The following is a 72,089-nucleotide window of genomic DNA, read 5'->3' as shown; positions in this document are numbered from 1 at the left end:
AGTTTCTGGTCCATACCTCTCCCTCCCAGGTACTGCCAGGAGTCCCTTCCCCACCACTTGCACCACCCCGTCCCCTCCTTTCTGTGATGGCAGGGAGGTGGGTGAAGACAGCAGCCGCTGACAGATCGGGGTCTTCCAAGCCCTGTTGCAGGATCTTCTAGGTGCACATGGGGGGTGCTGCCAGCAAGTGGCCGGACCCCCTGCCCCCTGAGGGGAGGCAGCACGCCACCGCCTCCCTGTGCCCACCAGGGCCAGTGGCCGCAGTCTTCACCTACTTTGCTGCACAAGCAGATGCATTGTCCGCCTCCAACCCAGAGACCTGGCAGGCGGGCACATGGGGGGTGCCGCCGGTGAGCAGCTAGACCCCCCGCCCCCCTGAGGGGAGGCAGCATGCCACCACCTCCCCGTGCCCGCCAGGCCCGGTGGCTGCAGTCTTCACCCACCTTGCTGCACAAGTGGATGCATTCTCCACCTCCGACCTGCAGGCCTGGTGGGCAGGCACATGGGGGCTGCCGCCGGTGAGTGGCCAAATCCCCTGTCCCAAGAGGGGAGGCAGCACGCATTCAGGACCACTGCACAGGGCACAAGTGAACTGGGGAGGGTGGCTCCATTTGTGTTGATTGGGAGGTTCCTGGGGGCGTTGAATTTGGGAATGTATAACTCCGAGATCCATACTGCAATCTTGACCAAACTTGGGTGGTGGCTGGAGAAGAGCCTGCTGCACATCCCTGTGAATATGGGCTCTCTAAGTGCTAAGGGGGCCACTCTGGCCCCGAGGAACACCAAACACCGAACTTGTTCCGTAACAGGACATGTTTGGTTCCGGTTGTTTGTTTGTGTTCATCGTCGGGAATGAACACCGAACAGCCTGTTCGGGGTTTTTTCCCCGTTCATGCCCATGTCTAGTCATGACGTGAGTCAATGTTCCCCATGGATCAGTAATGACTCGGCGCTTTACCTTTACCTACTGCCACAGAAGCATGTTGCTTGACCTTGGGCCAATCACTCTCTCTCAGCTTAACCTTCTTCACAAGGTTGTAGTTGTGAGGATAAAATGGGGGAGAGAACAACAATGTTGTAATTGGCTTCAGGGAGAACAGCAAGATATAAATATCTTAATATATTCCAGTTTAGTCTGAGAGCAGAACCACAAGTGACAAAAGGCACAGATTGGACACTTGTCTGCTTCCCTCAAGTTTTGATGGGAAATGTAGGCATCCTGGTCTCGCAGCTTCGCTCTCTGACTGCTGTCCAATGGACTTTTCAACTGTCACTTGTCCAACATTCCGCCAAGTTGCCTACATTTCCCATCAAAACTTGAGGGAAGCAGACAAGTGTCCAATCTGTGCCTTTTGTCACTTGTGGTTCTGCTCTCTGATGCATCCTATATTCCATTTTAAGGTTCTACTTTCTGCAGACTTCCCAACTGTGCCCTGAAACATTTCTCTCTCCCCACACTTTCTTTTTTTTTGTACCAAACACTGAGCTTGATAAAGAGTTGGAAACTTTATTTACTCTTTAGTGATTTTTTAAAATGAATAAGGCATTGTGCTTCTGGGTTTTTTTGGGTGGGGGACAATATCTTCAGGTTAATATTCTCAGGCCTCAGATAAAGCGCAAAAATGAAATACTGCAAGTCTCAACGTTGCAAGATCCATCACAGTCAAAAGAAAATGGCTGATAATGAGATAAACACTCTGAAGAGTAAGTTTTGGATCCACACAGGGATTAAAATGTGTTTAATTTTTTTTTAAATGGGTGTGATGTTTTTAAATAAGAGGCCATTGGTAAACATTATGGAGTTATGGATGGAAATAATAAGGGTGTCTTGTGTAATAAGAATAAAAATCCTCAAAGCTTGTCTTTTTTGTTTGCTTGCAGTTAACTAATATACTGTAGCAGCATGCATTGTTTGGATCTCTTTACAGGGCAAGTGTAAAGAGGTTATTTATGTGTTGTTTAGACAATAATTTTATATTCTTCAAGTCAGCTTATTAAATAGGCACTCTTTAACTCCAGATTGCTTAAGTCTGGTTTTATAGGTGCACTAATAAATAATTTTATATCCCCTGTAATTCATCAATCAAAGCTGCTACTCACAGGTCTTGAGTACAGACACTTTTCTTGTTTCAGAAAATCTTTTCTCATAACCTAATAACAGTCACTCTGGATTGGCCATTTTCCCATCAATGTGGGGGGTGGGGAGACAGATTAGGTGAAATTGTTTGCACATACTTCCTTTCCAGCCCTGCTAATTTATTAACAAACATCCCTTGAAAAACACCTGATAGTATTTGGAAATGTTTTTAGTTGGTTTTTACTTCTTTCCACTTAGGAGTGCTTTACCTTACTGAAGCTATTTCACATATGTACATTGTCACACTGCTTTATGGGTGATGTAGTTCCTCTTCCATGCTATTTAATTACCTGACCCAGCTATTCATGATGACCCCAGCTGGCAACAGAGATCACCTACTGTGGAAACGCAGAAGCACCTACAAGGCAAAGAAATGGACTGCACCACCACAGCTCCTGGGTGGCTGTTTGACAGATCTGTGGCACAGGTCACATGTGATCATGGCTGTCAAAGTGTGGGCTCCCTTGCCAAACCTGTTTGCACAAATTTACAGCATCCCTAATTGCCCTTCCTTTGGTCCTATTGGATCGATTGATTTGTAGTGATCAGAGGCCAATTCTGTAACAAAACCTTCACAGAAGAGCTTACAGTGTTTTGTCGCAAGCAGAATCCATCGAAATAAATTTAAAGATATGCACGCCCAAGTCTTGGCACACCACTGTGTTTTGCATTATTGCAGTGGGGAAACACCTCTCTGTCCTGCAGCTCTTCTGTCAGCCTTTGACATGCATCTGTTGACACAGAAATATCAGCTTGTTCAGGAGAAGACCTGAAGAGGTGGAGTAAAGGAGAGGCCTCGCTTCCTTTGGTCTCACCCATGCATTTTCCAGGAAAGCGTCTGTGCCTCGTTAGAGCTTATTGGGGGAATGCAGCAGTCCCACTTGTGGGTTGAATTTGGCCATACACTACGGGTCTGAGGAGGGGAGAACTGTGCCCCAGAAGCACATTTGGGTTGTTTCCTCTCTGACTGTCACCTTTCCCCTTCTGACGCTACTTTTCAGCGTGTGGCAGCCACATAATGAAGCCAGATCCCTGCTTAGATGGACGCCCTCCCTTCTTTCTGAAGTGCCCAGTTTCCACCAAATGGACATTTCTGAATGAGTTTCTTAGAGTTTAGTGTGATGTTATAGCCCTGACAACTGCAATTTTTGTTTGGTGTCCAAAGGTCAGATTCTTCCCGCACAGGCGTCATGACTAGCAGCCTCTGAGAATTTTATTGTGTCTGAATGACCAACTCAGACCTCTTGAAGTACACTCTTTGTTTGTTCAGGATGTATTGGCAAGTTAAGAATATATGCTGGTGGGGGGGCTACATGAAATTACCCCCCAAATCTCCCTCTTCAGGATTCTTTAGTCTCTCAAGGGCTTGAACAAATTTGGGAAATCTTTACCCCCTCCCCTTCTCCTATCCAGAATTTTGTCAGCTCTGGTGAGCGTGAGGCCAGCTTCCTTTCCTCTTTTTTCTTCAGCTAAGTCTCATCCATTCTCAAACCTCCTGGAGGATAATGCTTTTCTTTTGGTTGATTAACAAACTGTAATAAGGTTGGCTTTCCTCCTGGGTGCAGGGCTACTGTTACCTTCTAGTTGTTATGTCTCATAACCTGTTTGGAGAAGATCTTCATCCTCTACTAGCAGCTGGCTTTTAGGGAATGATGAAGCATAGAATTATCTTCAGTAGAGTAACTCACCAGAGAAAGGGCTCCAGAGATGCTCTCTGATAGGTTTTTATTTCTGTGTGTGTACGTGCCGATTTGGGGGGTGCCATCTTTTAAACAGGTCCCTCTAGCTGTCCCTTTAATATTAATTTGATCTGCAACAAATGTCATGCAATCTTATTTACATCAATGCCATGAAAACTTCAACTGCCCATTTCCGCACATCAAGGCTCTGTTAAAGGGACAGGTTAGTTTTCTCCTGGAAGGGAGTAGACCTAGTTGATTCAGATCTCATTCGTTGGTAAATGGTCACTCTATTTACTTAGGTCTTTTTCTATTTGCAGAGTTTGTGTCAAATGTTTGCCCAAATTAGTATCTTTTGTCAAATCTGTATGGCTCGTTCTTTTAGCTGAGTTGTGTTATATCTCTAGGAAAGAGATAACTGTCCTGATTGGATGTAGAAAAAAAGAAACTGGGGTTCTCTTTTACTGAATAGAATGCAAAGAGCTAAGAGTTGTCTGAGAGCAACACAGAAAGCCATTAGAATACAGGTCTATTTTTAGTGTTATATCAAGTACCCTTAGTGTTTGTTCTAGTAATCCCCAAAATGTCCAAATGTTTAAACGGAGGCTCATAGCACAGTATAGATACTCAGTATTAGATGTAATCTCCATGTGTTGCTTTGGTACGAACCATAAAATATCAACACAATTTTTACTTTATTTATAGACTGCCATTCTCCCCATTGCAGGCCCAAAGCAGCTTATATCATTCTCCTCTCTTCCATTTTATTCACACAATAGCACAGTGAGGAAAGTTAAACCGAGTGTGGGCTTGGTACACGGTCACCCAGCAAGCTTCCATGAGTGTGGGGATTTGACCCTGGATCTCCCATATCCTAATGTGACATTTTTACCACTACACCACAGTTGCGTAGAAGCATACAGAAAGAGATCCCATGAAATAGCACCACAGATTCCTTCGTTTACTCCTACATTGGCCTGTATCTGAAATGAATGTATTCCATAAAAGAAATCAGTAAGCAAGACGCGTGTGCAATTTTGTCATCTCTCACTGTTGTGAGCTTCTACTAATTAGATTGTCCAGAGTACAGCTTTTGGGAACATTAGTACAGCTGTCCGTTTTCTCCTAGTGAGTCTAGTAGAAGAAGGAAAAAGAGGTGAAATGCAAGAATACTGGATTCCACTCACAACTCTTCTGTCTCCGTAGACATAAGTCAAACTGTTGTCCTGAAAGGCCTTCTTCTGAAGGGATACCACTGGCTGGTGAGGCTGGCATTCTCTGTGCCTGCATTCCTTACTGACAAAAACTACAGAGAGCGCTATTCTGACAATTATCAATGGAGTCCATGAGGCACTCCTAGTTCTAGTGGGAATCGCTGTCTTTTTGTTTAACAGTTTTTTCCCTTAATACTAAAACAATTGCAGCATTTTGTATCTGCTTCAGAACTGAAGTTCTTCTATTATAATAATTTTCGGTAGGGTTGGATATGTCTTGCCCATTTTCTTAAAACAAATTCGTATGTCAAGCAAGATCAAACTTTCTAGTGGTCAAACTTCCACTAGGGCCACCATGGAAGTTGGCAGATTTCAGAAGGACTGAGACAAGTGCTTTTTCTTATTCTCTTGTCTAAAAATGGGTTTTCTGGATAGGCTTTTTCGCACATGATGCTAAACAAGCTTTCTCTTTTCTATGCATGTAATGTAAAACCTGGTGGTAAGAAATATAATTTGACTTAATGATGGCTCTCTTCTTCTTTCTGTTCCATATTAACAATATTCTCAAGAGGCCAGTAATCACACAAGAGACCCAGATGCATTTTTAGTATCATGTATAAAAATGTCCTCACAATCAACAGAAATGAGTTCTTTTGTTTAAAAAAATGTTCTAAAAGTTTCTTTTGCATGTTTGAGATGGGGTATTGGCACGTGAATGAATGATAATTGTGTGCAGTTATAGCCTGTTATTGCTACATTTACAGCTAGAAGCTGCACCCAAGATCAGATTGGTTAGTTCAAATCAGAATATGAAACAGCTTCCTACCCCCTTTGGTTATCTAGCTCTGGCACCCCTTCTCAGTCCTCATCCTAAACCACAAAACTATTTCTATTCCTAGGGACTGTATGAGATGTGATTTCTGACCGAAGTGGGAATATACTTTCCTTTCCCTCACAAAAGCTACAAAGCACTACAAACACTAACAGCCTTGTTCTATGAGCAGCTGCAATGTTGGTGAACATTCCACACTATCACATTCACTGAGTCAACTTCAGTCCAGTATAGACTATGAACATTATTTAGCTAGCTAGCAATCACCTAAAATCATTAGAAAGCAAAGTAAAACATTGGGAAGGAACAACATACTGAAACATTTCCAGAAAGAAAAGGAAGAGGTAAGATAGTGCTAATGTCTGAGAGATTATTTCTAACAATGGGTTAAAAGAACCGAATTAAAAGAAGAGGGGAAAGTAGATGGAAGGGGAAAACTGTAAAGAAGCAACAGAGAATGGCTGTCCAGTGAGGCAACAGATTTTAAGTAATGACTAGCTGCATCAGAATGATTGATACTAGAATGAGAAAGATGTTTACTGAAAAAAATATATATACGCCTAAAACTATGAGTTTTGTTGATTTTTCTCTTGATCTCTTTACAGCGTGGTGCACAAAAAAACTCTCGTTACAAATGTACTTTTGAATATTTATTTTAATTTGTTCAATGTTGAAAAGATAAAGGTCTTTGAAAGGTGAATCATATCAGAAAAGCACTGGACTGACATGCAGTGTAAAATATTTATTAATTCATGCAGCCTTCTATCAAAGGATAGAAAGCAAAGATTATGTATATCAAAAGTGGAGGAGGTGACTGTGGAGCCAGGATCAGAGAACAAGAGAAGGGAGGATTGCTAGGAGAGTAAGATTATAGTGATGAGACAACTTCAAAAGGGCTCTGAATTTAATGGAAGCATTCACTTAACGTTTAAAGAACAATTTTATAAATGGTTTTTTGGTTGCATGTACTCTGTGGAGCAAAATAACTCATGGTGCTTTGGTGCTGGCATTTGTGATGGCAAAAATCAGAGGCAAAAAATAGAACAATGCTAGCCTTGCACATCATGTGTAGCCATTGACAAAAGGTTATGAATGACTTGCACATCTTTGCATGTCCTTGAATGCAGCAGGAACTTGAGTATTCCCAAGCAGGGTTGTTTCTGCATGGGACAGCTGTTCTTGCAATGGGAGTGAAGCAGTTTACCCCATTCCTATTATTTATTTCCTAATATTTTTTTATTTTATTTTTACATTCCTATCATTTATTTTATTTTTATTGTATTTATTTATTAGTCTCATATTGTCTTTTTAAATAAAATTTCTAAATGAAAAAATCCTATTAGCCTTGAAATTTCCAGATAATATCCAGAATGCAATTGTCATTCTCCCAGGTCTCTGAAAAGGATACACATCTGATTAGGTCAAACGGCTTCTTGTTGATGGCTGGCCAGGCCACTATTGAGCTTGCTTGCTTATTTATTTTTAGGTCCCTTTTACACGGGCTATTTTTGCCATACCTCTTTGGGTTTTCTTCTGAATTCCAGATGATTAACTCCTCCTTCAGATTTCAATGTGGTGTTTTAAGGGTTCTCGCCCAAGTTTTCTACCTGTGCTTTTTCTGCACGAGGAGAAAACTTGGAAGAGAATCCTTGAAATACCGCATTGAAATCTGAAGGGGGAGTTAATCGTCCAGAATTTAGAAGAAAACTCAAACAGGTATGGGGCCAAATGCAACAAATATTAGCTGCACAAAAAAGACCATAGTCTGCCTTTCTCACTGAGACTCAAGGCAGATTACACAATATAAGTAAATATGATAAACGGACAGGACAATATAATAGGGAATGGGTTGCAGAAATTTGAAAACAAGCTAAAATCAGATACAGAGCTGAAATAAAACAGTAGGAGCATACTCACAGCAACAGATGGTATGCAGTAGTATAGTCTACAGTTCCTATCCCTTTAACAAAGCATCTCCATGAATCATTTTCTTACAGCATAGCCCTATTACCTGCGTAAAAAGCCCTTCTGAATGATTCCATTTGTGGAAAGCCAAGAGAGTGGGAGCTTTTCTGACCTCTCCAGGCAGGCCATTTCATAAGGTAGGGCCTCCACAGAGAATGTGTGTATATGGGTAGCTGTTAATTTAGCCCAGCCACAGGACAGTATCTGTTCTGCTAGTCGACTATAGGAGAGTTGAGATTATCAGGAGGTAAAAGGCAATTCAGACAAAACCCACAAATGTTTTGGAAGTGTCTCCTTTAATTCATTGTAATAGCAAAACTGTAGCAGTGTTATTGACCACAAAGGATCTATATGAAAAGCAGAGTGCATACAAATGTGTATTAAAACTGCAGCTGCTGCGCTCTGGAAGAGCCTGTGCCACATTCTCCTCAGACACATCTCCAGAGTGGAGCTATTTGATTATGTAGGTTGGCCACAGAAGCCAGTTGGGCACAGCATTGACTGGCCGGTGACTGTAAAGTTTGATATTAAAAATTAAGTAGGGTTCGATGGCCCATGAACCTATGATATTTGGGAAGCTAGTATGGTGTAATGCTAAGAGTTTAAAATAGGATAGGGGAGAGTCAGTTTCAAGTATATTTTACCAGGAAGCTTGGTTGGTAACCTTGGGCTACTCAACCTCTCAGAGCTGCAAGTGATGGCAACATAATAGCTGTGCTTATACCATCTAGACAGATTAGTGTCCCACAGACAGTGGTGAACAAAGTCAGTATTATTAATACGCCCACAATGCAACTGGGGCCGAGAGGAGTGGCTTACCCAAGGCCACCTGCTGAACTCATGGCAGCAGTGGGATTCAAACCAGGAGAGGGCTTATTTGCAACCCAACCACTTAGCCACTATGCTACGGCAGCTCTCTGAGGAAGGGAGAAACATGTAAGCCACCGTGAGCTCCCTGGAGGATCCAAATGTATTTGATTGATGTTTATGGGCTTCAGACAATGGAATGCACGTTATTCCCTTACATAAAAGAAAACTGTACTTGAGCTTAGTGTTCCCTTTGGACAAGTCAGTGAAGAATAAACAAGCCACACTCCCTCCTTTTCCTTTCGCAGAGTGGCACAGGAGCTTTAAGCCAAGGGACTTTGCAACTGGACTTGTCTTTGCAAGATAACTTTATTAAAGGTTGAACTCTGACAAAAATCAGAAAGAGGAGGGGGATATTTACTAGTGCAAGAAGCTGAGACTTTTTATCAGCATCATGCCATGCAGATAAGAAGCAGGGCTGGCCCATCTCAGTGGCAGGGCCTGCACATACTCTTTGCTTTTGATTCTCTTTGGGAAGAATGAACAGAGCTGCTGACATTTCTGTTTAAAAAGAAGAATCGATGGATCATTGTTTCCCCTGCTGCCTGCCTCTTTGACCTTATTGTGCTGTGAAATAGAAGAAGAAAAGGAAGTGGGGAAGTGTATAAAGAAGGGATTTGTGCTACTCTTTCTCACACACACCCCACGCCCCAAACAATATCACATCTTTTTGATCAACACTTATTGGGGATGCTATTACTTAGTTGCCTGTTTCTCTGCTTCTGCTCATTTCAGATTCTTACCCTGCCATAATAAGTCACACTCTTTCCAACCATCATCTCTGTATTGACAGGCAAATGTCACCCATGTTTGATTGACATCCAATTGCTCCTGAATGCAGAAGTATGATTTAGAAATCAATCCTGTCTATTTGTTTAATGCAGCCTTGTTCTATATAGTATTGCAATGAAGCAATCGTTGCTTAATATTGGCTTTGGAGATTTCAGATAATAGGAACTACCACTCATATTATAGAAGGTGGGTGGCCTACTCACCTTGAAAAAAATGACATCTTCACTAAACCAGAAAGTGGAGGGGGGGGGGCACTGTGTAAGGAAACCTGAGTCAGTCAAACAGCCACTATCCCTGCTTGGGAAAATGCACTCTGATTTGACAGATAATCTTCTTGCCTATCCTTAACTTGCATCGTTGCAGAAAAGATCTGGAGTTAGAGTGATTCTTGAGCTACTTTCAAATATATTTAAGGGGGCAGCTAACCACATGTAAAGGAAAAAAGGAAAGAGAGAGAATTTTTCCCATGATGTGTATATGCAGAACAGAATTAAAATTGGAGAGAAAGCAAAAAAAAAAAAAAAAGGAGTGGTGGAATGGGTGTTTTGTTCAAATTGCTTTCCCTGGGTTGTTGGGTGAATTGCAATACAGTGCCTTTGTATTAAAAGTGATATTTCACATGACAGACCGAGGCCGCTGGGGGAACCATTAAACAAGAAGCCGGGGGTGACCTTTACATTCTGGATCAGTGATCTGAAGGTTATTCAAAAGGTGCTAAGTAGATCTCTACCCCTCTTGGATCTGCTCTGGGAAGAAAGCTGTCATCACTCAGGGCTCAGCAAGGGAAATGCTCACGATTTCACCACTCAGTGCAGGGTGGGGAGAGGGGGGGAGGGGAGAGGGAGAAAGAGGGGAGGAAAACATTTCCCCACACTTGTCAGCGAGATGCCAAACTCTCCGCGAGTGGGATGAGCCGAGCAGATGCTGGGATGAGATGCCAAGGCAGCTCCCCTTTTCCCTGCGCTTTTGGGCGCTTATAAATGAGTCTGGCGCCTCCGCCAGCCTCCTCTCCTCGTGGCAGGCGGCTGTGCGCGCTCCTCGCCCGTGCGGCTCCAGCCAGAACAGCGGTGCTCGGCGGCTCCCGACAGCCCAGCGGAAGAGCCTCCATCCCCAGCAGCAGAGCCGGCCAAGGCTGAAGAGGGGAGCCTCCGGTGGCAGCAGGAATCTCCCAGGGCTCTCCCGCCCCATCCCGCTGCCCGCGGAGAGTTTGGTGTCGCTGCAGAAAAGAGAGGAATGAATGAGTGAGTGAAAGAAGGGGAGGGGGAAGGACGAAGGCGAGCGAGAAAAAAAAAGCCGCGGAAGGCAGCGAGAGGCGCTCGGGAGGAGCAGAAGGGGACTTGATTCGAGCTGGCACCGGCGGGAAAAAAAAGTCGATCGCCAGCCGCAGCATAAAAGTGTGAGCGGCTCCTCGGCGGAGCAGCAGCTGCGGCAGCCACAGGTGCCCCAGACGGGCGGCGAAGCGGCCGCGCGGAGCCGGGCGAGGCCGTCGGGCGTTGGGCTCTGGCGAAGGTCGCTTTTTCGGGCGCCCCTCCCCGCCGGCGGGAGGGCGAGGGCGAGAGGCCCCCAGGGACGCGGGGAGGCTGCCCCGCGGTGTTTTCGGCTCCGGGAGGTGCCCGTCCGGCCATCAAGATTCTGTCCAAAGGCAGGCAAGAGGATCGCCCTGCGCTGAGCCGCCTGGTGGGCAGCAGGCGCCGGCTGATCGCGGCCGGCGCGCTGGGGGTGGTCATGGTGCTGCTGCTGGTCATCCTGATCCCGGTGCTGGTCAGCTCGGCCGGCACGTCGGCGCACTACGAGATGCTGGGCACCTGCCGCATGGTGTGCGACCCCTACGGTGGCACCAAGGTGCCCAGTACGGCGGCCACGCCCGACCGCGGCCTCATGCAGTCGTTGCCCACCTTCATCCAGGGCCCCAAGGGCGAGGCCGGCCGGCCGGGCAAGGCCGGCCCGCGAGGGCCTCCGGGGGAGCCCGGCCCGCCGGGGCCCGTCGGCCCGCCGGGTGAAAAGGGCGAGCCGGGGCGCCAGGGCCTGCCGGGCCCGCCAGGGGCTCCAGGCCTGAACGCGGCCGGTGCCATCAGCGCCGCAACCTACAGCACCGTGCCCAAGATCGCCTTCTACGCGGGCCTCAAGCGGCAGCACGAGGGCTACGAGGTGCTCAAGTTCGACGACGTGGTCACCAACCTGGGCAACCACTACGACCCCACCACGGGCAAGTTCACCTGCTCCATCCCCGGCATCTACTTCTTCACCTACCACGTGCTCATGCGCGGCGGCGACGGCACCAGCATGTGGGCCGATCTCTGCAAGAACAACCAGGTGGGGCACGGGGGGTGGGGTGGTGGCAGGTGGCTGCTTGTGCGCCTGGGCGGCTCGCTTTTTCCGCACGAACGCCCCTTCTGCCAGCTCAACTTTTAGGGCTTTGCCTTGGGGCGTGACGGGCAGAAACCCAACCGAGGCTACTTTCACACTGCCTGAATAATGCACGTTCAATGCGCTTTAGAGCTGGTTTTTACTGTGTGGAACTGAACAATTCACTTGCACACGATTGCTAAAGTACATTGCAAGTGGGTTGCAGATACATTATTCAGCCAGATGCGTTACACTTCCTGAGTGTTTGTTATGGGGGGGGGGTGTTTGCACCTGTTGAATTTCTGTCGGTGATGCCGCTAGAAAAAAAATGGCCAGTAGTTCAGCTAGGAAATGTCCACAAATGAATGAAAGAGAACTGAGGAAAGTAGGGGGTGGTGGTGGTATAGGATGTGGGGACGCGCATAGTTCCCTGTACTTGGTTTACAATTTTTAAGAGATCCCGGCACTCAAACTTTTCTGGAAAGGTTGATAGCTGTGCTCATTTGCCGCGTGCGTTCTACACATGCTCGAAGACACTTTATGCGTTCGCCGGCTGAGTACTTAGGTGAGTGGATGAGATGGACAGACAGGCCCTTCTTGACTGTTCAGAGGGGGAGAGAGCTGCGAATATCCAGGAGTCTGGATTCGAAGGGGAGTTCGGGAGGAAAGCTGGGTATCGAGGACCCGGGAAACCGAAGGAAAGAGCTAAATAACAGGATTAGACTAAAATCTAACTCCGAACTATACCCATGTCCCACAGCCGGGCTTTGAGGATGTGGTTCGAGCGGAACAAGCTCGCTGCTTACTCCAGTTCCGTTTGTAGCTGGTTGTCATGTTGACTATCGCTGTGGCTAAAGAGCAAGAATCGGTCCGGTAGCACAGAGTTGCGGGACATACCCTTTACCGACCCTTTGCCTGGATGGTTTTCGTCCTCAGTGCGACTGATTTGTGTGCATGGCTGGCGGTCTAACTCGGACCACTGTGATCTCGCGCACAAAAAAAGACCCCGAAGCTTCGGGCAAGTTGATGGGTGCATAGGAGAGATGGAAGAAGCCGGTGCCGGACAGTTGCCTCGGGAAGATTGTATTGGGGCCGGGGGGGTGGGGTGGATCTGCGGGTAATTGCGAGAGCGTGGAGGGCGCCCGATTAATGGCGGAGCAAGAAGGGCGTAGGGCTGGGCTCCGAGAAAACAGGTCAGAGCGTCCCTAAGTGGTACTTTGGTAATGAGAAGCTGAAGCTCTGAGATGCCTGGTCCACGCCCCCTCAGGAGGGGCCTGACCTTCCCAGAGGTCGTTGTGGGAGGAGGCGGGCGAGGCCAGTCCGGGCGGTCTCACCAACCAGTCTGAAGGGACGCTCCTCCGCGAGCGAGGCCACCGGGGAACCTAGGCTGGGCCCCGGGCTGAGCCCCCGGGGGCGACTCCGGCGCAGGTGTTTGATCCGCTGCAGTTCCCGGGCGGCTTCAGAGGGAGGAACGAGCCTCGCCTCGTTGGGTCTGCCCCCCTTCCCCTCCTTAACGCCCGCGCGAGAAAATGCTGAACGTCGAAGAACGCCTCGGGGCTCAGCCAGCTACTGGAGCGTGGTGGCGGTTAAAGCCGCCTAGCCTATTAGGCTGCCCGCTTGCGAGAGGCGAAGAGGGGGCGGGCGGGCGAGTGCGAGGGTAAACGGCGCGGCAGTCCCTGGTTGAGGGGGACCTCAGGCTTCGAGTCCAGTGGCGCTTTAGAGACCAACAAGAACGTACCTGAAATTGGTAGCAGTGTAGTGGACGAGGCGAACCCCCCGGGCCAAGTGAGGCCGACTCGCTGGCCTGGGACCTCTTCCTTCGGGCGCATTCCTCGTGGGAAGCCTTGGAGTGCAGCGGGCACCTGAGGGCGAGTAGAAAGCGCGGGCTTTTGCTCAGGTGGGGCTGGAGTCACAGGTGACTCACGGAGAGAAAGGGGAAAGAAACGTGTGTCTGTGTGTAAGAGAGAGAGAGAGATGATAGGAGGACAGCTCTTTCCTCGGGAGCTAAAGGCTTTCTACACACCCATCCTGCCCTTTACGCAACGGAACTTCTCTTTAGAATGGAGTACCTCTGGTACCCATCCAGGCAGCCAGCCGCCTTTGAAAAAACGCGGGCAGGAAATGACCAGGGGTGGGAAAACGTGGAAGCTTTTCTACTAACCCAAACCCCTTTCTCCTCTGTCCACTGTGTTGAGATGCAAGCCGAAGAGACTCTAGTCCTTTTAAAAAATGAAATCTTTAAGTTAGGGTGGGAAGAACTGGTATGTAAAAGAAACGGCAGTGAAGACTTTTATGGGACTCAAGGGATTCTTACAGATACTTTACAGAAAGGGAAATGACTGAACAGTTGCCAGTAAACCAAAGTACAAACCATGTACATATTTATATCAGTGCAATAAAGACAGGGTGCTCCTGAGTATATTTATTCAAGAGGCTAGTGCTCAATGGGGATCATTCCCAAGTAGCTGTGCACAGGATCATGGTCCAATTCTGATGCAAAATTTATATGACATCCTATGTGGTTATGCCACCATTACTCAACTGAAATCAGTGGATCTAGACTGGAGCAAATGCACATAAGGTTGTTAACAGTGGGTGAGGGTTTCTCTGGGTGGTGGTGGAAGAAGGAACCACACACCATTGGGTTACCCAAGATATGTCAGCACACTATTTTTTTAAAGTAGCGTTTGCCTTGACTTTCCTTTCAAACAGTTGGCAAACAGACAAAAGCAAAGCCAGACTAATTTACTCTGTGAGCTATCAATTCCTTCCACCCCCATCCCAGTCTTTGCTAGGTCAAACATTAGAGTCTATACACAGAAACCATCCATTTTAATTAGTACAATTGCCTGCATACTGTGACTCTCAAGTAGCCCCCAGAGATCTTGCCCTTGTACATTTGTATCTTCTTTTTATATACTTAGCATGTGTATATAATTGTGAGTAAGCAAGATGGTTAAATGCAAGAAAAAATTAGTTGAGAGTTTGTGCCCACAATGGGTTGGCTGCTATAAAAGTTCTGTAAAAATGGTTATGAATGAAGAAGCTACATTCATAATCAGTCATAAAATTTAATTCCTAAAACATGACAATTGACATTTCATTTATTCAAATAGCCGCTACAGCTGCTAATGCTGCAGTTTTTAAGGATAGTTTAGGAAGAATTATAGATTTTTACATTAATTAATATTTATGTCATGCCAATAGCATGCTGGGCATTGTACTGAACAATAAATGGCATTTTCTGTCCAGAGTGCTTGTTGGTTATTGTTCTCATGTTAAAAAAAATCCCCAAAATCTTAGGCCACACAATCTTTGCTCTTTGAGAAACAGTTTAGAGAGTTATCTAGTACAGTGAGCATGGTTTTCTGTATACAAGAGTTCACAAAGCTGAAACAGGGGATTCCATGTCCAGACATAGCGCTTAAAATTGTAGGATATTTCCCCCCCCTGCAAGGCAGAATAATGAGGGTGAACTTGCTGAACGTTGGTACTGGGGAATACCAGTGTACTGTGACCAGATGAGAGCCTTTTTGGTCCCCTCCGTTTTGAGTTGCAGGCAGAATCACAGATGGAGGCATCAAAGGCTGGTAAATTAATCTAATACGCCACTTAACCTTTTGTTTATGGTTTCTCACAAGTACTGTAAAAATGAAATTACAGGGACATCAGCAGTAATTAATCAAATTAGTAAAAGCCTTCTTTAAATAGTGCCTCTAAAGATGAAACCACACTGGTTCAGCATTGAACACAGCAACAGGGAATTTGCACATCTTACACACACATCTATCCAGATCACAATACAACTTTGTAATTTTGCTTATTAGCATTATTTCTCTTTTAACACTCGATGGGAATAAAAATAGAACATAGCACAGTGCATGGCATATCTTTACGGGCATAAATATTAAAATAAGCCTGAAGATAGACTAAGTACATAATCCCAGACATTTATAAATTGCTTAATTTAGACACTATACAAACAGAACCGACAAATATTGATTGTGCAGTGCTGAATTCAGATTGTATTTCTGCAGTCAGAAGAAATCCTTAAGCCAGTTTTTTTTTAATATTAGGGAGCAGTTTTAATGAATTGGATCTATTAGACTGATTTGATCTTGACAACAAATGAACTGTGAGAGTAGTTTTCTAGACAAAATAGGGGGTTTTATATTTGGAAGCAGAGCACATAGATACAGAAGTGTATTGTAGGAAAACATTACCCTGCTTTACCTGTATATCATTCAGTAGCAGCATATATTGAATATCTCAAGACTCCCATGTAACACATTGCCTTCCTTAATAGTTAGACAGTTTAAATATAGAAGTGCTGAGACTATAACATAATTAGTTTGCTTGCAGTTTTAATGTCCCAGTATGCCTCTATAACCCAATGAGATGAGCAATCGTGAAACGTATGCAATGTACGCTGCATTAATTGTTTAATTTTGAGATACCTTTTACATGTGTATAGCAAGACAATTGAGATTCTTCTGAGACTGTCCTCATAGGCTTTAAAAAGAAATTGCAATGGCTACCATCACCCACAAAAGAAACAGAGACATAAAGGTAGCATACCGCGAATGGGATTGAGGTTAATGCATTTGCAAGGCATTGTAGCTGTACACAAAATGACTGCAATCTACAAAGTATTTTTAGGAGCTCAATCGATAAATCATTCTTTTAGTGCAGACAGTGTCCATTGCTGTGGACTGTGCGTCTGCTATCTTTACACAGTGTTTTTTTATAATGATATATGAAACACATTTAATGCCAAAGCCAATAGGGTCCACGTCACTTTGTTGCAGAAAAATCCATACCAGATGTGACATCAAAGTTATATAAACTCAATAGGTAGCATTTAAATACAGTATTAATAGGAGGTGAGTAAAAATTCAAGCTGATTTAGGATCACTCCGCTGCAACTCATTTTGTAATAATAATTTCAATAAACCCAAGTTTACTGTTTATAAGATCAGGTTAGACTTGAGGGAGATTGTTTCAGGGGTGAATGATCCATGCCACCAGCTCTTCTCCCAGCTGATCATTAATCCTTGGAAAGTTTGCTTTAATTTAAAGATAGTGCTTAAAGATTGGTCAAAACTGCTCACTTCAGTAAACAAAACATTTTTGAAGCAATTTGTTTAAAGAGGACCGCCTTGGATATTACTATAGTGCGTTAGCTTAAATTAAAAATTTTGTTTAAAAATTACAAATCTTTTAAACCTTTCTGAACCTTCCTATATGATGCAGAAGAAGGGTTTTTTCCTGCTTCTATGATTTCTAAGCTTTATAATACTGTATCAGAGCTAGCATGGTAAATTGTCTTACCTATTGTTAAGATTTCTGTATTAATGTGGGATCATACCACATGAAAATTTAATTTGAAAACCTATCATTTATGTTTTTGAAAGGCAGGCATGGAAATCTTTTGACTTATTGTACATTTTTCCAATTCTAAAAAGATGAAAAAGAATCCAGCACATTGCATGCCAAGTCATGCATTATTTCTTAGTTCAGGTTAGCAAAACCACTGAATCACTAACAGCTCTGTTGAACAGTGATAGAATACAGACAGGCAACAAAGCAGATGATATGTTGTTGCACTAACATAAATCATATACAAAAAAGGGTGACATATTTTACTAGTGGAATGGAATTCTCTATAAATAACTAGGATCAAATTCTATTGAACTGAACTATATGCATTTCTGTCTGGTTTGGCAAGTTTTTACAACTACAAGCGTTTATTAATGTGGTTATCATATCAAATTTAAAATTGATATGAAAAATTTAAAATTTTTAGTTAACTTTTAAGCATGAAGCTTGATTAAGGATTCAAGATGACCTAAATTATAATCAGAAAATAGAAATGCATTAATTTAATGAACTTTTAAAATTAATTCACATAAATTAAATGAGTGTGAAGACAGTCGTTTTAGGGAGCTGTGTTGCCTCATTCTTTAAAATTATACTGATGAAGATGTAAAATTCATTGACACAAAGGCATCAAGGAATTGTTCTATATACTTACTCCTTTGTACTCTTAAATTATCTCTTACAACTGGACTGACTTTTCATCTACCCATGTAAATTTAGTCCCTATTAGGATAGTAACTGTTGTAAAGTACTACTTAGGCTAACAAAGTGGGTTTGTGCTGGCTGAATGCAGTATTGGGCTTCTTTCACCCATGGCTTATTACAAACTGCTTTTGAAACTCAGAACTGCAATTCAAGAAAGAACCATCTAAAGACCCTTTGGGCCAATGGGGCTAGTTTTCCCAGTTCATTCTCTCCCTTTCTCTCTTTTACATCCTGGCTTAAAGCTAGGGCACTAATGTGATATGCCAGCTATAATGATGGATTTTGAAGAGCATGTTCTGGTTTGAATTCCCATTCATCCTTAAGAACTCCCAGGGTATGTCTGGGAGGCACACAATACACCATCTTTGCTGAAACTAAGCAGGCCTAGGACTGGTAGTGCCTGGATAATAGACATCTTGGGATTCCTGTGTATACCTCTTTGAGTTCCTTGATGGAAGAAATGCATGATATAAATACTATTAAATAAATAAGTAGACCAGTTGACCATGGGCCAGTCACACAGTCTCTCAGCCTGATGTGTGAAGATAAAAGCATAACAGCCCCTACGTAAACTACCCTGAGCTGCTTAGCAGGCTGAAATACTAACATTACAAGGATTTCTCAAAGGATTAGGAAGAAGTGGTCAGGGGTGTGGGGAGGTATTTATATATCTAGCCTAGTAATTGGTGGCTTGAGTTTGAACATTTTGCTGTGGTAGAGGAACGAACCCAAAGCAGGTCTACGTAGAAGTAAGACACACATTATTCAATGGGGCTTACTCCCAGGAAAGTGTCCTTAGGATTGCAGCCTTACTTGGCTATTATATGTCCATGATTACCTTGGTGAAGAAGAAACTGTCCACCAAAAAGGAGGACCCAAAGAGCAGCTAAAGCTGCTGCCCTCCCAGTTCCATGATGAAGTTATAAACCATGGTATTCTTTGTGTCTGTCTCTCTTAGGTCCGAGCTAGTGCAATCGCTCAAGATGCAGATCAAAACTACGATTATGCCAGTAACAGCGTAGTTCTACATTTGGAGCCAGGAGATGAGGTCTACATAAAATTAGATGGCGGAAAAGCGCATGGAGGAAATAACAACAAATACAGCACATTTTCTGGATTTATAATTTATGCCGACTGATTTCAAGAATCAAAAACTAAATCACATTCTCCTGAGTATAAATGATGGATTCACATGGCAAAAGTCAACGAAATAAGAATCCCAGAGGATACTGGCTGCAGAGACCTCATTAATGGGGCAAAATGCTACCTGACTTACATCTGTGCAACCCAGAGAGTGTGTTTAAAAAAAAAAAAGCAAGTTTAAACTGATGTGTGACCCACTATCGCCAAAGCAAAATACTCCTTGATGTTAGTGTCCATGTGAATGAAGTCCTATATAGATCACAACTTTTATAGAAAAAAAAACCCTTAAGGCACTGAATTACTTCTTCAGCATATATGATACTTTTGGTGTGCTGTGATCTTGCTGCTTTTATCCATCCATCAGCTTTGGTCCTTGTGACTTACCTGCTAACTATGATGCGTGTGGAGCCAACTCATAGTATGTGGTGAGGAATGATTTTACAATAAAAGAAGATGTAACTGAATTTTGCTTATTCTCACCAAAGGAATTATTTGTACGTCCATTTCCTTCCAACCTAGAAACAGAAATTTATCTACTTCAGGCTTTTAGTGGCAACTTCATTATTTGTGGGTGCATGTCCAGGTTTTCATATGACTGCAGTACAGTTGTATCTAGTTCTGAGTTTTCTTCTGCCAGTCAAGATTTCTTAGCCATTCCAATGCACATAAGGAGCTCTGTCACTACACAAGGACTGTCCTATACATTTAAAAAAAAGGGGGGGGGGTGCACATGCAATTCCTATACACCTACAGATTGGAAATAAATGGGCAGCCTGTACAAAGCAAGAATTCACCATGTACACAGTGCTCTGAATATCATAACAGGAAGTCAACCAGCAAAATTAAAAAAAAAATATACCTCAGTGATGCTAGTTAACACTGCTTGGTATTTTCATCTGGTATACAATTTGGTGTTTTATTATTATTTACCTAGTGAAGTATACAGAGACATTACCTCCCCTCTGCCTCCCTAGTTACCCCGTCCCTGGTGTCCTAAGTCCTGTCCTCATCATGAAGATGTCCCTCAACTGCAACATTTTTTTCCTCCACAGCAGGGAACAAAAGCTGTTGCTTTATGTGAAACCAAGTAAACTTGGGCACTTGGTAGCACCATGTGCTTGGAACATGTCTTGCTGCCTGGTTTCTTGATGGCTGTGTGGAAGCAGGTTTTACTCCCGATCAAAGTGTTGCCAAATTGTAGTCCATTTGCCTTACACCATAAGTTGACAACTAAATCCCTACTTACGCAATTTCTTGGAACTCCTCTGCACACATATGAGGAGTGCCATTCTTATACTGCTGTGGTTCCTGAGTAAGTAGTATAACTAAGGAAACAAAACTGATTAGCCAAGTTTTCCCACTAAGTCAGCACTTCCCTGCAGAGTATCACTCAAACTAGAAAGCCCACCAGTCAGCACTGATCCCTGTAGCTATGGTATTTGCACATGCTGAAGCTGCTGAGATTAGTACTTCAGGAAATAACTTCCATGCATCTTAGTTGTGTGTGTGTGTGCACGCACACGTGTGTGAGAGAGAGCGCATGTATGTGTGAAGGAAGTCTTAAGTCATGTGGCAAAGGTATGTAATGTTGGGACCTGACTATTTTATAATTATGTAAAGATCAGTAAAAGCATTTGTTGTCTAATTATAAAGTGGGCTGTGCCAGCATTTGTTTAGAATGTGGTGTGCTGATAAACTGTACTACTGCAACATCATAAAACCAAAACATAGCATTTCCGCAACCATGCTACTGTATATGTTTAGGATTGTTTTTATCTTGTGCAGGCTAAATTTCCCATCCTTATCTCAGTAGAGAGTCCTGTAAATTGGGCCAGTATTTCCCCCGTTTTACAACTTGGGAATTAAGGATGACATCTGATGATTTATCTTATACCATCAGCGGAGTTCACACCACAGTTGTGTGTATTGCCAGTGCTGACATTTCTAAGCCAAAAACATCATTCGTTACACTACTTCTTCTGATTCTTGTTTTCACTAAAGATATGTAAATATCCAGACAAGTTTAAAATCCTGATCATGTTTACTTTAAGCCAGGAAAGAATGAGTGCTCTGAAGCAATTCAGCTTGTATATAAAATTCTAATTAGTTTCTATTTTGCTTAACATAAATGTTTAGATTTTATATATTAAAAAAGCTTAAATGGGACCATTACATATAAAGTTATGAAAATATTAGAGTGCTAAACTAATGGGATTTGATTAGTTTGACCTTTAGTCCAATGCAAAGAGGCCTTGCTATAGTGGGATTATGAAATATATGCATATTATTAAATGTAAAACAAATATGCAAAAGAAAAATTTTCAAATGTGAAGTTAGTTTTTATTCAAGCCTATTTTTCTTATATCAAAGAAGGTTCAATAGAGATTTGTTGGTTATATTGCCATAAAAAAACCCTTTGTCACAATTCATACGTCTATAAAGAAGGAGTTTGTTTTGAAATAATTAAAAAAATGATCACTATAGAATTTATAGCAGCAGTTCTAGGAGAATCTTTAACTGTACTGTGAAGTCCATCTCTGAAGTAGTTTACTGCTATAATACACTTGTTGCATCTATGATGTGTGTATTGATACAACAATAATTTCCACAGAAACCTATAAGGATTTACCTGCAGGTAAAGGTTTTTTGGATCAGCATATTATGGCACATCCAAGGTGAAAATGGAGAAATAAAAATACTTATTTAGAATGTTAAAACATAATGGTATCCAGGCATCTGACTTCTCCTTTTAATAGATTCTGCTACAAACAGTTTGAAAATCAGATTTATTATTTGCTCAAATACCCCAAATATCATTCTCTTCTTTCATAATCTAGACATTTGTAAGTCAGCTATTAAAGACAGAAAATCCACTCACAAATTGTTGAATTTCTTTGATTCCCTCCCCCAAGCCATCCAGTTCCTAATATTTCACAAAATCAATCACTTATTTAGAAATTTTCACTAGACAATGTGATTCTGGCTAAATTAGTCCCAACTATGGCATCAATATATAATGCACTGATTTTTTTAAAAAAATAAATTTAGTGTAAGCATATGGTATCTTTGACAGAACATACAAATCCATTGCACTTGATACAGGCAGGACGCTCAGTATAAATTGGTGGTGGAGAGTGCTGTCAAGTCATAGCTGACTCATGGCGACCCCTGATGGGGTTTTCATGGCAAGAGACTAACAAGAGGTGGTTTGCCATTGCCTGTCTCTGCAGTATACGTTGGTTGGTAGCAAAACAGGCGCTAGTCATTATTACAGAGAGGTAGTGACTGGGTACACCTCTGTCTAAGAGCTATCTTTCAGAACAGCAATTCCTGCTTTTGACATTCAGGAGATTTCAATTGCTGCTGGTGATGCTGTGTAGAGTATTGAAAGTGGAAAAAGGCCCTCAACAAATGTGTGCAATTCTTTAAACACGTGCAAAAGAGGCCAAGTCAACTGCAGGCTATAGCTAGATATCCACAATTCATATGAGTAATGCAGGGATTCCATTGCCACAGGATATCTAAAGCTGGGCACATTTTAAAGTATAATAAACCCTTGTCATTAGATTGCCATTTTTAACAGATAGGACCTTTTCTTTAGATAAGTCAGCATTTCTCTCTGTTTAGGTCCACAGAAAAGAATAAAAGTTTTTTTTAAAAAATTCTATCTTGAAAAAAACTGATTTGTAAATCATGGGCTTTGTGCTAACAGCTCATTAAACTGTATTACTTATTTTGGCTTTTGGTATTTTTCTTCACAATGATTTGCATTACAAAATTTTCTAAAACAGGAACAGTGAACCTAACACCATTGCTCTGATTCCATGAAAAGGTTTATAAAATTAAGGGCCACACTGAGGTACAATAGGTTTGATTTATAGAAGCCTTCTGACTGAAGCCTGTAAGCCTGTTGAATCTGCAGTACTGCAGTACTGTGACCACAGATTTCAGTGCAATTTAATGCTCACAAGTGCATTGTGGTCAGTGGATATTAAGAGTTCTTCAAATGAGCATATATTTTCCAATCCATTCTTTTAATGCTATTGTAGTATTTTTTCATTCATTAAATTCTCCTTATAGCGCTTTTACAGCGCAATCCTAAGAACACTTTCCTTTGAGTAAGTGTACCTGAGTACAATTGCTGTCTTTGATTTCAATTATCATTTCCATTTTATACAGAGGTTATTTAAATGTGACTTTTAAAATATCCTTAAGTGTTAAACTATATCTGTACAACTAGCGGTAACATCAGTTTTTAATATTAAATCATTTCAAATTAAGTCAATTAATGGATTGCCACTTACAGTTGCAATCCTATGTACATTTAAGCTAATGGGACTTCTAAATAAACATGCGTATGATTGGGCTGTGACCTTCCTGAAGTAATACAACTGATAAATCTTTAAGACTAAAATATTTTAAGTATTTGAGATCATTACTTGGAAAGCTTTAAGTTTATGTGCTTAACTCAGTTGCTCATAGAGGGAGAGAGCCAAAAGACTGTGGCTTCTGTGTACAGACAGAGATCTTTTAGACCTCCCCCCGACCCCCGCTTTCGACAGCACTCCTTGGCACCCTATAGACTGCTGCTTGTAAAGACCAGGAAACTGACTGGAGTGGCATCTGGCCCTTCTCAAGGAACTACAGAAGAGAGGGGGAAGGGAAATTCCCATGCATATACCTAAGTGTTTTTCAGTGCAATCCCAAAAAGTATGTGTTTAGGATTATACTGTCAGGATATGTACATAAGGATCTCTGTATCCCAGGGTTATGTTCCAGCAGTATTGCCTCCGGAAACAACAGCAGCCTTCATCACTGGTCCACCAGCCTTAGCTTCTGCACAGTTAACATGTCATGAAGGCTGTCAGTGTGTCTGCAGGAGCACTGCATGGATGTCCCTTGGTGTTTGTTTGTTTTTTAAAAGCAGCTGTGGCAATTTTAGAAAGATTTAAGCTTGTATCCTACCACTCTGCTCAGCAAAGTTTAAAGTGTTCTTCCAGGTTTCCTCTGACTGAAATCACAGGAAAGCTTAAAATTTTGTTGAGTGATGTGGTAGGATACAAGCCTTTACATTGTATGAGGCAAAGTTAAATGACTCTTCTCCACTTAATAAGCAACAAATGCTATAGTTAAAAGTTGTGTTTTATTTTAAATCAGCACCTGAAAATGCAATGCCAAGAATGGCTTGGCACACTGGAAAGGATGCCTGCTGTACTGTAAAAGGAAGTCCGCCAAATTTGTGGGAACGTGATTTTTACTGGTTTCTCCAAAGAATTAGTGCTTCAAATTACCATTTTTGTGGTAGCAAATATAACCTTAGCAACTTCTCAAGTTGTATACCCATACTTGTTTTTCCTACTTAAAGGTCAGCCACTGTTTGGGATTCTCTATCAATAATTTATCAATTTTATTTTGTGATATGCCTCTAACTAACATTTTGGGGACTATGTTTTCAAGGATATGGGAATAGCCATGGCCTCCATATTTCTTCAGTCTATTCTTCGTGTGTATGTCATGAGCAACTACAACTTTGTCTTCATAGCCTTCATCAATCAACATCCGAACCCTGCAGAATACAAATAATGCATATTTATCAATGTCTAATTCATACTAATCTGATGGCAATGTAGTAATAATTCTTGAATACAGATTTAAACAGTATTATTAACAATGGGATGTATTCTTCTGTGTTTAAAAGGTAAAAGATACCCCTCCAGCAATTGTTTGCTTAAGTGTCAGCTATTGGCTGAGCAACTGTGATATAATAATATCCATGAGCATTCTATACAATCAAAAGGAAAACAGACAGTGAGAGAATATTTGCAAACAACTTGGCTTCTTTGAGGAAAGAACCACCGCTCTGGCTGGGAAACTCCTAGACACAGATGAAGCTCTGTGTAAGTGACAACTGAGTGGGACTGTTGTCTACCACAAAGTAAAACTCACAGTGTCATCCTAAACAGGGTCCCTTCTAAGTCCACTGAAGTCAGCTCTGCTTAGGATGGCACTGTAAGAGTGAGAAGGGGGGGGGGAGTGAGGCTGCAGTGCAACTTGCCACTCCGAGAGGGAGGGAAAGCTCTCACGGGGGCCCTGAGGGCAGGTAAGCCGAAGGTCACCATGGGCACAGTTAAAGGCCCTGACCCAAATGGACTGCCACGGTGGAACATCTGCTCAAACCGCTCCAGAGGCCAGAAACTGCAGGAAAGACAAGGCGGGAAAAGGTGCAGCAGCGCACCCTGAGTGCTCCACCAACACAGCTGCCTCCGCTGCAGTCGTGCTCCTGACACAGCTGCCCCTTCTTCCCAACTGTGGCCGGGAGATGCTGCATTACTGGTCAACTCAACTCTTTCCACAGAAAACTACCATCCACTTCCGATACGTCCTACAATGCTTATTAAAGATTCTTGGGCTTTAGCAATTCATTTTTTACAAGATCTCATCAAAACAATTCTTTGCATACCCTCTTTGCTATATGAATCAGAATCATGGGATGCTGTGCCCAAGAGGATTTTATCTTAGCTATTTCATGTATCAACAAAAAACATTAGTTAAATGGGGTAGAGAATGTGAACAGTTTTGCTTCCTGAATGCTGCAATCCTAAGAACATTTTTCTTGTAGTAAACTCTAATGAATAAAACAGGACTTACAACTCAGTAGATTCACTTACGATTGCTTCCCAAACCTTGTATTTATGAGATGAGACCCCTGGGTATCCTATTATGGTTGTGGTTTGCTGTGGTCTGCAAATCTTATCATCTCCAATGCCTAGTTCAGAAATTCTAGCAGGCCTGTTTGGTCTACTCAATAAAATATTAGAATGGAATGTGAGTGATTTGAATTTAGATTCTTGTTCAGCCTTAGACTCTTTAGACATTTGCTTCTCATCTGTTTGAACAATGCTGTTAGGTGATGCATTGGCCTGATTTGGTCAACAGCAACAAGAGAGTTGCCTGTATTGGTCAAATAAATGAGCAGAGCTTTACATTATAGCTACAAGTATATATAGCATTTTATAATCTATATATAATATAGATATATATAATGTTATATATAATAAATATATCTAATAAGCATTAGATTACAAATATTTAATATAGCTGTATTATGATTTTAGCCACCTCAATTTTCTGTGGATAGATAGCAAACAGGATCTCCTCTGAATAGAAGTTTAATATTCCAAATCATGAAAAGCTGAAACTTTTCATGGCACTGAGGTAAACATTATCACCTGGTAAATAACATCCCGTTATGCCTCTATTAAAGGAATAGGATATTTTTTTTCCTCCAGGCAGTTAGTAACCTTAGTGGCATAAGGTGGTGGAAAGAGCTGTCAAGTCGTAGCCAACATTTTTATCTTGTAGAGTTCTCAGGGCAAAAGAGACAAAAAGAGGTGGCTTGCCACTGCCTACCTCTATGTGGTGACCCTGGACTTCCTTGGTGATTTCCTATCTTATTATTCTTATTCTTAATGACTCTTTTCATGACCAAAGTCATAAACAGCAAGCCATCACCTACTAAAAGGGAAACCTAGAGTTTACTGCCAGAGTGATTTTATTACAGCCAATTTCCCATCTAAGTACTAACCAGGACATTCAAGGTATATATGTATTGAAAGTCTGTAAGCACCAAGAACCACTGATTTCAGTGGAAAATGAACTTCTCCCCACATAATTTACCTCAGCCCCCCATCATTATTGGACTACACCACCAATAAATTGATGATATCTGAATAAAATTGCCATCTCAAGAGACACTCCTAGAGATGCATGTGCATATTCATATATTTACATATTTTTTTATTTAGCATTATTGGTGCTGAACGTGAGTAAGCCTAAAAATATTTACCCCCTCAAATATTTATACAAACAGACAGGGGGTCAGGTTGATTTGTTTGAGTTTACACTAAATGCAAGTCAAACATGAGCCGACTGAATTTTAAAACCATCCTGCCATTGTCCTAGTATGCTCAGCAGTTTAATGGCATTTCTAGCATAAATGGATGCACAATTCTGGGAGGAAGGCAATATTATGTCCCTTAAAACTCCACCACTACTTTTGTTAAATGCCAATTTAAGAAAGAATTGCTGCAACTGGAAAAGAGGAACCCTGCATTGTACACTGAACAAAACTACTGTTAACAATCAATAGCAGAAGCATTTCTGTTAACATCTTTCTCTCTGTACAACTCCCAATCACATCTCACTTTTATTTGTTATAACACTGACTCCAAGGTTCTAGGAATGGTTTTATGATGTGTGGTATCAGGACAGGCCAGCATGGAGAAGTCAAAACACAGCTGACACTTTTACTTACACCTATTTTAACTTCACTTCTAATGAAAACAGCAAGAGACTGTCATATGATCAAATTACCTCACCCTGAAAGTGCCTTCATACAGATGGAGTTCAGGTAGGCTTGCGTATATAGTTCAATAAAAAGCACTGTGCACTACCATTCCCTTTGGTAATGTGATTGTTAAGGTTGCCAACTGCCTGGAGAAAAAAATGCCATGTCCTTTTAATAGATGTTTAATGAGACGTTATTTACATCCATGCCATGAAAAGCTTCAGCTGCCCATTACCTCACATTAAGCCTGTTAAAGGATAGAATGTTTTTCTCCAACGCTCTTGGCAACTCTAGTGATAATACACTATCCAGAAGTAAACTATCTTGAAACATGTACCCTTCCAGTTCTCCAGCTAGTCCTTGCTTCATTTCTCATTTCACAATTGTGTGAATAAGAGTTTGGGAAGGGATGGGATAGCCTAGATCTTACATAAGATCTGGATCAGTCTCTGACCAGACATGGCTAGCAGGATAGCGTACTCCCCCTTCCTACAGCTCTTCCATTTGTTTGCATTTTCCTCCTCCTCAAACAGGATTAAAGATCAGACCTTAAACTATAGGTAATGTTAATCATCATAACCAGGATATGAAGCTGGCTTGCAAACTATAACTTAAGAGGGAACTTAGTTATTTTTATGAAGCCAAACCAGATGTTACAAAGGCATTCTTATACTGTGGCTGTGTTAACAGGAAGAGCAGGGACAGGCCGGACAGTGGTGCTAAACCTAGCCATCTGAAACAGGTCTGGAGAGGTGGCAAGCAAATATTCTAAATAAATAAATCCAGCATCCATTATTTTTCTTCTGAAGCTGTTCCTCCAACAGTTTTTTTCTCCCAGCAGGGGTTACTGAACTCCTTGGAGTCTCACAGGGGAAAAATAAATGGGAAGATTTCAGGCAGGAAAACACATGTGTACATACATATATATACTCTTTACAGAAAATTGACATGACCCATATTATAATGCCCCAGTCATATGGGTATAATGTCTTGTTCGGCTAAGGATTTAAAATACGTATTTTCTAAGTTCTCAGAAATTTTTTGGAAACAAGTAGGAACATTAGGGAAAGGAGAGGAAGAATTCGCATGCAATGTAGAGGACTATCCTCTTTTTTCTTATTCATGGTTAACAGTCTTATGTCTGCACCAGACCTTTGTGACAAAACAGCACAATTTAAAACTAAGAAGAAAAATCCAGCTACCAAAAGAAAGAAGTCCAGTTTTATTCAGTGGAGTATACTCCCAGGAAACGTCATCTAGGATTGCAATGTAAGAGTCACAGTTTGTGGCACTTCTAAAATGTAGCTGCCAAAGGTTCTTGCTAGCTCCAGTTGACATTTCAATAGTTATATAATTTATAGTGTTATTATACATACCTTAAAATCCTCTCATTGTCACTTGGCATATCAATTTCAGGATTCATTTGGTAGAAAATGAATTCTGTTCCAAAAAGGTCATACTCTAAGTAGCATCCAAGTTTTGCAAACTCCAACAGCTTCTTCTCATCAAATATAGTCCTGCAAAAATCACAATATATACTGTAAACATACTTAAAGCCATCTTGCTCGCTAAAGTATTTAGTCTAATTTAACAACAGCTTTCAAATTTAGCAAAGGTTGGTTTGTAAGTAATTGAATCCTCAGCATTCAGACAACGCCATGTTTAGAAATATTGCTCTTCCCTACCCATCTGGCTTATAATTAAACTGACTGGCTATCATAGTTAAGATTTCTTGCCGTTATCTTTTTCACTATTCAGCTACAACATGAAATCAGTGAATGAGGAGCTTGTAAAAACTCCATTATTATGAATAAATATTTCCTGAACTTCTCTCTCGTCTCCTTATTTTGTAGTATATTCAGAATATTTTCTTTCCTGTTTTCACAGTAAGTGAACGCTTAACAAGATCCATATACATTTACAGAATGTTTACCAATGTTCCTCAGTAATCAATTCAAGATACTAGTACTTACCTTTAAAGCCCTTCTCAGCCTGTGGCCCACATACCTGAATGATCACCTCTCACTTCACATAGCATTTCTTCTCATAATCAGTAAGGATTGCTATAGTCCATTCCAGAGCATATTTTAGTATCTGCCTACAACCCTATTCATATGAAATGCCTCCTGAAATGCTGGTCCTGAGAAACAGAGGAACCCGCCCCCCTTTCCTTTGTGGATGGAAATCCTTACGCTCACAGAAACACCACCCCAGTTCCAAGCAGTTATATAGTATGGATTTCCATTGTGGTTTGATTCTTTATACTGAGAGCCAGTTTGGTGTAGTGGTTAAGAGCGCAGGATTCTAATTTGGAGAACCGGGTTTGATTCCCCACTCCTCCACTTGAAGCCAGCTGGGTGACCTTGGGCTAGTCACGGCTCTCTGGAGCTCTCTCAGCCCCACCCACCTCACAGGGTGTTTTGTTGTGGGGATAATAATAGCATACTTTGTAAACCGCTCTGAGTGGGTGTTAAGTCATGTGGAAGGGCAGTATATAAATCAAATGTTGTTGTTGTTATTATACTCTATGAAAATTGTTTCTCTTTTAATCTGTGAGCATTTTCTATGCAAACTAGACTTTGTCATGATTATTTTAATGTTGAATGTAAGCCAGGATGAGTTTCGGAAGGACAAGGTAAACATTTTTAAATTGAATATAATATGACTGACAAGTTTCAAGGTAAGCAATGACCATCAACTAGCTTAATGTCACCTTTTTTTCAGATTCTAACAGGTTTAAAGTTACAGTCCCACAATTATCCCTGTAGTCACCAAAACACAGTGCATTATAAACTACTATTATGTTCCATAAAAAAGGTTAAGATAGACTATCTTCTTAGGAATCTAAGGACTAAATTACACATTTGAGGTTTTAACAGGAGTTGGATTCCCTGGACTCAACTCAGGCCCCCTGCAGGAATGGCTTTTTTTTTAAAAGAGAGAGTCCAAACAGGCTTGGAACATTGCTGGGGGGGGGGGCTCTTGCCTCCCCCTACCCCAAGACATTTATGGAAACAGCACGGGGGGGGGGGTCATTTCCTCATTTTTGCTGCTCTAGATGCACAGAGCACCAAAAACAGATAATAGGTATCTGCTTACCAACATACATATTGTGAAAAATAAAGTGTGCATATTTATTTAATGAAGGTAAAACCCCGTATTTGCAAATTTACTGCTAATTAATAGACTTGCTGCAAAGATCTCAGTTCCATTTACTAATGGAAAAGCTTTGTGTTAAGGCTATTATACCAGCCATCAAAGATAGTCATTATGTAAGTTTGTCCTTTCCTTGATATTGGTTGTTACAGTCTCTTGTTGGAAGCCCTATAAATGCATCTTTGCTAAGACCTCAGAAAAAGTGTCTTCACCCAAGAAAAAATATTCAACATAAATTATACAAATAAATATACTTTGCCTCTCTGTTTAATCATATCATAACCCACCTACCCTCTTAATTCCCCCCTTTTGATGACTGCAGGGTTGGCTCATTGCATTTATCAGCCCAAGCTCTATTTTCTTGCGCCACCCTGCACTCGACAAGGCAGGCTGCAGGTCCACTCTGAAGCTCACCCTGGCCCTGGCGGCAGCACAAGCAAGGATGTAGCATCCGTCCTCTGCTTCTCTTGCTGGCTTCAAGACAGGGTGCAACCTGACTTGGACCAGACAGCCCGCATGCATGTGAGAAATGATTCCTCCCACTTGTTGCCTTCAGCCAATCTGGCACCACAGGCAGCTGCTTAGGTCACCTGGACATTAAATTGGCTCTGACTATTAGCAGAAGAGCTGCCAAATGACATGAAAATATTCATAATACAGATAGGAAACATTGCTTTTACTGAGATTTAGCTTCACAACAGGATCCTAAATCTGACTGGTGGAGTTATGTAGCCAGAACAAAGGCAATGCTTCCTGACTACTCTCTAGTTTTGCTTCAAGACACAGTTACATAGGCAAAATAGGTGTGCAGAATGTTATAACATTATCTATGTGGACTCGGATCGGCTAGGATTGGCTCAAGAAAAAGACAGTTTAAAGAACGGTATATAGGAAAACAAGTACCTGCAAATATGCCTTGAATAGCAAAAAAATACAGGAAAGGGAAATTAATGAGACATTTGACCCTACAAAACCCTCATTTTCTACCTCCCAAAACTGTTAATTTGAAATGAGAGTTCTTGTCTCATTATATTTAGGTGCGCCTTCTACTTAATACCCACAAAATTCACTACAGCTAGTTTAATTGCATCATAGTATGTTACTATGGAAATGACTGATGTCACAAATTCAATATTATGACTTAACAGCAGGATCAATAGAAAGAACAGATGGGACGAGTGAGAGAAAACCCTTGTTCAAACACAACTGTCACCAGGAGTCTCATTATTGCCAACTGTAATTAATAAAAGACTTATTTTTAAATATTCTTCACAGTTTACAGACTCTTTAACAAGTGGGCTTTCAAAGGTATTTTGCAAGAGGGGTGGCTTCCGTTTACAGCTTCAGCACAGCTCAAGGCTCTGTTGTTACCAAAAGCATTGCGGTGTCAGATAGGAATAGTGTAGCACTGTGTTGCTTCCAGTGTCTTAGATAGAAGTAGGATCACGTGAGTTCATTTAGGTATACAGAAGATAAATATATTAAAATCAGGCTTATTAATAACTACCAGGCTGGTCACTAGTGGCAACCAAGAATAACTTTCAGACAACCAAGCAGGGAAGCGCTTAACGTTCTGGAAGACAGCTGGGAGCTCTCTTTTTCTTTTAGGCTTTCAATAACACAAATGCTTAACAAAGGTAGAAATAGGGTGACATTATTAATATTTGTAAATGTATTTTCAAATCTGACTTAAGCTATACATCTAGTGATCTGGGGGCTTTAGTATGTGCAACAGTCCAACTGTTCTGAAGTAAGAAATTAATAGTCTACAGGTAGGGAGGATTTTCAGTGATAATCAGTTTATAAAGACAGTATTATATGTCTGAGGTGCTGTCAAGTCACAGCCAATTTATGACAACCCTATAAGGTTTTCAAGGCAAGACACAAACAGAGGTGGTTTGCCATTGCCTGCCTCTGCATAGTGACCCTGGACTTCCTTGATGGTGTCCCATCTAATTACTAACCAGGGCTGACCCTTCTTAGCTTCCAAGATGTACTGAAATCAGGCTAGCCTGAGCCATCCTGGTCAAGGGGAAAAAAAGACATTGCACCCACAAAAATTCAACTGATGGCAGCCATATGACCACAAATAGCCTCCAGCAGTTACTATTGTTAATCAATACTTGGGCATCTGCCAGCTAATCAGACCTACAAGGTCACATAAGCCTGCCTTGGCCAAATAGATCTGATTTTCTAAGCTGAAAAGATGGGAACGTTTATTGCCCCGTTCTCTGTGATTTTTGTTTGCAGAGGAAATAACATGTTGCTCTTGTAGTAGTAAAGGATCTGTTTAATGCAAAGTAGTTTTTATTAAAAAACCTTGCATTGTAAATTAGCTACTGTTTGAAGACACTGATTTGGAGCAATAAAATCTAGCCTTTTCCTATACATATATGAATGCTTGTCCTTGAGATAGCTGAAGACTTTGTCTTTGTAGATAGGCCTCTGCAACATACCTGTTCCCTGTGTGTAGCAAGTGTGGCATTAGCTTTGTGAGATCATGGTGGGTGAACGAGCTTGCTTTTCTATGGAGGGCTGCAGCCTCTGACCTGTAATCCCTACCAGTTCTGCAACAGGATACAGAAGGTATGATTCTGCAACGTTAGCCAACATATGTGCACGCAAGTTGGCTTATGCCACAGCCCTATACATACTTACTTAAAAGTATGCCTTAGTGAATTCAACAGGACTTTCCTTCAAATAAATGCACACAGGCTTGGCTTGTGAGTCTGACTGATGACTGACTGACTCTATCATCAGCATTCCAGTCCAAAGAGTGCCAACTCATCTAGCATCTCATCTAATGCAGAGTTATTTTTTGCCACTGAAGAACAAGAACATATTCTCCTTATATAGCCCCCCAAAACTAATATTTAGACAGGCATGAAGACAAATGATAGAGATATCTGAATCCACTAGGAGCTCTTATATGCATCTTCATATTACATTTTTCATACTGGCATGTGAGTTGAGTCACCAGAGGCGTATGTGAGACAGCTGTAAAGGTGGTGGTGGTGTAAAAATATCTTATTGGCTATGGATATATATGCTAGCAGTTCTCTACGTGTGCAATTTGACCTCTGAGAGAGAAACAGGCTCACAGTTTTGCAACTGCTGGGAGCCCAGCAGGTATAGATGAGGTGACACACAGAGAGAAGGCTGTAGGAGCTGGGATGGAAAACAAGTCTCATTGTGTGTACACGTGCCGATTTAGGATGAGGAAACAGTGACAGGCAAATACCAAAGCTTGGAAGGTGGGAAGAAGCAGCATAAGAGAAATAAGACCTGGGAGGCATAATAGGTTTAGAATTCATCTTCATAAGATCGGAGAAAGTACTATTATAAGTGTTGTCCCCCAGTGAAATGTTCTGATTTCAGTTAAAATACTGAGCAGTTCTCTGACGTTACTTGGACCTTTTTTAAGTGCTTGAGAAGGTACTCAGGAGCATAAACAGACACATTCTAATGAGCAATGTGATCCATCAACCATTCAGGATGGCCTAACTTCTTTGACTTCATCAGGATTAAACATTCTTCAGTGCATGTTACCCGCTCAATTGATTCCAGGATCTATAAGTGGATGTAAGAACAGGATGTAAAAAGTGCAGTATTTCTAAAACTGCCACCATTTTAACATTGCAGTTCCTAAAAGTGAGACAGCGCTCAGTGTTAAGGACAATTAAACCTGGTTGGAACACACTGTGGTGTGTTTTTTAGAGGCAGTAAAGTTTTTTTTTAAGACCCAGTAACTGCAGAGTAGCTCATTTACCTGTCCATGTGAGACATGACCGTTTTGGAGATATCTGCCCCAGCTTCCTGCATAATCCGAATGATCTGGAAAGGAGAATCACTATGCCTGCCAGGATGGATTATAACAGGGCAGCCGAGCTGTGACTGGGCGTGTGCGGTGGCTTGAAGTACTTTGTTTTCACTCTCTGTTAGAGGCCAAGAGCATCCAATTTCTCCTATTACACCACACTTGATGTTGGTTCCATCCGCTCCATTGATAACTTCATTAACAATAACCTCTGTCAACTAGGGAAAATAAATGTTCTTTTTATTAACAGCTCTCTTCATACAGCATCATATCAAGAGTTTAAGTGAATCAATTCCATACACGAAGAGAAAAAGACGAACAAAAGGGCTATCCTCTATTAATGTCTCCCACTAGTACAAAACTACTCTTATTTTCTAAACCAAAAGCAGAGGTATTGAGCCTAATACTATTCCAAATACACATAAAAGGAATTATTCATAACATTATCTCACACACCAGGGGAAGAAGCAGATAACAAAATTTTGAGAAAGGTATGATATGCTATTTAGGATGTAACGTACAGGTGGTTAAAAAAAGTCTTAGCATATGAGGAATGCTCAATACATGTCTTCTTTATAATCATGTAGTTATTAGAACCTTTTTCTTCTTACACTTACAAAACTAAAGATGGATTCTAATAATTGGCTATAGTAAAGCTTTAGCCAAATAAATTAAATATGTCCTGTAGCACCTTTAAGACTAACTAAGTTTATTGTAGCATAAGCTTTTGGGAACCACAGCTCTCTTCATCAGATGCAACTACAGACTAACACCGCTAACTCCTTTGGAAGTTAAATATGATAATTAGTACCTCTTTTTATTAGTCAGACTGACAGGTATTTTGATTTTAACACTGTGAAAAGCTCCAGCTACTAATTCCTGGATTACAAATTTTAAAAATCATACTAATCTTGTGTGTATATTATATTAAAGAAGTGCGCTTCGGGTTTCAGATCTGGATTTTTAACCCAGATCGGGCCCGGTTCAGATGTTTTGGCATTCCAGAATCAGCCTCAACATTGCTGAAGCTACTGAAGCATTCCAGAATCCATCGTTAAGCTTCAGGTAGCACGAAGCAGGCTTTCCCGTGCTGTTCCTAAGGAATGCCAAGAGGAAACAGTGCTTCTGCTGCTAGCGGGGCTTTCTAGGTGGCTGGGGATGGCATTTTGCAAGCAAAATGCACCAAATTTGCAGGGGATCTACTGCTACCTGTCCTCTCAAGACCCTCCAAGTTTCAGGGAGATTGGACTTCAGAGGGCCATGTAATGGCCTCCCAAAGAAGGTGCCCCTATCCACCACCAATCTCCATTATTCCCTATGGGGAAAATTGAGGGGGGGGTCCCTAGGTGGCTGGGGGTGGCAGTTTTGCAAGTAAAATGCACCAAATTTGCAGGGGACCCTATTCCTACCTGTTCTCTCAAGATTCCTGAAGTTTCAGGGAGACTGGAGTTCGGGGGGGGGGGCATATTATCGCCCCTCAAAGGAAGTGCCTCTAAATTTTTCTTAGTGTGATTCTCTGGTGTGGAGGTTGGTCCTTGTAGGGAAAAATGGAGATTAGCGGTGGATAAGAGCACCTTCTTTGGGGGGGGCATAACATTCCCCCACAAAGTCCATTCTTCCTGAAATAGGGAGTTGTGAGAGGAGGGTTAGGAGAGGGTCCCCTGCAAATTTGGGGTTATTAGGGATGAAAATGCCCCCAGATAGCCAGGAGCAGCATTTCCCATTGGAAACAATGGCCAAATCTTCCTTAATAACCACAGAGTGGTTTAAATACCTGAACCCAAAATGGCTTGCCACCTTGGGATCTGTGTTTTCCCAATTTTTTCCCCCACTTTGGGTAAACCCAAAATGGGAAACCTGAATCTTTTTGGAGTGCACACCCCTATATTATATGTCATCAAGTCACTTCCAAATTAATGACCTCCAAAATGTCCTAAGTTTAATAGCTTTGCTCAGGTCTTAGAAACTGAAGGCTGTACCTTCCTGTTTTATGTTAAACCATCTCATTTGGGTTTTCCTACAGCCTGCAACTTTTCCTAGCATTATTGCGTTTCCAAGTGAGTCTTGTCTTCTCATGATGTGACCAAGGTACGATAGTCTCAATTTAGTCATTTTAGCTTCTAGGGAGAATTCAAGTTTGATTGGATCTAGAATCCACTTATTGGTCTTTTTGGCCATCCATGGTATCAGTAAAACTCTCTTTCAACACATTTCAAATGAGCTAATTTTCTTTCTGTCAGCTTTCTTCACTGTACAACTTTCACGTCCATACATACTAATGGTGACTACGATAATATGATTTATCTTGATCTTGATATCCAGTGACCCTTCCTTACACTTAAGGATCTTTTCTAGTTCATTCATTGCTGCCTTTTCCAAGTCTCAATCTTCTTCTGAGATCTTGGTTGCAGTCTCCTTTTTGGTTGATGATTAAGCCAAGGAATCACAGGTATATAGTATGAACAATCTCAAACAGAAAGGATTTTCTATATAGAAGGCACTTCAGTGTTAAGGAAATACATGAAAACAACACAGAGATCCTCCACACAATGCATGAAGCCAAACAGACCCTTTACAGAAATATAATAAACTAACAGACATTTTTTAACAACCATGACCGTTCATTTATTTACACAGTAGCTATCAAATTGGGATGAGGAAGGGAAATATGTTACCATGTATTGCACATGTTCTTCATTCCCATTTTAGACTGCTGGTTTAGACTGCTTTGTTTAGTCAGAGATTACCAAAAGGAGTGCCCAGCTTTTAGTATATTCTAATACGTACCTGCTCCACAGACATTGCTCGTGTTTCAGTAGAATGCGTGGCATCCACATAAAAACCAGCTCCAGCAATAACATGGACACCAGTTTCTTCTGAAAGCTGTTTAAGCATCTTCAAGTCTCGTTTGATCCCAGTGGTTGTGTTTTCCACTATCGTCCCACCACCTGCAGCCTTATAGCGCAACAGTTCTTCCCTCACCGCATCCGTCTCCTGACACAGGAGAAGATTCTCTTTATGACTGTAAGGATTCTGCTTAAGCCAAAACAAATTTTTCATTTCAATGGGTTGATCAGACAATGCTTCCTGGCCTGAAGGAGGTGGGTAATAACAGCAACTGTAGTTCATCGTCAAGTGTTCATGGGTCATGGTGAAACCAAGCTGGCTAGGCTCTATAAGGCCTAGCACGGTCTGAACTTTGCCTTTCAATGAAACCATTTTTCTTATCTTTATCCTTAAAAAGTGAATGCTGGGGAGAGAAAGCATGAAAAAGATCTTAAATATTCCCATACCAATTTCACTGAACACATCAAACAGCAGAGAGGCACAGACTAACAGGGATACTTTAGAAGGAAATAAAAATATGTCGGCAAACCTTCCCAGGTGCTGATGCTTACTAAATATTCTTGAAAGATCTGTCCAGTCTGTTCTATGTAACTACAAAGATCTGGACAGCACTTCATCCAAGACATCATCTAGTGCATACTGAGGACTTAACACAAAACCTATGGCCTTATAGAAGGAAAAGAAGATGACAAGATAATACAGCCTAAATTGCCTAACTTTGTGTATAGCGTCCCCACCCCCATACCTCTACATTTGTTTTTGTTATATATAGTCCCAAGCCCACATGATTACAGAATATTCTGTAACTAGTATTAGAAAAAGAGTAAGAACAGCTGCTAATAAACACATCTCGATAGGCTGAAAATTCATTTCACAACTACAGTCCTTACTTATTTGTGGGCTGTTGCAGTGGTACAAATGGGAAGGGAAGAATATTAAGCCTTACTGTCCTTGGACGTCACAGAGCATCAGACAATGATGCCGAAAAGATAGGGGTGAAATATCTGCTTCTCTCCATACTTGATGAGCTTCCGCTGTTGAAGCAAGAAAAGGAAAAGTCCTTGAAAGATTCAGTAAGGCTCCACAGAGTGACTAAGTGGAAATGGAATTGCAAGAGAGATTGGGGATACAGAAACTGATGTCGTGCCACTAGGAACGGCATCAAACCAAATAAGCAAGAGAAGGAATACATGAAAGCGCTGTTATGCTAAACAGGATGAAAACCCAGTAAGCCTCTCTGGAATGTTAGGAAGTCCAAACGCATGAAGATGAACAAGGATATGCTGAATCCATAAGAGAATTCAGTAAGAGAATGTGGAAGGCTCTGCCTTTTTCTGCCATACAGGAGGCTCTTTCAGGGCAGATGCTGCTGCCTTTAGCACACGATTATGAATACAAATTAATCTTGGAAGCACAATAAATGACAGAAAATAATTGTATGCATACATTCCTAACTTCCTTAGTGCAGGAATTCAGAACTCTTTTCAACAGAAAAGCAACACATGACAAATAAATAATGAATGCTATACAAAAATGTTTTTATATTTTGCAATTCAGAACAAATTTCAATGAAGACAAATAGTTTGGGTATTGTATCCCCATCAGCCATTCAACGAAATGATCAAATATTCTCTCTCTGACTGCAAGAACAGGATCACTGAAGTAGAAATGCACCAATATTTTTTTTAATAATTACCTTTCTAGGCACTTCATGGCGCCATCCAAAGCAGTTACACTCTTCTAGCCCTTTAACATCATTGGACTTGAGAGTGTAACTCTGCTTAGGACTGCACCGTTAGACATTCATATGTGCCCACCACATACAGGCTAACTAAAAGGTGTTTTTCATGTAACTTGTGAAAATGCACTTATTTGAATGACAAGCTTTCTTAGGAAGTAATGGCAAATGTTTGGTGTGGCATTTCATTTCGTTAATTGGTCCAACTCCTGTCTAATTACCAAGCGGTTCTGCCTAATTGTCAATCACATTATTAGTTTAATGAATATATACATCCTTACACTTTAGATAAAACTTCTTGTGCAATTTAATTTAATATAGAGAGTTTATTTTTAAAAAATAATATACTGGTAAGCTCCTGTTAATCTTTTGACAAGTAAGGCTATCAGCGGTCATATTCAAAAGCATAAGGTCAGTTTTTGCAAGGAGTAAATCCCTAACATTCACAATTAACTCAGATTCTCATTTTTAAGTTTACATATTAACACTAAACATAGCTGACTGCCTAGTTCTACCATCAGGCAGATCTGAATTGAAGCAAAGGCTTGAGGATATGTAGTTATAAGCTCCAGTCAGCCAAAATCATCAGTTATGAAACAAAATACATGTTTAATGATGTCCAGAGGATAGGACTAACTGGAGCATACATTATTGATTAAACAAAAGCCCTTCCTGTCTGCCTTTTAGCGCATAATACCATAAACATTGGTTTGTTACTGGTAAAAGCCCTCAAAGCAGATTTTCAGAGTTTCCTTTTTCCTCTATTAATGCAACAGATAAGCTGAAGTCAAGAGGGCAGAGCGCCAAAGAGGTCCATTTCTTCCAGAGGCTCATTTTTTAAGGGCTGAAGCATGTAACAAAACATCAAACTGGCACCCTTTCATAATGCTGGAGGATGACCTACCCCAAACATGCTATTATAAAAATATAGTATCCCACAGAGAAGCAAGTAGAGTCAGTGTCATTGAGCCATCAGTGACTGGCCGATCTGATCTGTGAAATCTAAGAGAGACAGAAAGCTTGCCGAAGTTGAATTTCTATCTTCTATAGCACAATGTATGAAAATCCAAGTTAGAAAAGACTGATCTGCTATGGGATGAGAAAAGGCAACTCTAAACAGATGTAGCTGATCTCTTCTAAAGAAAAACCTCAATGGAGGGTAGAACCATAATGGGATCGCAGTATGCAGGTCAAAGCATTGACTTGTTTACGGAAAGCAAAAGTAATACTAATTTTGCTGGAACAGGTTCCTAGTTTATTAACACTGGTGAAATTACCAAACAGAGTGATACAATGCATAAGATTTCTAAAGGGATTTCTCTAGTGTGGATCATTAAAAGCAAATGCAAGCACAGTTCCTTTTGATTATATTCAGGTTGTCTGACCCAGCTATTAATTGACTATTTTTGATGAAAGCTAGTGCTCTGTTAGAGCAGCCTACAGTTCTGAGAAAGGTTCAGTGATTTGACTCATGTGTATAGTCAAGGCAGAGGTTGTGAGAGAGAGAGCAAGAAGCTAATATGACTGTATAAAATGACTGGCTTTTCTCATTTAAAAGAGGTGCCCTCATATTCAAACAAACACCCACTGGATCACTGGCGATGTTTAAACCATATACATTTTCAAATTAAATTCTTCCACATGGCTTCCTTTCAGCATCGCACAAGCTAGTAAAACACTGCATAAAAATGTTTTAAGTATGTAAAAAACCTTAAACTGATTATTCTAAATGGAAAACTTATCTTTTTACTCATGTTATACATTCATTAAAACAACTATCAGTGCAATCCTAAGAAGAGTTACGCTTCTAAGCCCATCAGCTTTCTTAGCATGACATTCAAAACTAATTTTTGTCAATGCCTTTTTGGTATAGTTAATCTCATTATCAACTAATCTTGTCTAAATCCTGCAACAACCTGTGTTGTGTGGATAAACATATTTCTACAGGAAAGATCTACTTTTACTCTGCAAATTCTGTCTGCTGAACAGACCATTTGCTTCACTGTGCTATGTGTTTGCACCAAATGCTGGTCTTTTATACTGCATGGAAATTTGACATTCAAAATTTCCCAGATCTTTTGCAGTGAAAAACTATCAGTTGAATATTTGCATTGACACAGATAAACAGCATTGCCTTGATCCCTTGCAGACACTCAAATAGTACCACAGCCCACAAAAGAATAACACCGACTGGTACACAGATTCTAAGTTTAGGGGCACTCTTAGGAAAGATGCCCTCAGCAGTTTCCTTTAAATGCCATAAGTGGGTTCCTTAAAATATGAGGGAGGGTGAACACTTTCAGGCGCATCCACCTCTTAGGCCACGACTCTGTAATCCTAAACAAAGAAACACCCTTCTAAGCCCCAGGGGACTTGGGTCTGGCTCTGCTTAGGATTGTACCATAAGTGCCCCTCTTTTTCACCAAAGCTAACAGTCTGCTTATTCCAACCCCCCACCCCACACATACGCATACAGTCTTTTACTATAGGATGGGAGTAGGCTGCAGCAACAGCGAGAAAAGGGATTTGTGGGATCAAAGGTCAGAGCGCAATACAGTATAACTGGGCTAACTAAGTCACGTACATGCAAGAATAAGCAAGCAGAACTACTAAGATGTGGCAGGATGGGAAGTGTCACCCTACTTGCTACAGTGACAACAATGAGAAGCAAATTTAGCAAAGGGGTCCACTGAGTGTTGAGGACGCTACCACATCATCTGCATGTGCCTGGCTATACCAACCACTGACACTAGTGTTTACATATAGTCTAAAACACCACATAATAGTTCATCAGCAATATATTATTTATTTAGAAATGTACATGCTGCCTCTCCAGAGACCTGCTTTAGGTGGCCGATAGTTAATACCATAAAATCATTAAAACAATATAAAATTATCAATCATAAACAGCCATAAAACAAGTCAAGGTATAAAACATCTAAAAGGTATATAAAGGATGATTATGAAATAGACTAAAAGCAGACCATACCCCCAGCTAAAGAAGATGAAGACTTTTTGTTAAAAACTTGGGTTAAAAGAAACATTTTGGCTTAGCAATGACAGGAAATTAAAGAAGGCAGCATGCAAGACTCAAGCCCATAGGTGGTATCTCTTAGCTGTTTCACATAGATGTTAACCAGCACGGGAGTCAAGATGGATCCCTGAAGGCCCCATAACAAATGCCACAAGGAGGAACAGCAGCCCTCCTCCGCCACGTTCTGGAAGTAAAAGAGGAACCACTAAAGAATGGTGCCCCAACCCAGTCAGCTTCTCCAGAAAGATATCATGTCTGATCATGGCATCAAAAGCTACTGAGAAACAGATCTAGGAGAATCAATAGGGAAGCACTTTCCCTGTCATTTTTCTGGCAAAGATCATCTGTCAGGGTTAGCAAGATTGTTTTCATCCAAAACCCAAGACTGAATCTGGTTTGAAAGACAAATAATCCCTGTCTTCCAAGACTTCCTAAACCTGCACAGACACTGCTTGTTCAAGTGCTTTTTCTAAGTATGGAAATTTGGCCACTGGGTGGTAGTTATTTACGTCACTCAGATTCAAGGATACCTTCTTCAGGAGGAACCTTACATAGAGATGAGGGTCCAGGATTCTCTTCACTCTTCAGAGCTACCTCCCTGTTTGACTGGGTAGGGAAAAATCTCCTTTTCTTAGAAGACCTATCCCTTTTGGCTCAACTGGGAATCTGTACCTACTTCCCAAACTTCCTTGCCAACTTTTTACCAGTTCCGCTGCTAGTGTTAAAACTGCTCTCCGTTAGGACTCCATCTCCTCCAACTCTTCACACTTGTTTCCTCTCAGCTAGGGCTGAAAACATACCCTCCTCTCAGCCTGCCACTCGAAGCTCTCTGTGTCCGTAAAGGATCAACCCTTAACAGTCCTGCAGCTGTGTGTACAGCACTTCCTGGCTTCTAAAACGTACAGTAGGATGGGGGGGGGGTGCGGCGCTATGAGTGAATATAGCAGACACCAGAGGCTAGAGCTCCCTCAACCCCTGTATCGATCAACTGATACCCTTACAAGTCAAAAAATAATCTAAAAGAGATGAAGAAAGCGGGGGGGGGGGAGTAAACCCTCTCCGACAAAAACAGGATCTCTTCAAGCTTATTTTCAGTCAGTAAACAGAGAAATGGGCAAAACAAGGGAAGAAGCTGACAGGAACAAAATGGTCATCGCAGCTAAATGGAAAGATGGTCGTTCTCCCACTATTCAAACATGGCACAAAAAACTATAGGAGTTTTTTACATATGAGAAAATCTCACAAGGTCTGAAACAGTCAAATACAGAGGACTCCTATGCCACATTCACGCAAAATTGGTTTCCACTGCTGACTTCAGCAAACATGACATTTTACCACCTTCCTATGTCCCTCAGGCTCTCACCTCCTTCTAAAATATGTTGGGATCTTACATATGACTAGTAAGCTAAACTCTCCTGATCTTTTTGTAATGTCTTTTATTTCCAGTGTTAGTTTCTTCTAGCACATTGTTATGTTCAGTTATTATATTGCATTGATATTCTTGTAATATGAATTGCCTATTGCAATCTCTGTATTATGATTTTTTAAAAGAACGTCAATAAGGGAATTTGGGAAAGAAAACGTGCAATCCGTCACAGCAACTTGGGGGCCCCATTGTGGCGAAAAACACAGGGTATAAATGAGTAAATAGCTGAAGATGAGGGGCAGATAAAAAGTAAGCTGGTAGATGGGAAGGAAAGGAGGAAGCAGGGAAAGGGGAGAGGATATGGGGGCTATTAGGAGGAAAGAAAAAATAGTGGGGGGTGTCACAGTGCCCCCCCACGTCCTTGTGGATTCTCCACAGCACAACTGGGCCCAGCTGAACCACCAGAGTGCAGAGTTTTCCAAGGAGGAGGGAAAACTGAATACAGGGGAGCAAATAAAGATAGGTTGGCCTGTGGGGTAGGAAGGAGAGAATGAAGCAGGAAAGGGGAAGGCTTTCAGGAACGGGGAAAAAGGAAATAGTGGGATGCCCCTCATTAGTCCTTGCAGGTCCCCTGCTTGTTATCTACTGTTTTCCTTAAGGGCCTGAAGCTGTCAGTAGCTCATTATATATCAGTATCTCATTACAGATCAACTGTGCAAAATGTTTATATATTTCCATATACTGATTCACTGATTAGTTCTTCTAACAATGAAGTCAAAATCTGCCCTAGAATTTTTCAGTTTGGATGATTCATTTTACCTTTGGCTGAGGGTGTACACATTTAACAGCTCATGCTACTTGAGTGAGCAATGTAACACATAACAGAGGGAAGTACTGTCATTTCCCTTCAGCATTGCTTTTTGGCTTTGGATTTCACCCTGCTCCCATGAATTTATGTATCTCCTTTTCACAATCACACAGTTTTGTTTGTCATTTATTTGTCACATTTATGTCACAATGAGACCATTTGTATGAGCAGTTAAGTACACATATTATTTCAAGTGAAACACACCTAAATTTAGAAGAGGGGGCATGGCTCAACTATAGAACATCTGCTTGGAATGTAGAATGTCCCAAGTATCACCAGTTAAAAGAATCAGGAAGTAAGTGACGTTAAAGACATCTACCCGAGACCGCTATGTGAAAAGCTGCTGCAAATTTGAATAGATGCTACTGACCTTGATGGACCAACATAAGGCAGCTGTGTTGGGTGGCACTTAAAAGCAGGTTTCCTAAGTACAGCAATCAGAGAGCTGTGAGGGAAAGAGTTAACTCTTGCTTAGAATGGGGCGCTTGAGTGACAGGCTGCTCCCTCTCCTCTGAACAGATGACAGTTGGTTTCTGACAGGATTGTTCAGAGAGTTGGTGAATGAGACTGACAGGGAAGGTCAGACAGGTTACCCTCTGGAGTGAGGGAAGAGGAAACTTTTGCCTTAACTGTAACATCACTGTCTTGAAGAATTCTATTTAAGAATTCTTAGTATAAGTGTCAGCAGAAGCTGAAGCCTGCTTGACATAGACACCATAGAACTGGGAGTGTGTTTTGGGCAAGAGTGATTGGGTAGCAGGTGGAGATTCCCTTTCAAGCCGAAAGAAGAAACATATCTTCTAAGATTAATTCCTGCCCAGTTTCTAAATGCGGGTTGGCTCTGAGGAGGACACAAAGTATCTGTTGTAAAGGGGAAAGAGTTTTAAACTAACTCCAGGAAACCTGACCTGTCAATAAAAAAACTCTCTGAAGAAACACTGTTGCTGTAATTAAAATATTAAGTAAAACACCTCTCACTGCTAAGAACCCAGAATATAAGAAACTAAGCTTCAAGTAAACTATGCCTTTTATTCAAAGTGTATTCTGTACTACCAGCAAAATTTTACCTCAACGCTTTCATTCCCTGACTACACTTATTCAATCCCTGCCTGTTAAATAAAGTTATTTTTTTAACTTCATACAGTGCCCAGTACCATTTTCAACAAAAAGAAAGAAGGCTCCTGCTTTTCCTCATCAAGCTAAAATTGTATCTGCATATCAGGGTGGGACAAACAGATTTTCAAAACCACAAATATTAACAAGTTACTTGGGGCTGCTCAGTCAAAGCAGGGAAACTGAATTTTGGTGGGAAAATCTGCCTCACAGTGGTGAGAGTGTAAAGGGAGGGGGGGGTCCAAAGATCAGTCTATGGCAGATAATGGCAGAAATGTTTTATCCATAGATCTCTATACTGGTTTGCTTGTACTTCGTAGACCACCACATTTTCTTGTACTACAGGCATCACAAAGGAGATCATTTAAAATAATCTGTATTCCTTCTATATTCCAGCACAGCAGTTCTAAACATATGGTGTAAAGAAAAGGAGAAGCATTGCACGTAACTGACTGCTATTGCTAGATTAATCAAAGAACTGTTTAATCATATTGAAAAATGCAGAAAATCTTTCCAAATCCATTATTTCATCATGGATTGGATCACTTAAAAGTTCATGATCCAAACCATTATGCTTCAGACCAATATGCTCTACAACCTTATGTTCTTTATTCACACATGTGTATGAATGCTGCAAACAGAACACTTACAGAACTGTCCTTCCAAGAACTGTAGCAGCACAAGCACCACTGCACGGAAAGAAGTCTGCGCTAGCACAGTTAGTTGTTTGGGTAGCAGACCCCCAAGTCACTATAATGCTTTTCTAAGGAAAGCTCTCCGTAGGTTTTCTTTCCTATGGTAATCTGTTATTGCCACGCTATAATAATCACATACACAGCCTGTGTGTGCTTGCACTGCAATCATTTTGAGTTGGTAAGCATATTTTAATGCTATTAGCACAGATTTTCTATAGAAATACATTAAAATGCAATTTGTTGCCAATGCAATCCAGAATTGTAACAATGCTAGATCCCAACTGCTATGACCTTATGTTTGCAATTCAACACTATCTCAATAGCTACCTTATTACATTTTGGGAAAATATTATCCCATCTTGCCTTTTTTAAAAGATGTGTTACCCTCAATCCCCCGTCAAGTACTTTTACAAAATTTTATTTATAGTTATATAAAAACTAGGATACTCTTACAGTGCAATCCTATGCAGTTACTCCAGTCTAAGCCCATTGAAGTCAATGGCCTTAGACTGGAGTAACTCTCCATAGGATTGCACTGTGTTTTATCTTTGTCATGTATATTCATTCTTACAAATACTAGTAAACTACTGATGATGTTTAATAAGATCTGTCCATCCATCCCCAAACATCTGTATATATTTCACGTATGGAAAAAAATTACGAAAAGTGTGAGAAACATACTACAGCTGAGGAAACAGTATTGAGGAAAAGCATTGTCAATCTTAAAATATATTCTTAGATATTATACATTTATTATATATATAAAGTCTGAGACTTGTAGACATTAATTTTGAGAAGCAGTGGCAGCAACTTCAATGATCACACTAGGCCACATTCATAAGCTACTGCATGGTGATCGAACCCATGAAGCTGCCTTATACTGAATCAGACCACTGGACTATCAATGTGAGTACTGTCTACCCAGTCTGGCAGTGGCTCGCTAATGTCAATTGAACCTGGAACCTTCTGCATGCCAAGCAGACGCTCTACCACTTAGAGAGGTCCTTCCCCAACCGAAAACACGTGAAAACCAGTGTGACTTTGTATCTGTGTCTTTGTACTAGGATCTGGGATCAAAGAAGCTTTTCCTTGGCAGCAGGGCTAACACCGTTCAGTGATACAATCCTATCATTAGACTGAAACGGTGCTTTGAGATTTACACAAGCAGCACAGTTTGAATGACAGTAACTGCTGTCTTTTTGAGGAATTACGAGAAGTTTCCAAAAAGTTAGTCTGGCGTCATTAGGATGGGGGGGATCTCCATAAGCAGCCTCTATAAACTGGTAGTAAATCTCATTATAAGGACCTTCTCAGTCATAGTTCTCATGAAACATATAGAATGATGTAGATTTTTATTTATTCCATTACCCTTTTCAGCACAGCTCTCAGCCATAACCTCGTGTCTCTGCTAGACTTTGGCTGCCGTCCTAAGAACACTGGGAGTCAGTATCACTTAATATAGGACTTACTTCTGAATATACCTGCTTAGGCTTGCTGCCTTTGTGACTTCCTCCACTTTCCCCCCCTTATTCTAGTAGAGAGCAGTACTACTTGTAAACATTGATTTAGCCACTAATTTTATAAACTAGTTCTGGTCACCTTTACAAAACGTAATTAAATATATGAATGCCACAGTTGCCACCTCCAATTATAACAAAAGTAGTGATTGTGACATGATGACATTATGGAGCACATTATGCCTGTTAAACCTCTTAATCCAGAAAAAGCATTAATAATGATAGCTGACATTTGTATAGCATTTCAATATAACAATCTTGAAATACTTGACAGGAAAAATGCAAAGGCACATATTATAGGGGTCACTTCACCCATCTTTGAAACACAGGTACTTAATAAGTAAAAAGCACTAACTTTTAAGACACATACAAGGACAGGTGAATAAAGGAAATGAAAAAAATCATGTGTACTCTAGGGTTTTTTTTCTTTTTTAAACGAGAAGCGGGGGGAAACTACACTTTGAGTGAGCAAGAAATTTACTGTTGAGTAAATTGAGTGAGCAAGAAATTAACTCCAAAACCAGAAGAAGTATCCTACTTTCTTTTAGGCAATAAACACTGGGGACAGAGATCTGTCTTTTCCTTTTACTACTCTGCTAAATATACAGATGGGGCCAAATAAATACCAATCTTTTCAAAACAAATAATGTTGTATTGCTAAATTCTAAGATTTCAAAATACTGTATATCTCTACCTTGGTAATAAAAGGTATTGCAAGTTTTTCCTGGAACAGAAACGTTTATTCAACTGCTAGAATTCTCTCTGGAGGTAAACAAAAACTGCACAAGGTGAGGTACACCTATAACAGCTTTGGCATTGATTATATTAATAATTTTTTAAACACAAAATCATGCATAGCATATTTTAATTTAGGGCTATCCAGCAAATCCAGCTTATTTTGCTTCCGTTCTTTAGCTAAACCTGTTGTTGTTCTCCTAGAGTGAGTAACATGCAACAATCAAGAGGTCCAATACCAAGTTATGAACATCTCAGGACTTTTACTGACAAAATATTTTTGAAATCACTCCCATTGAGACACACATCCAAAATATTACAATAATCTACATGGATTTTCAGTTTCAATATAACATTTTCCAAAACATTTACTTAGGCAAATCATTTTCAGAGCAATCCTACGGACAAACACATATCTGGTTCAGTTCTTAATCTTAAATTACAGCATGTCAATTTTATAGTTATATTTCTCTACAGATGTATGACAATGGCAGGTTCCTTAGCCTCATCACACCTGTTTTCCAATGTTATCTGCAAGGTCAGCAGTCAATCATGGACTCACGGCTGTACCTTTTCAATTTATCTACATCTCTGACTCTCATGGTGCCTGAAACTGAGAGTACAAGCTAGAACAGAAGCATTTGGTCCTGATGCATAACCTGTTGTTGACATATGGTTATGTACTTACCAAATCATCAATAATGGCAAGCAGCTTTGCTCATAGTGTTGTAATTCATCTTCTGGTGACTCATAGATTGACCATAATTCAGCTCCCAAATCTTACATCCTGTGACAGTGCTGCTTATCATACAACATCACTGCTTTCCAGGACAGAGGGGCAGTACCTAGGCCAATGCTGGTGTTATAGCTAATGGCACCTACAGTTTGTCAACTCCCATCTATTTTGTTGTACTATGAGAAATGCATCTGTCTTCCCTGAGCCTGCACTAGTTCATGTCTATTCAGCTGTTATACAGTATCCCTGGTAGGACCTCACACACTGGTTAATATACTGGCAGCTGACAAAATATTTTTAGAATGACTCCCATTGAGACATATGTCCAAAATATTACAATAATGTATTGTCGAAGGCTTTCACGGCCGGAGAACGATGGTTGTTGTGGGTTTTCCGGGCTGTATTGCTGTGGTCTTGGGCCAAGACCATGGCAATACAGCCCGGAAAACCCACAACAACCATTATTACAATAATCTACATGGATTTTCAGTTTCTGCCCTGAGCCTGCTAGTCGCAGAGGACGGAATAGAAATCGAAAGTAAATAAAATAAATAAAATAATCCTACTACTAACTGCATCCACACACACACGTATTGCCACTGTCACCTGCAGTGTGGGATGGGGAGCAAAACAAGAAAAGCTAAGAAACCCAATGTATCATTAAATCACAAGAGAAATTTGTCCAGATTTAAATCTCCAAGGAAGGAGATTGTATCATATCCCTGGGCTATCCTTTAGCCAAGCTTCACTTATAGCAAAGACATTCTTTAAAACATTATGAAAGAAAAGGGGAGTGCATTCCTGGATTCAGAATGGTCATTTTCATAGACTTATAGGCTAGCCCATGCTTTAGAATCCTGTGAGATTATACAGTGTGACACACACTAAGATCATTTAACATCATTTACATAATAAAACTGTACGACACAACAACAGAAGATATAAGCCAATCAAAGTGTTCGGATTGCAATGTCACTGAATACAGAATGCTCTTTTGCTAAGGAGTGATTTGCCATCAGCAGCCCTAATAGCCCAGTTTGGCCTGAGTAAGGCTTGGGAGCTAAACAGGGTTGGCCCAGGTTAGCACTCAGATGTGAGACCACCAAGGAAAACTGGGTTTGCTACACGGAAGAAGGTGATGACAAACCACCTCTGCTCCTCTCTTGCCTTGAACACACCATAGTGGGGTTGCCGTGAGTCAGTTGTGACTCAATGGCACATTCTTCTTCAATTTACTATCATTTGTAAACATAATACTTGCCCAACTAATCATCTATTTATTCTGCCAAGTGAAGAAGAAAATCTCACCAGTCTATTGCTTCCCTAAATTTCTGTTAAGTCCAGGAGCATAGAAAGATTCCATTCATCACTAGCCAGCTTACCAAGTGGCTACTTGTACACCAGGGCAAATTATCGCTTGACAAATGGACATCTGTATTCACCCACTATGTATTAATGATCACACACACACACACGTATGCCCACTTTAATTGGGAGGCTGGCACGGCAAAGTGCTCCCTCCTGTGCATATTTGCAAGGGCTCAACACCTCACTTAAACTGTGCTGCAACCCACATGAAGTGTGGGTTAGTTTGCAGGCCCTTGTACAAGTATCACAGGCCCTTGTACAAGGCCCTTGTACAAGTTTGCAGGCCCTTGTACAAGTACCACAGGCCCTTGTACAAGGCCCTTGTACCACAGTACTTGTACAAGGAGAAAAGAGCAAGAGCCCAGTAACACCTATAAGACTAACAAAATTTGTCTTACTCCAACAGTGAAGGATTCTAATGCAAGGCACTGTGTGTGTCATCTGATCTTACTGTTGCGATGGCAAAAGCTAAGGGAAAGATCAGGCGGCAAAAGTACAACTACAATGTAAACAGAAAGAAGCTAAACAGGCCTTTTTGCAAGCGGGCAACACTCTGTATAAAATGTTCAGAAATCTGACATGCCTGGGATCACACACAATCTGCAGCACAAAATCAGGCTGAAATGGGCCTAGCTGTTGATCCAAACAAGACTGTTCCTATTCCAAAGTTAATGAATGCAACACATGATGAAAATGGAAGTTGATGGACAAGAAGGGGAGGGGAATTATGCAGAAGCCGTATGTACTAAATGAGGTGCAATATGAGGCCAGCCTCCCAGAGAAGAAGTCTGAGACCCTTTCCAGAGATCTCATTGACTACGTTCAGCACATGATCTGGAACCATGGTGAAAACTATAAGGCCATAGCTCGTTGTGATGAGAAATCCTACTCTTTGATGAGAGAACATGGGACTATATCTGCACACATGGTTCAGACTAGTACTGTGAAAGTGGCATTGATTTTATAGTTTTCACCATTCTGGGGGAAAGGAACAGCATTTACCTTTGGTAAAATAAATTACTTCCAAAGCTGGGGAAAAAATTGTGGTAGGGTATGAGCTTTCATGAGCCACAGCTCACTAAAGCTCATACCCTACCACAAATTTTGTTAGACTTATAGGTGCTACTGGACACTTGCTCTTTTCTACTGTTACAGACAGACTAACATGTCTACCCATCTAGTACTTGTATAAGTGTGGAAGCTAAGCATCCATAGCCAATTTTCACCAATAGCAGCACAGTTTAAATGAGACACTGAGTGTAATTCCAACAGGTACTTTGCCTCACCAACATCACATTTATATCAAGGCTTAAACCACTGTCAAGGCTTAAATAAAAATATTTAAATAAAAAAAGATTTAAATTAAAGTTTAAATCATCCCCTTGCACAGGATAATCAAGCTGAGGAAAATGATAATTTCAGTGTATGTTTTGTGGTAACTAACAATGCAGCAAAGTTCTAACTGAAGTAATATTATAGAATACTACTATACATTAACGTTTGTAGTATAAGAAACAGTGGCTGCCAACCTCCAGGTAACGGCTGGAGATCTCACTGAACTGCAATTGATCTCCAGGCAACATAGGTCAGTTCCCCTGGAGAAAACAGCTGCTTTGGAGGGGGGACTGCTGAAGTCTCTCCCCTCCCCAGGCCCCACTTCCAAAATTTCCAGGAATTTCTTAACCCAGCACTGGCAACCCTAAACAGAAAACAAATAGCAAATATAAAACTGTATTCCTTCCATAACCAATTAACGCCACCTGGCATTTGACATGCCGCAGAACCCGACCAAGAACCTTCACCCACCACTAAACGCTTGTTCTTGGGGATGTCTGCCACCGGGGCGAAGGTTTTCCTCTACAGCGAAAGGCCCATAAGCCTACCGCCTCCCCCGAGAAAACTGGGCGTCCAGGTGAACAGTTAAAGGGGAAGGAAAGAGGCCCACTTCGGCTTGCAACGCGCCCCTTTGGGAAGGAGGGGAAGGAATTCCTCTTCTCGCGCTCTCCCGCTTCGCTGACAAACGGCACAAAACGGGCGCGAAAGCAGCCTTAGAGTCGCGCCTCGTGCGTGTCTCTCAAGGCCCCGAAAAAGCCACGACCGTCGCCACGTTCTTCCCTCAGGCTTCCTTGCCAGGGGACCTGCTCACCCTCCGGGGGGACTCCCACAGCCAGCGCCGCCACTCTCCTTTCTCCCCCTGCCCCTCCCCCCAACTGGACTTCGTACCTCACCAGCAGGCGCCTTTCTTGGCTTGCATTAACCCCGCCCCCTGCCTGGGCTGAACCGAGGGCCAGGAAGCCGCCCTGGGCGGCGGGGAGGAACCAAAGAGGGCGGGAGGCGGCTCTTCGTTAAGAGGGTGAGTGCTTGCCTTTGGCAAAGGCTCTGGCGGGAGTCGGCCGCCTGTCAGCGCGCCGAGGAAGGAGAGCGAAAACTGGGCAGCCTTTGGGCGCTCCCGGTTGACCTGAAGATGGCAGCGGGCTTGCTGACATATGTTCCTTTACTTGTTTGGGGAGGCCTTACGACTTAATGTGTCGTTCATTCCTTCTTTAAGTTTCTGGTAATACGTGCATTTAGTCAAAAGACGATACCGAACGACCTTTTAAAGATTTTCAGAGAGTCTTACAGCGCAATCCTAAAAAGAGTTACTCCAGTCTAAGCCCGTCTTTTTAGGATTGCTCTCTGGCAGTGTGGAAGAGCAAAGCCATATTCCGAGTTAGAGCGTTACGGTCCTGCAGAACATAAACGTGTATCCCTAAATGTCTAATTTCACTTTTATGTGGAACATAAATGGAAGTTTCTGGGTTTCAAACTCCACGGCTCTAGAATTATTTTTGCTTAGTAGTTTCCTCCACTAGAATATATATTGTCCCTTTCCCATGACATCTTTGTCTTTGGAAAGTCTGGCCAAATTGCAAAAGTTGGGCAGTATCAAGTTGCTCAGGTAAGTTGCATGGTGGCCACTGCCAGGCCAGTTGTATGGAGGCTGCCACTGCGCCCAGATGAATTGTGTGGCACTAGCCACCACTACAACTGGCTGAGCTGCTCAAACTGCACGGTAGCAAGGTGGCTAGTGCTGGGCCTGGCCCAGGCAGTGTCTATTCATTTATTTATATTTATATCCTACCTTTCCACAATACTCAATGTTGTTTACAAAACATTAACGTACACAGTTTAAATACCTCAAGTTAATACTGCAGCATTGTCACAACCAGCTGTCAGAGAAATTCAATAGTTTTTTCAGCTAAAGGTGCATTGAGATAATTCTGCTTTGGAGCTTTTATGGAAGGAGGAGAGTATAGAATCTTTTGGTACCATATCAGGCAGACAATTCTATATTGTGGATACAGCCACTGGAAATGAGTGCATGGGCTGCAGTTGAACAGACCTCCTAAACAGAAGGGACCACTCCACTGTCACAACTGAGATGCCAGATGATGCCAGCTGGTGCAAGGGATCATACGGGGAAAGACAAGTCCCGGGCCATGAAGAGCTTTAAAGGGAACAACCAGCACCTTAAATAGTTCCCAGAAACAAATGGGTGAAGCTGCTAAAGCACAGGGGTTATATAACCATACGAGCATAGAGTAGTCAGTAATCTAGTGTAGCAGCTGAAAATTCCAAACTGTTTACAGGGGCAGCCCCATGTAGTGTACATCACTATAATCTAGGCTAGAAGTTACAGAGGCATGGGTCAGTGTGGCAACAACAGAACAATCAAGATAGGGGACCAGTTGGTACACTTGATAATAGATTTGCACGCCTAGCCGCTTCCCCAACGTGCTTTTCTAAGAGCAGCGTTGGATCCAGTATTACTTCCAGGCTTTTTACCAAGTCAGAAAAGCATTTTTTTCTACACCAGATTGTACACTTCTGATAGAGTTTGCCCTCTCTTTCTTCATAGAGCTGCATATTCCCCCCCCCCAGTGCTGTCATTGTATAATAAACCAAAGGAACAAAGGTTTTATTTGATAAATTTGAACCAAGTGTAAAATCAGAATCAACAAGCAATTTTAAATGATAGCCAAAACTAACTATTGGTTTAATTAGTGTCTCTTAAATTTCTATTAGGTGGAATAAGATTATTTTTAAAAGATTTACAACTTTAAAAACACCATACATTTAGAATGAAAATTCAAAGGAATACTAGAGGGAACGCTATGATACTTCTAGGGATCCCAAATTCCTGCTGGAAACAGCAAATCCTATTTCTTGCTGTTGCTCCTGCATTTGGTGGAGAACGGTAATGTAAAAATAACTATTGGTAATGAAGTAACATCACTTCTGGGGATGCAAGTTGGCCAAGTTTACCATAGAGTTTTCAATGATTCCTTGAGAGATGTGATGTCTCTTCTGGGTTTTCCACAGAAGTGACATCACACTGTTGCCCAACAGTACCCTCATGTCCCCATCTCTCTCCAGGACTCCCACTTCCCACGGGGGAACAGCAACCCTTGTATAACAAATATAGAACATTCAAAATGACCACATCAACCTGTTCTATGTTTAATTTAGCACTACCTGTAGTTAACATATATTGTTCAAAGTGGAACAGATGTGTATGAAATCACAATCCAATCCTAGGCATAAAAGGCCTAGACAACTGGGAATAAATCCCACTGTTTTCATTGGGGCTCATTCCCAGGTAAGTAAGCACTGGATTGCAGCTCTAGTTAATAATAAATCAACTGAAACTCAAACCTCAAATTGGTGCCTATGCTCAATTTAATTTTAATGATTGCAGTGTGGATTAAGGCCTTTACAATATTGTAACCTGATCCAGAGAGACAAGCAAAGTTAAAATTTCATTAACACAGCAAGTTTGCTGGGTGGGGTGGGGGTCATGTAGCATGACTAAGCACAGCTTTGGGTATTTATTTAACAGCGTGAAGCTTTGTGTTTTGATATATGTAACCTTTCTGTCATATATTTATCCTACCCTTCCTAGAAGCAGCTCAGGGTAGTGTCATGGTATTCTCTTCCTCATTTTATGTTCACAACAATCCTGTGAGGTAGGTCAGTCTGAAAGTGACTTATTCAATGTGTTTTATGGCTGTGAGGGGATTTAAAAGTAAGTCTCTCAGATCCTACTACAAAGGCACAATACCAAGTCAAATACAACATCACACGGGCTCTCACTCATTATTTCCAGTTAAAGAAGCATGTTTGCAAAAATAGCCAGAAAAAATAATTCTGAACCCAAAGATGAATAAATACTACAGAAGTAAGGCACTTCCTTCTGTATTTCACCTATGAAGGTCTGTTATGCAATCTGCCTTTTTGTGAGTACAACTTAAATTATTTAGAAATCATAAATATTATACAACACATATTCCAATCACTCAATTCTTGCTTTAGTATACTAATGTTTAAGTGTTGTATTTGCTTATAGATGAAGATACGTTTCTCACAATTTGCAGAATCAAATGGCAACAGGGAGGTAAGGAAGGGAAGAAGGGTTTTAGATATGTTTCCTTTGATATTTATATGACTCTTATCCAAAGAACATGAAAATATTCAACCTTGGGAAATTGCACTTTAGTTAGGTGTAAACTTTCAAAAACCGGCAAGACCCGGGCATCTGTAGTATGGGGAGCCATTTTGTCTGCCTTTTTAATTTATCAGCATTTCAAGTTGATAATGTCAAGGTATGCACAGTAGTTCTGTGTATATTGTATTGGGAATAAATATGCACAGGACTGGGCTGCATTAGATGCATCACATTTTCACGATGCTTATCGTCAGCTCAGCCACGCTGATGCTATGCTCTTAAAATACTAATAAATTTGTGACAACAAAGATACGTAAGATGTTTTATCTTTCCCCTATATTTTATCTAGTAAGAGGTCTTTAAAATTAATGTTCTTGGAAGTAGCAGTTCTAACTTGATTATTTAGTAAGTTCTTAGGTGACTATCCTGACAAGGAAAGGCAGGGTCTATTTTCTTTTAATTGAAAACCATCACTCATTTGACTGCTGGATTACTTTGATTTATTGCCTATTGGGTTCCTTGGGATAACTAACAAGAGTTAGATTTTGCATTTGTTTTCATTCTAATTGTGATGCTTTTTCTTCTTCTTGATAATAGATAAATAAATCTATTATATTTTAAGGACGAATCTTTACTGTGCTGTTATACATACTAGATTATTTTAGTAGGCAGTCTTTGTTAGGAAGCAGGCAGGTGATGACTCTGTAGAAGGAAGTGGGTAGCTTTATCAGAACAGAGAAGAAGATAACTACTAAATTGCAGCTAATCATTTGGCACAAAGTTTGCGCATGACACACTATACAATTTAAACATCATGATAAACACTATTTTTTGTTCTTAACCTGGTATTGTCAGCCGGTGGAGAGAGGGCTATCTGCAGCCAATCAGAATCACCACATGTGAGGTATGGGTCCATAGGAGTTTGAGCCTTGACAATAACAGATGAGTGGTATAGATTGCTGTTCAGCAGTTAAGGCATGGTGCACACTGTGTATGTAACTGGGAATTGTCAGCTGCCTTGACCAACAAGGGAAAGGCAGGATATAAATATTTAAATAAATGAATAAAGTAAGTAAACATGCAGACAATTAGGTGGGAATGCACTGCAAGTGAGGATCATGGAGGATCACATTTTGGAATCCTCCCCAATGTTAAGGATGGCTTTAGACTGAAAAATGGCCCAAGGCATCGGCATAACCCTTTTCCACTGTCCCTGTCAGAATTGGGTTGAGGGTGCTTGATTTGTAAAGAAAAAATTCTGGGAACTCTCTTTATGGAGCCCCAGCATCTTGGTTTGGCCTACAGAAAAAGGCCTCTTCGCATTCCTCTCCCCTGGTGATAACATCAGCTTTAGTAAAGTCTTTCTTTTAGACATCTCCTGTGTCTTGGCTTATGAATGAGCATGAACAACTGAGATGCATAACAAAAGGAGTGCTATGCCCACACCTGTTTTGCAGTTCACATTGATGAAGGCAGGCCTAAGGAACCCTCTTCCACCTCTGTCGGTAGAGAGTGACTGAGGCACATAACAGAGTTTACTTATGTGGGATGTCCTTGGAATCAGAGGCTATGCTGAAAGCCAGATGGAAAGCTACGCCTAATACAAACAGAAAGGTTATTTCTGATGAACTATGGAAAACAGGTAACCATGGACAAAATCTCTGGGATTTGTTTTGTTTTTAAAAGAGACAGCTTTAAGATAAAGGTCATGAATGTGAGGTGATAGCACCTTTCTTAAAGAGCCCATTTCTAATGGTGTTCACCTGTTTCTTTAAATATAAAATAAATCCCAAAGGTTGCAGCCATATTAACAGTTGGCTAGTAGACACCTCTGCTAGGAGTTGTTGCTCAGCTGGGGAGCATTGGAGGGAGCCACACGGGAGCAGTAAAGAGCGGGGGGGGGGGTCCTACCAATGCTAGGTATCTGAGATTTATGGGGGGGTTGCAAGGGAAAGGGGAGGGTCAGGCCAGCACTAGAGGAAGATTCATGGACTCTGCCAAATATTTTAAAAATCCTAGCTGGTATCACATTTTTAGAAATGTTTATTTCATCAGTATGTAATATCACATTTTATAACGCTTTTTTTAAAAAAATAAGCAGAAAAATTACTTCTTGAACTTGGATACTGCCTTTAAATATACCTATTTATTGCTGAGGGGAAAGGAGTTTAGTTAATCTGTGAACATAACACACCATGATAATATCTGCAAACGAATGCAGATGAGAGAGCGTGTAGATCCTGAAAAGCAAGATTCGACAACAAAAATGCCAAAAAAGCTTATAATTAACTGGATCATATTAAGATGAATATTAGAAAGAAGAGAACAATACGGAAACACTTAAATAAAATGAGGTCCGGGGTGACATGGTATAAAGGAGAGAGATGTGCTCCTGGAGAGTTAAAACCTATATAATCAGTAATATGAAAAACAGCAGGCCCATCTAACCAAACAAATGGGAATACAATGTGAAATTCTTATAGTCCTATCCATACTCCCACAGAAAGGCCCTATTATGTCAAGGTAAATTGTACCAACTGCCTTAAAGTGGTGCTTGTCTCTTCTAATTTTATTGATCTAGCAAGCAGAAACCCCACGTAATAGTGATTGTACTGGGACTATTAAGGATGCAACTGACACAAAATTGCAATTATTGCACATATATAAGGAGGACCTTATTATTTTGATACTAGTGCCACAGAAACACACACACACACAAACACACACACAAATCTTATCTCGGTTGTTATCTGCAAAAGTAGTGCCACTACAATTGTTTTCAAATTACACAAAATCCTTTGCAAGCTTGCCACTAAATTTAAATGGGGTTCCTTTTGGAATGACTTTGTCCACCCACAAACACTACCAGAATAAATTAGTTTTGTTTAGTGCACCACTCTGACAATATCTTTTCAACAGTTCTGAAAATAGAGCTGCTTCCTGAGTTTTATTAGTATATTACTGCTCTGTTCAACTCAACATCATTTTGCTAAACTAAGCCGGGTATTTTTTTCCTCTTGCTTCTTTATGGTGAGAATTTAGTTTTCATGAAAAGTGTCAGATTAACAGCCCTAGAGACTTAACTCTATTTATCTACTGAACAGCTACAGTATGACCAGTGGCAGGTCAGTGTTTAGCACATTGCTGTAGAAATTGCATGTAACATTGAGGTGAACAAATGAACTGCCATAGTGTCTCACATCAAAGGCCCACCTAGCACAGTATTCTGTCCCCAATAATGGACTGTAATGGATACTTTGGAAAACATGTACACATCTCTTTTGTGCAGTAAAAGTATCATCAAATGTTCACTCCCCTCTCTGCAGATAGAAGCATTGGGATAATTGGAACATAAAGCTCCTTTTCTGGACATTGTGGCCAAAAGCCATTGAAGGGCTGATCCTCTTAAAACTATCTTTGCTATCTTCTTAAAATTCAGGAACAATGTTGGGTTTTACAATATCTCATGATCTCATGACCTCTTCCACAAGTTAGAAGTTAGTTTTAATTATGAAACATCTTTAGGTGAACAGAGGAAAGGAAGTGATTTCTGGTCCACACTCCCCCTCCTCCAAAGGTTGCACTGAAAAACATGACAATATAGAGACTCAAAAAGAGTCCAGTAGCACCTTTAAGACTAACCAATTTTATTGTAGCATAAGCTTTCGAGAATCACAGTTCTATTCGTCAGATGCCTGATACAAAGACTGGTCAAATACAGAAGAGCAGGAGAGAGAAGAGAGGCGGCAATTAGGGGGGGAGGGGGAGGGAGCAATCAAAACATTCCTTTGCTAGTATATGTAAACATCTCCTTTTGGTGTGTGTATCAGTTGGCTTCAAAGGAGTTTGCCCTGTTAGTTTGTAGAAGCCAAACAGCTAGACCATCCAATTCCAATGCAGTATGGGCCTTCGATAACCACAGCTCTCCCTGCCAAATGCATCTGACAAAGAGATCTGTGGTTCCCGAAAGCCCACGCCAGGTGCCACTGAGCTCCCCCAGACCCCACCTCTGTAAAGGAAATCTGTTACCTGTGGTAATGTGATAACCATTCATAGTCCCTATTCAGTCCCAGCTTGACAGAGTCAAATTTGCATATGAATTCCAGTTCAGCAGCCTCCCGTTGGATTTTGTTTTTGAAGGGTTTCTGTTGAACCACAGCGACTTTTAAGTCTTTGGTGGAATGTCCTGGTAGATTGAAGTGTTCTCCCACTGGTTTCTGGACGTTTCCATTTCTAATGTCAGATTTGTGTCCATTTATTCTTTTGCATAGAGGTTGGCTGGTTTGTCCAATGTACAGAGCAGAAGGACATTGTTGGCACATGAGGGCATATATCAGATTGGAGGATGAGCAGCTGTAAGAGCCAGAGACAGTGTAGTTGATGCCATTGGGTCCTGTAATTTTATTCCCTGGGTAGATATAGGGGCAGAGCTGGCATCTGGGTCTGTTGCAGGGCCTGGTACCTGTGCTGGTGACTCTGCTGGCCGATTCATGGTTGTGAGTGAGAAGTCGTTTAAGGTTGGGGGGCTGTCTGTAGGCAAGGAAAGGTCTTCCACCCAGGGCTTCTGAGAGAGAGGTATCATTTTCCAGGATGGGTTGTAGTTCACTGATGATACGTTGGATGGGTTTGAGCTGGGAGCTATAGGTGACAACCAGTGGTGTTCTGTTGTTAGTTCCTTTAGGTTTGTACTGGAGTAGGCTGTTTCTGGGTACTAGTCTGGCCCTGTTGATTTGTTTCTTCACTTCATTTGGTGGGTACTGTAGTCCCAAAAATGCTTGTAAATCTCTTAAGTGACTGGCCACAGTGATGACTCTAGCTATATATACTCGACTGACCTCTCTAATAGTATCAGGATAGGTCCACCTCCGATGGCTCATTTCTCTTCTGTACCTGAAATACTCTTTGCAGGTACCTTGTCATGGACCAGCCCAGCAGAGCAAAGAGATGCAGAAGGCTCTTCTGAAGAAGAGGCAGCTAGCGAACCTGATCCAGATCCACGGCCAGTGACAGAGGTACTGTAGGAGGAGGCAGTCTCTGAAGCATCAAACATAGACCCACAGCTTGGTCCCAGAGCATCGGCCCCTCACCTTCCCAGCTCTAGGCCAGCAACAGAAAGCCAGGCACCGGCCAGCTCTCACCCTCAGCTTCCCAGCTCTGGGCCAGCAACAGAGAGTCAGGCACTGGCCAGCTCCCCCTCCCTATCACCAGAGCTTCAGGAATGCTGTCAGAGGAGGGCAAGAGAGCCCCTCAAGCCAGAAGGTGCAGTGCCCGACTAGCCTGGCCCAGCATCAACAGTGATGATGACAAATACTTACAGGAGCAAGACTGAGACAGCCAGCAGGTGGCTGAGCAGCAAGAAGCTTAAAAGCAACAGAGAAGGAACTGACTGTGTGGAGGCAACACATCTGTATACTATTGACCTTGCTGCTTGTGTTTGGAACAGAGTCCCTCGTCTCTGACCTTGGTCTGTGATTGTGGGCTTGATTCTGGAATACTACCTTTGGACTCGAAGCTGTGAGTGTTGTCTAACCTGTGCCTGAACCTTGGAACCATGATTCATCCTGTTCTGACAACTTGGGAACTTCCCCTGCCTGCTATCTGTGTGAGTCAGTAACCAGGATATACCTGAAGATTCAAAATATTTTTCTATACTGGCAGCAAATCCCATTTCCAGACAGAAGGGCCGTTTCCACATGCTGTTAAAGAGGCGGTCTACTTACTGAAGGCTGGCGTTTTTTTTCACAGATTCCAGATGCCTCCGATTTCAAAGCGGAAGCAGGCCGTTTGTCTTGCGTCTAATCAGCGTCCTTGACCCGGCACAGAAAAGAGCGGGAAATCCCGGTCTCAGAAAAGACGCTGATTAGATGCAAGACAAACTGCCTGCTTCCGCTTTGAAATCGGAGGCATCTGGAATCTGTGAAAAAAACCACCAGCCTTCAGTAAGTAGACTGCCTCTTTAACAGCATGTGGAAACGGCCAAGGTTAGAGCTCAGAATTATATCATGGAATCCCTGAATAAGGGTTGTACACAGAGGTATTAATAGGGGTGATATCCAAGCCAGATTGCAGAATTGAATACTCTCTTCGTAGACTGTTTTTGGACTCACGCAAATAAATTGTTTCATGGGACTACCATCATCCTCATTCAATGACGTTATTCTGAAAAATATCCCAAACTTTTATACCTCTCTTTTTGGACGAATCAAAATTTCACACAATGTTAAAAGTGAAATTTTCAAAAATATTCAAAGTGAAAATAAGATGAGAATGTATGCAATGTGGTCTTTATTATACAGAAAGTTTTAGAAAAAATACTTTTGGATTGTGTTTGCCCCCCATCCTCCACTCCTTCCTGCTTTATATCATTTGCTGATCTAAGGATTCTTCCTCTTTTATCAAAAGTGTTTCCGAAAGCTTAATACACTGTCTTTCTCCAATTACCTGAATCCACAGACTTTCTCAAAAAATAGGGGGTCAAACAGTGACAAGGAGAACATTATTTAAAAGTTGAACGGTGACCCCCTAAAAGAATAATTTCTCTTTCTCTGTTTTTCTCACTATTTTTTCCCCACTTCTACATTTCTTTCCCTTTTTAAGTTCCAAGATTGGGATTATTTTTCAGTGTCATTCTGTGATCAATTTTTAAAGACTTTGAATGTCCTTCTTAAGGTTAAAATGAGGCTGTTATTATTTCTCCAGCACCACTTTTGAAAATGTTGGGTAGGATTTTGGTGTTGTTTGTGTTTGTTACTTTGGGAAATTATGTGATTCTGCTCTTGTCACAGGACTCCAATTATGATATGCTTCCACTAGCAAAAGAATCATCTGCCTCTTAAGTGAAAATAGCAAGAGTCCAGTAGCACCTATAAAGACTAACAAAATTTGTGGAAGGGTATGAACTTTCTCTGAAAAAATATGGAAAAACTCAAAAACCCTGGGAGAGTAGTAACTGGCAGGTGTGACAGTAGTGTCTTCACAAGGGGATGGAATTTGGTGGTTTCCCCATTAAGCTGCAGTACTGCAGCCCAAGCTCTGCTCACGACCTGAGTTCGATCCTGGCGAAAGCTAGGTTAAGATAGCCAGCTCAAGGTTGACTCAGCCTTCCATCCTTCCGAGGTCAGTAAAATGAGTATCCAGTTTCCTGGGGGTAAAGTGTAGATGACTGGGGAAGGCAATGGCAAACCACCCCGTAAAAAGTCTGCCAAGAAAACATTGTGGTGCAACATCCCCCCCATGGGTCAGTAATAACTCGGTGCTTGCACAGGGTCAAGCACCTTTACCTTTATAGTGCAAAGCCAGATAAGGCATAGCAGCAACGGGGCTTCTACTTGGTGGGTTCCTTACAGTTTCCCTGCACCAATCCTCTGGACGTGGCCATCACCTCTATTGCATCACCAGGCTCTTGCAATTGTTTTAAATTGGCACTAGAATATCATTATATCCATATACTATTATAACTATAGGTGTAGTAGGTTCTCTGAATTCCCAGATTTCATTTTAAGTAAGTCTCTAGCCCCTTTCCTTGCAAAGTTATGCCTTTTTCTTTATATCTCCATGAAGGAAGGGATTAGGGACTTACTTTAAAAAAAATGAAATCTGGGAATTCAAAGAGCCTGCTATACCTGTTGTTACAATGGTATATCAATATTTATTTATTATTTATTTTTATTTATGTCATTTATAGTCCGCCTTTCTCACTGAGACTCAAGGCAGATTACACAGTATGAGATTAGTACAATCAGTATCAAGTACATTTCAATACAGTATCAAGGACATTTCCATAAACAATGCCATACGTAAATAGATACAAGTTTAAAAGACATAGTATTAGCAAGAATCCAATACAGAGTAGAAAAATACTAAAGCAGAACAATCAATTCTAGGACTAACATTAAACAACATGGAGCACTGGTGGTTCATAGGAGTACATATTTAAAGCAACCCTAACTCATTAGCAAAGCATCTGAGACCCCATCCCTACAATACAGCCCTCCCATTTGAGTAAAAAGCCTTTTTGAATAGTTCAGTTTTGCATCATTTATGAAAAGCCAGGAGAGTGGGGGCTCTTCTGACTTCCTCAGGGGCCACCACAGAGACAGCCCGTGTACGGGCTGCTACTGACTTCACCCGTGCACAACCTGGCACCTGCAGGAGACCCTGTTCAGATGAGCAAAGCTGCCGTGTGTAACAGAAGCAAGCATCAACATTTTTGCCGTTCTATTTACTTGCCTTTAAAGTAAAACAAAAATCAGAACTGGAGATATAAATTGACACCCAAGATAAATCTACCATTTCGCATAAACGTTTACTTTTGATTCAGTAGTCATTAATGTTCATTGCTCCAGGTGCACTGCACAGGTAGGAGCCTCATTGATATTCATGCAATGGCACTGACAGAGGAAGGTGAGGATTGCAGTCCAAAATCAATTATATATTTCTTCCAAAAAAATTTTAAAATTAAAAAGGCAACTTACATTTTTGTTGAACACTCTTATTCTTGCCAGTGGTCATTCTTACCTGTGCATCCCATTTTCAATTTGTTAATCTCCATGGATCTTTGCTGACCTGCTTGACAGAGGACTCACTTCAGAACAAAGCTACTATTTTCCCAGAATAGAGCAGGAGGAAAAGAGAAGGCTGGTACAGATGAGTATCAGGAGAAATAAAGTGTGGCCTTTTGTAATAATCACAATAATCACACACACTCAAACTTATCACTGACATTGCTCTTTCATTGGGCAAAGAATATAGGAGACAGTAGAAATTTCTCCCCTCAATGCCAAGGGTTACTAGGTCCCTCTACCCTCCCAGTGGGAGGGGGAAAATCTGACATTTACCAGGATGATCTTCCTCGCACACTTTTTGCATGTGCACACTCCCCATGCTGACGTGATGATGTCATTTCTGGAAGTAATGTCATTGCGCCAGCCAAGGAAGTGCTCCCACACTCTGCACAGGGCCAATTTGGGAGTGTGCGCCCCAAGCTTGTGTCGGGGTGCCTGCTGGAGAAAGGTGATCATCAGGTGGCCTGAAACCTCCCATCAGTCACCAGAAATCAGTAGGCAAGCAGGCAAACCACCAGGAGATTGCCTGCCACCAGAGGACACCTGGGATCCCTAACAATACCAAAAGTTTATATATTAAATTGTACCAGGACTGGCCCTGAATATGCAATGCATTTTTTAAAAAATCTGTATTTTAAAAATTATATCACCAATGGAGAACATTTCAGTCTTCCAGAATGCATTGTTGGTAAAGTGGAATTATTGTAATGTGCTTTACATAGGACTACTCATAAATACTTTTTGGAAACTCCGGCACCACACTGCTGAATTAGTTAATCAAGAAATCGGATAGCATTTTGGGACTTGGAAATCCTTACTGTATCTATCATACTGTGTTTTTAGTGCAATTCATTCTAATTGTGTTTGCAGTTACTATGGAGTAATTGTTGGATGCATGTGTAATGTTCTTACTGCATTGTTTTTAGTTCTGTTAACTAGGAGAGCCTGATCTCATCAGATCTCAGAAGCTAAGCAGGGTCAGCCTTAGTTAGTAATTGGATGGGAGACTTCCAAGGAAGACCAGGGTTCACAGAGGCAGGCAATGGCAAACCACCTATGTTAGTCTCTTGCCATGAAAAACCCACCAGGGGTTGCCATACGTCAACTATGATTTGAGGGCAAGATTTCATTTTCAAGTATTCATTTGATATCTTTTCCCAAAGGCATGACGTGAGTCTCAGTAAGAAAAGTAGTCTAAATAATCAGTCAATAGATTAGCTACTACAGATGTTGCTCAGTATCACAAAACAAAGGCGGTTATATTATATTACCTATTACTGCTGTTGCAGATGGTCTCTATACTTACATTTGACCTTACTCTTTGCAACTTTTTTCTTTATAATATCACACATATAAGTTTGACCAATGAGAACACACCTCATGCAACTGCCAAAGAAGGCTCTGGTAGTTCAAAGCTTGCACTGAAAAAAAAAACCCTTGTCCTTAAGGTCCCATACCTCATTATACATACTAATGTAACACTTCATCCAAAAGGTTCGGTTCGCTTCGTCATCAGTCCAAGCGTATTCTCTGCAACAGCCCATTCTGTTTCAATGAAAGGTTGCTTTACATGCAGATCAGCTAATTATTATTGTTCCTGTGAATACCAAAGCAATTAATAATGATTAATTGCTTAAGTTAAATGTCACCATCTATATTTTATTTCTGAAAGGATTTCTGATGGCAACTTTGCTTGGAGAGGATAGCGATGCCTTTGGGAAAAGATATCAAATGAATACTTAACAGGTTTAGGAAATAGGTGTGTCAAAAGAGCAGGAATTATTATTTTTTTTAAAAATTAAGTTTAGCACATGCAGCTGAATTTATGGATAAAGCTGGAGGGGATTTGCTTTCCCATAAAATATCTTGTTTAAAGAATAGGATCAGTTTGCAGATACTTTTGTGTTGTGATCTTAATCTTTAAACAAGATGCCTATAGAAATTACACTGGGGTGGTTCTAAAGAGATGCACTGTTTTCTAGTCATGCAAGGTGATTTCCAGCCTCTCCTGATGTATCTGTTGCTGTCTGGAACTATTTCAGACTGCAAGTGGAGGACAAGTTGGTCAGATGCTTCATTGTCTCAAGTGCCAGGTTAACACAGGAAAGAAACAATAGATGTATGGTCATAGCAGCTGGAAAAGCCCTATCTGCAACTGAAGAAATTGCTGCCACCAACTGCTGGCTACATTCATTTACAATTATGTGTTTGCTGCATGATTTTATATCTGAGGATGGTTGGGGATTGTTGTGTGGAGATAAAACTGCTGGCTTTGCATGAATGAGAAACTACCATGGATTAATGGAAGAAGAGGCGAGGGAAAAAGCCGTTCCTGGTAAACAATCAATGACAATGACAATTATTGAAAAACTAATGTCTTTAAAGTGCAAACATGCAAAGTGCTACATATGTAATAAATATAAGTATCAAAGATATCATATGTGTACATTAATAAATAGATACCCAGAGTAATGATGACCAAGATACAAAATATCACAATAAATACATCACAGTTACAATTTCTACCGGTTGAGGCAACAATAACCATATAGTGTGACAATTTTCTCCTGCTGCAAAAACCAGAGTTCTCAAACAGAAGGCAGCTTCTTGGATCTGAGGTAAGTGACAATGTATATTGTCAGTGTAAAAGTCCTAATGTTGAATATTTCTTGTTTTACAGGTAACCCCAGGTCCTGGAGAAGCTGACAAGAATCGCCTGGCCCCAAAAGCCTGCTAGCAGGTGGGTGGCCTGTTTCGCAGAGCTTCCTCAAGGGTTCTTCTGGTTGCAGACTATCTGAAAAGGAGATTGACAATGTACACAAAGCATACACAACTATACCAAAAATGAATATTACAGAATAAAATGTACTTATTTATAAATAAACACAATCAATCAATGAAATGGTGGCTTGGACATCATCTCCCAATAGCCTAGACAGATCATTTCTGTGGTTGATTAACCTAATCACATCCCTAAAAAGGGATACTCCCAAATACCTATACTTTGTCTTAAAGGGGCCAGTATGCATTGAATATGTAACATCTACAAAAAACAGGACAGATCCCGTTCTTGATTCAAACCTAAAGGTTTCTTAGTTCCCAACTTAAATATCCAATAGGCTTCACGTTGTAATAGAAGACATTGAACAGCAATAGATTTCTCCCTCTTACATATTTCTATAATGGAATATCTCTTCTCACTCTGATGGAACTGGTGAAGGTGACCCACAAGTGGTACCTTTAGCTGTCTAGTTCTGATTTTTGAAAGATGTTCCTGAATCCATATCTTAACTGGCCAGGATGTACGGCCAATATATAGTTTTGCAAATAACAAGCCTGATACCCACAACAGATTGCAACACACAGAGTGAAAAACACCCGGATATCTAACAAAACTACTATGTCTATTTCTCTTCAATGTCAAAATACAAATATGTTGTTTATACAGACAGTACAATCATGTTCATAAATACAATCATTGTACGTAGTACTAATTGAATCTCCAGAACTCTTTGAATCAGTTCATTAATCACAGGGGGCTCCACACCCCACTCTGTTTCTTCTTTGAGCAAGGTAAGAACTCGAAGGGTGAAAAAGGTCGTATGATGGTAAGTGTATTCATAAATGTCTTCTGTAATTCATGTTGTTTCTTATGATTACAGAAGCTCCTCTGAATCTCTCCAGGGTGTGTTGGAATGACTCAGCATCATGTGAGCCACCAGTCCCTGAGGAAGTTGTCCTGACGAAAGCTGCCACTAAGCCGGTTGCAGTTAGGACTGTCAGTGGCTGCCCGACTTCTGTACCAGCTTTGGGAAGATTCGGTAATCATAAGACTGAGGAAAGACAAAGCATTCCAAAGCTGCTAATGTCCAGTGTACAAGGTGGGGAAGAATATAGGGGGGGGGGTGCAATTTAGTCCTTTGCTCCAGGACCCCAAAGTCCTATCTAGTCCATTTCCTGGTGATCCAAAAAACCCCATCTGTGGAGGCCCAGGATGTATGTCTATTGTATAGAAGCATTCTGAGAAGCTGCACACCAAATATAAATGCACCTTAAGCAAAATGAACAGGTAAAACTGTCAGGAATGTAAGGATTTCTATCATTTATGGACATGCTACATAAGAAGCAAAACTTTTGGCATAGTGAAAAATGGGGTTTCTCACCTGATGTTGCAGTCACATTTATTTGGAAGTCCTATTGAATTTAGTGGGGTGTCGTTCTAAGTAAACATGCACAGGATCCATAAGCCCTTGATTCTTTTGCATGCAAAATACAGGTGCACACTCCACATTGACTAAAGTGTAGATTCAGCTTTAAAATGGCTCTTGTCCACTTTTTGCCCAGCACACTCAAAGGTGCTTTTCAGGAGTAGAGAAAGCCTGTGGATTCTTAACGCTGTTTAGATCAGCAATTCTTCATGAGAGCTCCTAGGTTCGAGTATTCTGGCACTGGGAAATTAATCAGGTATTCGTAAGGACTGAGCAAGTAGGGCATCTCACTGTTTTTGGTCTTTTACATCCCCCTGAACCCCATCACCATTTCAAAAAGTGCTACAGATGTAGATATTCATCTTCACAGAAGAGTCTCTTTGCCTTCAGCAGCCACTTGTCTACATTTCACAACCTCTCACAATAAAGTATGAAAGTGTACAAAAATACAAGGAAACCCTTAGGCACGGCATGTGAGCAATTCAGAGACTTTTAAACAAGCATGAAATGCTCATGTATAGATAATGATCGTAAAAAGCCTCTAGCTGCCTTCCTAAGCTAAAAGGGGGAAAAAATCAACAATGCTGACACAAAAAGTACCACCAAGGATGTTAGAATTTGATATACTATTATAAGGTTATATGAATTAATTTCAAAAGGGTAGCTGAGTGTAGGCAGCATTCAGACATGGTTAACCACAGTTCGAGCAGACAAGGGGAATGAAAGTCTGTTTGAAAATCAGTCTCCATACAATCCTTGCCTTGGAAAAGAATCCGCAAATAGCTTTCCAGCGACATATGTAGAAAGCCCAGTCAGTCTCGTAGAAGTAGAAATATTACTCAAAGAGAAAGGGAGTCTCTCTCTGTGGCATGCCTGTAGCCCAATCATATGTATGCTTACTGGGAAGATTTTAATGGGACTTGAGCCCAAATACATGCATATAGGATAGTAGCTTCAGAGCATTATATTGCAAAGGTTCACAAGGCTTCCTGATGAACCCACTCATCACAAAGCTTCACATTAAAGCACAGTATATCCTGGATGTAATAATGTAGATATTCAAGGGGTCCATCTCTGGCTTCCTAGGATTTAGGTATTGGCTTTTCTTGATTCAGCTTGGTGTAGGAGAGCCAGTTTGGTGTAGCGGTTAAGAGTGTGGGACTCTAATCTGGAGAGCCAGGTTTGATTTCCCACTCCTCCATGAAGCCAGCTGGGTGACCTTGGGTGAGTCACAGTTCTCTGGAGCTCTCTCAGCCCCACCCACCTCACAGGGTGATTGTTGTGGGGTAATAATAACACTTTGTAAACCGCTCTGAGTGGGCATTAAGTTGTCCTGAAGGGCGGTATATAAATTGAATGTTGTTGTTGTTATTATTATTATTATTATTGATTATTGCAGATCAGTAGTAGGCAGGATACGGCTACCATGATGACATTGTTGTGCTGGCAAACAAAAGAGGGAAGAGGGGAAGACATGGATTATACTTGGTCAGATATGACAGGAGCCAGCAAGTTCTAGCAGTGCTACTTGGTGCCTCCAGGGATCACTTAGGACCCAGCTGTGCTACCAGAGGCAGGGACTCTTCTGAGGATTTGGGAGATCAAGAAAAATTCACTTGAATCAAGGCACTTTGGCAAGATTGGCACTTTGGGGGAAAAGAACTGGGCATACAGCACCCCTTGTCACAGGGGAAACAGAAATCCCTTAATTTAGGGGGGGGGAAATCCTTTTACTTAGGTGAAGCCGACGCCGATGCCCCCCCCCCCCCGAGTAGCTCCCAGGCAGGCAGGTTCCAACAGAGGCTCCAGTGCTCACTTAGCTTGGCTATGAGTTCTTCCTCCTGATGTGATCTACTGGGTCTCTGCTCACCGGGCGCAATTTCCAGGTCCAGCAACACCTGGCAATCTGCACCTGGAACTCTGGTATCTTTTTAACCCTTCCTTAGGAGGTCACAAGGAGGAGATAATCCTATGCCTGCTTTGGGGTATTTAGTGCTGATATCCGTGAAGCCAGAAATGAACCACCTGACAAGACCATTCCCTAATCCTCCTCAGGGGGAGGTATTCTGCAATTGTACTACACAAGCTTTGAGAGACAATGATGGGCATAAGCCATGTGGAAGAAGGTCCATTGCTTTCTTCCACATGGCTTTCCCTGGAAGTGCTACCAGTGGCTCAGGGCTGAGCTTCGATGTCCTATCATGTGGAACAAAATGGTCTGGCATGGTGCTGTTTGGCATAGGTGCAGGAGATTGTCTGCTTTTGTTGTAAATATTAAGTTGTACTAAATGGGAGACTTAGACAGACCTTCATCCTTTAAAAAAGTAATTCAAACCAGATGTTTTACATTTACCAGGAAGCTTTAAACAAGGGGGAACTAAACTTTATCTTCAGTGTGATGTCTAGATATGCATACATTACCCCAAGGTTTGTTACTGTGGCACTGCAACATGACTCCTTCCTCCCACCCCATTCAAATACTTATTATTAACTTTCCCTTCTTTAGAGGAATCCTGACATGAGTACACATGAATTTTTAACTTATACATTTCAGCAATTCCTTCCCTGTAGACAAGACACACTCTGCTTTCATATAGTTTTGTACAAATTATATCAGTCAGTTGAATGAGCACAGTTTCCCCTGCCTTTTCAGTAATTCATTTTCTGGAAAGTAATGCATATATTCAAGCAACAGCACACAATGGCTTTCAAGATGTTTATATCAGACAAGTGAGGAAGAGTGCCCTGAGGCTGAAGGAAAGCAGGTACGGCTGTACTACCAAACCATTAATTCATCTCAGCCACGTGCAGCTGTGGTTAAGCATTGATCGCCCAATGCTCATGTTGCCATAGTTTCAGTACAAGGGTCACCCCCACAAATGATTGAAGTATGTGGCTAATATTTATACAAATGTAATGTGTGAATCAGTAACACAGGCAAACAGCTTGCCTAGGAACTGAGCACTCCAGTCTGCTGGGCTGTGTGGTTCTAAAGAAGGCAAACTATACAAACATTCTAGATAAATAAATACACACATGGTGTTCTTGTGGGTGACTGGACTAGAGAGTTAATATTATAATATTATAATATTATAATATTATAATATTATAATATAGCTCGATGATCTAACCCTAACCCAAAGCCATAAGTAAAACCTGGTCTGGAAAAGCCCCAAATCCTGGTACCCTGGAACTATAATAAAACATGAAATGGACTTGTGAATACTACATGGAGCAGAGCACCTTTTTTGATTGTCCAGATTGTGCTGTCTCCTGTAGTCCACTGGTCACTGTGCCCTTCCTCTTTACAACTGTGCAAGTTCACCTTTGTTTGTTTCTTGTTCAGCTGCTTCTGTTTGCCCATTCACACCTAACTACTCCACCTCCCCATTGGAGATCTTTGTTTGGATCTAACGAATTTTTCTGCCAGCAAAAA

General features: G+C 41.3%; 2 protein-coding genes and 1 pseudogene across 11 annotated transcripts; 2 read left to right on the top strand and 1 right to left on the bottom strand.

Annotated features, from left to right (window-relative positions):
• The first annotated feature begins 11,178 nt into the window (after nt 1–11,178).
• C1QL3 (complement C1q like 3) lies at nt 11,179–19,054 on the top strand. The gene is made up of 2 exons (XM_054991977.1): nt 11,179–11,799; nt 18,875–19,054. The coding sequence occupies exons 1-2, from the start codon at nt 11,212–11,214 to the stop codon at nt 19,052–19,054; spliced, it is 768 nt and encodes a 255-aa protein (XP_054847952.1). The 5' UTR covers nt 11,179–11,211.
• A 2,732-nt stretch (nt 19,055–21,786) lies between these two features.
• PTER (phosphotriesterase related) lies at nt 21,787–52,694 on the bottom strand. Of its 10 annotated transcripts, XR_008597826.1 has the most exons (7): nt 52,203–52,569; nt 38,173–38,260; nt 37,167–37,629; nt 34,332–34,597; nt 28,783–28,923; nt 24,131–24,625; nt 21,787–24,012 (listed from the first exon to the last, which is right to left on the bottom strand). XR_008597826.1 is itself a non-coding variant. In XM_054991161.1 (6 exons), the coding sequence occupies exons 2-6, from the start codon at nt 38,193–38,195 to the stop codon at nt 24,415–24,417; spliced, it is 1,104 nt and encodes a 367-aa protein (XP_054847136.1). In that variant the 5' UTR covers nt 38,196–38,260; nt 52,620–52,694; the 3' UTR covers nt 21,787–24,414. The 10 variants fall into 10 exon arrangements, 9 of the variants coding, with proteins under 9 accessions (XP_054847136.1, XP_054847133.1, XP_054847135.1 ...); XM_054991161.1 differs by lacking the exon at nt 52,203–52,569 and adding an exon at nt 52,620–52,694 and having other exon boundaries at nt 21,787–24,625; XM_054991158.1 differs by having other exon boundaries at nt 21,787–24,625.
• Nucleotides 50,805–67,182, top strand: LOC129337348 (nucleolar protein 16-like; annotated as a pseudogene).
• The last annotated feature ends 4,907 nt before the right edge of the window (nt 67,183–72,089 follow it).

Source organism: Eublepharis macularius, chromosome 11 (genome assembly GCF_028583425.1).
Source record: "Eublepharis macularius isolate TG4126 chromosome 11, MPM_Emac_v1.0, whole genome shotgun sequence".
Lineage (NCBI taxonomy): Eukaryota > Metazoa > Chordata > Lepidosauria > Squamata > Eublepharidae > Eublepharis > Eublepharis macularius.
The sequence above is the reverse complement of the archived record's forward strand: the minus strand, read 5'-3'. Positions and strand labels throughout refer to the sequence as shown.

Excerpts from the sequence above, each read along its gene's own strand:
- C1QL3 (XM_054991977.1), top strand. The coding sequence starts at position 11,212 with ATGGTGCTGCTGCTGGTCATCCTGATCCCGGTGCTGGTCAGCTCGGCC. Across the intron at positions 11,800-18,874 it reads ATCTCTGCAAGAACAACCAG|GTCCGAGCTAGTGCAATCGC; the intron begins GTGGGGCACGGG and ends TGTCTCTCTTAG.
- PTER (XM_054991161.1), bottom strand. The coding sequence starts at position 38,195 with ATGCTCTGTGACGTCCAAGGACA. Across the intron at positions 37,630-38,172 it reads CTCTGTGACGTCCAAGGACA|CATTCACTTTTTAAGGATAA; the intron begins GTAAGGCTTAAT and ends TTCTCTCCCCAG. Across the intron at positions 28,924-34,331 it reads GTCATGTCTCACATGGACAG|GACTATATTTGATGAGAAGA; the intron begins GTAAATGAGCTA and ends TGATTTTTGCAG.